Source organism: Podarcis gaigeae (assembly GCF_964106915.1).
Source record: "Podarcis gaigeae genome assembly, chromosome: 12".
Lineage (NCBI taxonomy): Eukaryota > Metazoa > Chordata > Lepidosauria > Squamata > Lacertidae > Podarcis > Podarcis gaigeae.
Window position 1 is genome coordinate 16,861,468 of NC_139688.1, and position 72,089 is coordinate 16,933,556.

General features: G+C 43.5%; 1 protein-coding gene and 1 long non-coding RNA gene across 3 annotated transcripts; both read right to left on the bottom strand.

Moving 5' to 3' along the window:
- Window positions 1–11,874: 11,874 nt before the first annotated feature.
- KLF6 (KLF transcription factor 6) lies at window positions 11,875–24,924 on the bottom strand. Its single transcript, XM_083706192.1, has 4 exons — window positions 24,094–24,924; window positions 20,326–20,905; window positions 17,090–17,213; window positions 11,875–15,622 (listed from the first exon to the last, which is right to left on the bottom strand). Exons 1-4 carry the CDS (start codon window positions 24,193–24,195, stop codon window positions 15,571–15,573), a joined length of 858 nt encoding a protein of 285 aa, XP_083562318.1. The 5' UTR covers window positions 24,196–24,924; the 3' UTR covers window positions 11,875–15,570.
- Window positions 24,925–31,608: 6,684 nt separating this feature from the next.
- Window positions 31,609–36,568, bottom strand: LOC310828579. Of its 2 annotated transcripts, XR_014557031.1 has the most exons (3): window positions 36,169–36,568; window positions 34,025–34,857; window positions 31,609–33,324 (listed from the first exon to the last, which is right to left on the bottom strand). It is a non-coding gene; the product is annotated as an uncharacterized lncRNA (long non-coding RNA). The 2 variants fall into 2 exon arrangements; XR_014557030.1 differs by lacking the exon at window positions 34,025–34,857.
- Window positions 36,569–72,089: the final 35,521 nt, after the last annotated feature.

Below are 72,089 nucleotides of genomic sequence, written 5' to 3' on the forward strand. Positions count from 1 at the left end.
ATCAGAAGCCCCACTGATACTCAGCTTCTTCTGCTGAAAAATAAAGCTGAAATCTCAATGCTGATGGCATTTGGGAACAAGATCTAACAAGTTCAGGATCTCAGTCTGTTTAGCAATTATATCTTCTTTTGCCAAAAAACTTACACACACACACACACTTGAGAAACATAGACTTTAAAGCAATCAAATGGCCGGGTCAGCATAGTGAATCAGTTCATACCAACCTCTCTCCACATAAAAAAGGAACAAGAGTATTCGTGTGAATTAACCCTCCCATTAGGAACTTACATATTTTTTGTGTTTGTGTGCATGTGATTTCTTACCTGCCCTTCACTATACATATTTCCAGGGTAGGTTACAACATTACATTAGACAATTGTAAAAACATTTAAAGCCATTGCAATGATAAAACAAGTAAAGGGATTGCAAATGGATCAGAACAGGAAAAATTTAATATGAGAAATGGATCCCACAAATCAATATACCTGAACTGTCAAATGACAAGTTAAAGAGGTGTGTCTTCAGCGTATAGTGAAAGTTGTACTATGAACATGTTAGACACACATCTGCAGGGAGAGAGTTTCAAAGGCTACCATGGAGAAAGCTTTCTTCCAGGCCACCATTCCTCATACTTTGGAAAGTGGCAGAAAAACAAGGCAGCCACCTTTACATATCTTAACACCTGATAAGGTCAACAGGGATGGAGACAGTCTTTCAGATACCTTGGACCACAGTTGCTTAGGGCTTTGAACACAAATGTGAGCACCTTGAATTGATTCCACAAACAATCTGCCTTCCAGAACAGCTGCTTCATGCAAGTTCTAAATGACACTTCAGACATTCATCTGGTCACTATATTATGGACCAGTTGAAGTTTCCAAATTGTCTTCAAGGGTAGCCCCATGTAGAGTACATCACAACAGTCCAGCCTGGAGGTTACCAGAGCAGTGGGCATGTCAGCTGTGTCCGTGAGATGGAACAACCCAGCTTACACTTTTTCAAGGAAGTTACAAATCTACCTCATGCTTTGCTTCCAGCGTGTACACTTCTTAAACACTGCATTTGAGGACACTTTCCCTGGAGAAAAGTCTTGCATTCATCTCTGAAGGAGTAGTGTGAGAAAAAAAAGGAGCTGTGTTTGAATCATCCAGTCTTCACATCATGGTTGGTTTGATTTATGAATACTTCCTTGCTGCACCCAGGCTGGGTGAATTCATTCACTACAGATGGGTTGGCTTTCCCTCCTTCGTTGGCATCAAAGTCACCCACTTTGCTTTTGAAACTCCCATTCCCAGAACATTTGGACATACAATGTGGATGGCATCAACAGTCCCATGTCCATCACTGGTATTGTTCATGCCCTAGGGAGGAACTCAGATGCCATCAGTGATGAACAGCTTTGTCAGAGGAAGAGAATGTCATGGGAGTGTCAGCAGGAAGACAATGGACAGTTTGTAGCCTAGTGCAGCATGCTAGGTACTGTACTGTGTAGGGTATGTATGTATGTATGTATGTATGTATGTATGTTTTCTAATAGCAAACTCAGATGTACAGTGTTAACAACAATGGAGACAAAATAGGGTCGCAAAGAAATTTGAGGGAGATATCAAAATACTTGGAGGTACACAGAAATAAATAGCTTGGAGCTTTGCCAACCCCCCACCCCACCCCACACAGAATAAAAATAACCCAGGAAGGAATGAGCATGCTCAGTAGCTATGGAATGTTGGGTGTCAAGTGGAAAAAAAATAATAAAATCAGGTGGTAGGAAGTGGAATGAACCCTTTGAGTTCATTGCAGTGCATAACAGGGAAAGCGACTTCCATATGTTGCTGAATATATGTTGTTGAATAACACAAGTGGAGGCTGGTCCATTGGAGTGCCCTAGCTACCTCAGTCTGCCCACAGCTAGCCCCACCATCACACTGCCCTTGTCTGTCTACAGCTAGTCTAGGGTTAGGGTTAGTTTCCTCTTTCTTAGTGTCAGTGTTGCAGTACTCCAAAAGCCCTAAACAGCCTCAGCCCAGTATCCCTGAAGGAGTGTCTCCACCCCCATCATTCTACCCGGACACTGAGATCCAGCACTGAGCGCCTTCTGGCACTTCCCTCACTGTGAGAAGTAAATTTACAGGGAACCAGGCAGAGGGCCCTCTTGGTAGTGACATCTGCTTTGTGGAACAGCCTCCCATCAGATGTCAAGGAAATAAACAACTATTTGACTTTTAGAAGACATCTGAAGGCAGCCCTGTTTAGGGAAGCTTTTGATATTTGATGAATTATTGTATTTTAATATTTTGCTGGAAGCCGCCCAGAGTGGCGGGGGGGGGGGACTAATTCTATCTGGCTTGGTCTATCATTGGTTCTGGCTTCACCTACTGCTTGATGTCTGCTGTGGCTGCTTCCGTCGGTCATCTTGATTCAAAATGGCACCCAATTGTTTCCTAACACAGGCCAAAACCTGCTTCTTGAGCTGCAACAGATATCCTAACAGATCTCAGGCACCATCATGCCAAATGTTGTGATGATCTCTTAAGAGGTATTCAAATCTAAGAATCACAGAATTGTGCATAGAGAAGAGGCAGACATACAGACAATTCCCCAAAATCTAGGTATAGAATGAGAAGATAGAATTGACTGATGGCTGGTTTTTAAATCTCCCTAGGAGTTTTTCTGGCTGAAGAGCAGGATACAAAAGTTTTGAATGATGCATCTGAACAGGCTCTCTGTATAAGAATTGGATCTCTATATAAGAGTCTGCGCAGGTAATCTCAGCTCAACAGGGGTCCTGATGGCATATTGGGCACAATACAAAATCCAGCCTTGTTCATGCCAACCCGAAACACACAGTCTTTCAGCAGCAAAATTTACCAGGCTAGGGTTTAAGCAACTGCAATGGCCATTCACGATCTCATCCTCGGGCCAAACGAGCAGGATGATCCCTTAATTATTTCCCAAACTGGGCAGGCTAAAATCGCATTTGTGACATGATCCTTTTGGCACAGAATAGCTCTAATAATCCTTAATTTTCCAGTTCATCTTCCTGTCATACTTACTTACTGCTAAGGATTAGGAGATTAAGAGGAAAGAGAAAATGCTAGGTGGAAGTGAAGAGAAAGAGAAAGAAGACAGGAGAGAGAGGAAAAGGTCAATTTGTAGCAATGTTTCTACATGCTCTCGGCTGTGAAATAGATAATGGAGCTTTCAAAGCTTAAGTGGGAAATTGTTCCAAGCTGTGCCCTTGGAGATGGCTGGGCTTGTGCGAGTTTCCATGCTCTTGGGCAGCCTGATTCCTACTGCAGGTTCACTCAAAGGAAGTGCCAACTCCACATTTCGGGAGGGTGGGAGAGGTGGGGTGGAGAACTGGGCAAAACACCTTCAGTGGGCCTATTCACTTGCCAAATGGGACATTACTAAGCAAATTCCATCAAAGGTGTCTCTGAAAAATTTTATACATCACTTGGGAAGACAGGCGAACTAATACCAGTGTACTGGCAGAAGCAAAGATCACCAGTGTTGAAGCAATGATTCTTCAACATCAACTTCGTTGTTCTGGACATGTTGTGTGGATGCTTGATGATCGTCTTCCAAAGCAACTACTCTATTCTGAACTTAAAAATGGAAAGCATAATGCTGGTGGTCAACAAAAGAGGTTTAAAGACTGTCTCAAGGCAAATCTAAAAAAAATGTAGTATAAACACTGACAACTGGGAAACACTGGCCTGCGAGCGCTCCAGTTGGAGAACAGCCTTTACCAAAGGTGTCATGGGCTTTGAAGACACTCAAATTCAGGACACAAGGGAGAAACATGCTAAGAGGAAGGCACGCTTGGCAAATCCATACCATAATCAACTCTCGCCTGGAAACCAATGTCCCTACTGTGGGAGGACGTGTGGATCCAGAATTGGCCTCCACAGTCACTTACGGACTGATTGTTAAAATTGTGTTTATGGAAGACAATCTTACTCGGTTACTAGTGATCGCCAAAGAAGAAGAAGAAGGTGGGTTTTTATGTGTCTGGTGAACTGGTTTAAGTTCCAAAGCCAGCATCACAAAGCAAAGCATCCATGTACTTGCAGGCTTACCGGGCAATCCTAGGCATGTTTACTCAGAAGTTAGTTCCGTTGTGTTCAATGGGCCTTTCTCCCAACAAAACAGAGGCGTCACATTGGACCTAAGACTGGGGAGGCCCAGAGGCATGTCACATGCATGACGTTATGCACACAGCATGCATTGTGTGTGCATCATCAGGAGGAGGAGCGTCATCAGGAGAATGTCTTGCCCAGTGTCGTACAGCTTCAACAGCTGTGGATCCTCCTCTCTAGCACTCAGGAGAAGCCTGGCTTTGATGCTGCACTGTGCTCACTTCAGTGGTTCAGCCTCTTCCACCCCCTCAGTATTGGGGGGGGGGAGGGAGCTGAGCCCCCAGCTAAGGAATATTGAAGGGGCTGACAACACCTTCCCCCTCTAGAGTTGGTGCTCCTGCATTGGATTGCAGCCTTAAGTTATGACATCAGAAAAGCAAGTTTTCTCTTTGAATAGCATTTGATGACCAAGATTAAGTTTGGCGACATGTGTAGGTGTGCTAAATGCTACCTTGTTAGATTTAATAAACATGTTTTGAGCACCCAAAGCCTGCAGGATTGAGTAGGATATCAACAGAAAGGCAGAAATATGGGTCAAAGAGGAATAGCTCAGCGATAAAGCTTCCAGTTTACATGCAGAAGTTTCCAGGTTCAATATGCAGTGTTTTCAAGTAGGGCAGGGAATCTTCCCTGTCTGAAACTCTGGGGAGCTTCCCATGTTGCCATGAACAAGTTGTCCACTCGTCACTGTTCACCCCAGTGATCCTTGAACCAATGCTGCTCCTCTGTGCATTCAGAATTGCCTCAAGCAACACAATGCGATGGAGTAACTCCCAGCTTGAGAAATGGGGGAAGAACAGATTTGGGCAGACAGGAGAACATTTTGCAAATCTTCAGTACATAATGTCCCTCTAAAAATCTGCAGGATGCAGACAAAATGCAGAAGTGTCTTCACAGTGATGACATCGGTCCGTCAGAGGAGCAAAAGGAGCGGGTGGGGTTGGTTGCTGTAATCATAGAATGTAGCAAATTCTTCTTCTGGCCCCAAGTGAATAGATTGTTGGGAGATGAGAAAGAATGTTCTGCTCTTCACATGCCCAAAGGGAAGATGAAGAATCATAGGAGGGGTTGTTGTTGGCCATCTACTACAACCTCCAGCTGATGAAGGAAAACCAGAGCAAAGGGGCCTCCAACTGATCACTGTCCATCCTCTGCTTGAAGACCCCCAATGAGGGAGAAACCACCACTCTTCTAGATAATTGGCTCTACTGTCAAACTACTCCTACAGTCAAGAGGTCCCTCACCTCAATGTTCAACCAGGATTTACCCTCATGTAGATTTAACCCGGTTAGGTCATATCCACACCACACATTTAAAGCACATGGCTCCTCCCAAGGAATCCTAGTAGTTTGTAAAGGGTGCTGGGAATTGTACACAGGAAAACAAGAAGCTCCTTATCTGGATTCAGACCATTGGCATCACATCATCTATAAGACAGGCAAAGGCTCTCCAGGGTTTCAACAGGTCTGTCTCATCCATACTTAGAGATGCTGGGGATTGATCCCTGGACCTTTTGCATACAGAGCAGATGCTGTACCAGTGATCTACAGCCCTTTCCCTATGAACAAAGGAAGCTGCCTCACACTGAGTCAGACCATTGGTCCATCCAACCCAATATTGTTGGCAATGATTGGCAGCAGCTCTCCAGTGTTGCAGTCAGAAGTCTCACCCAAACATATCTGGAGAATGAATCTGAGACGTTTTATATGCAAAACAGATGCACTACCACTGAAGTAAGGCCCATCCTCTTTGAGGAGCAAATCACAGGTCCCATGATTCTTTGGGGGGAAGCCAAATGCTTTAAATGTGCTTTAAGTGTATGAAGTGGGTGCAAACCTAGTCCTTCCTTTGGGAGCAGCTGGTAAAAGAAGTCTCGCTAAAATTACGTAAAAGAAATGGCACCAAATGAACCATCTAAGAGAGGCATTGTCCCATTTTTTAAAAAAAGACATTTATACCCTGACTTTCCACCAGTAACTTCCAGAGAGCCAGGGTTGTTTTTTTCCAGCCAGAACTCACTGGAACTCAGTTCTGGCACCTCTTTTTCCAGGAAAATAGCACTGGAGGGAGCTAGCAAAAAAACTGAAAAATATGCCTAAACAAAACCCCCTGAAATTATGCAAAATGAAACCAGAAAGGTAAGAACCTTAGCATGACACGTCAAAATAATTTGACAGAAAACGGAGGATAGCCAAAAAGAAAAAAAGCCTCGTTTGGACAAACCATCACATCTTTTTCTGCCTATTTTAACACTATGTGGGAGGTTATCCCTTTCTCACCCATTAACAAAATGCATCACTTCTCGTCTTCACTCCTATAAATACCGACTTTAACATGAAATGAAAACAATCACCCATCTGCTTGTTATCACGACCGCAATCCCAAAATGGCTACTTCAGCCGCCTTCCTCAGCATACAAGATTATCCATAAATGCCTTTGTAGAGCTGCTATGTGAAGTCATTTTCCATGTGTCAAATAAGAAAACTATGTTTTGAGAGCTCAAACCATTGGCAATCTCTGAACTAAACTCTGGAAAGTATTTTTGTTTTTGTGGAAATGTCCCAGGTGGTCAACAGCACTATGGCATTATATTATTATTATTATTATTATTATTATTATTATTATTATTATTATTATTATTATTATTGAAAGGTAAAGGTAAAGGACCCCTGGATGGTTAAGTCCAGTCAAAGGCGACCAAGGGGTTGCGGCACTCATCTTGCTTTCAAGCTGAGGGAGCTGGCGTTTGTCCACAGACAGTTTTCCAGGTCATGTAGCCAGCAGGACTGAAATGCTCCTGGTGCATGGAGGACCGTGACGAGTGCCAGAGAGCACGGAAATGCCGTTTACTCCCCTCTGCAGTGGTACCTATTTATCTACTTGCACTGGCATGGTTTCAAACTGCTAGGCTGATGATGATGATGATTTGCTATTGTCATCACGCAAGAGAAAAGGAAAGATAAGGCAGCAGAAGCGTAAATCACCTAGGATATCAAATGTGCTTGGCTTCCAACAAGCTTTGACAAGCACAATGCAAGTTAAGTATAGTGTGTGCCTAATAAAATGATTCTCATGAAACCAGGATTTGAAACTGGGGAGGGGGGGGGGGTTGGAGGAGAGTAAACAATAATAACCGTTTTTACAAGGTGGGCTGTAAAGGATTTGGCCTGGAGTTTTGCAATACGGTCAAAAAGCATTTTGAGCTGCGAGCCGCACTTGTGAGTGAACTGAAGGCTGCATTGGTGGGATTCCTTGGAGCACCTTCTACAGAGCTCCATTGGATAAGAAAGCAGAGTTCCACCAGATCTAGCAAGTGGGTTGCCAGACAACCTGGAAAATAAAAGCTGGACCGTTCTCCACAACGGCAATTGGCAAGGCTGCATTTCTTTCCATCCCTCGTCAGCCGTTTTTAGATGAACACGATTACCTTTTGCTTGGGGCCCTTCCATCAGATCCGCTAAACATTTACAGGACTCTGCCTCCAACCTATTAAAAAAATTTCTGGATTTCTCTCCTTGGCTGTTCTCCTCAAGCCGCTTTGGACTCCACCCTCTGACCAAATAACTCTGCCCTTTGAGCTCACCCAGGGATTAGGACTTTTGATTTCTACAGTTGGCAACCCCACCCACCAATAATCACCAGTGCTTTCAAATTCCTGAGTCTTGAGACTTGACTACCACATTGCAATCTCTTAGGAGCTTCCCTTGAAGACTGCCGGGATATGGGTTCAGAACATGGTTTGGCAGCCCTTCTCCTGATAGTGATGGGCACTGGAAGTGTGTTCTAGCAGATTTTTAACAGCTGCGCTATCTTCCTTGTACATTTGAAGCACAATGGAAGGTGCCTAAATAGGTATGGCCCTTCATACTTTTGACAAGTCCTCTTCCTTCCTTGTGCAGTCTCTAGAATTAACTGGGAATGGCCTTTTTGCAGTTCCCTCCATGTTCTGAGTCTCAGTGACCAACCTTCATAAGGATTTCTCACTTAGGGCCATTCCTTAGCTAAAGAACTCTCAGATAAAAACATATAAAAGCAATGCAAACTGTTTTTCATACATATAATGGGTAATAAAGGTACTCATTATATGTATAATACTGTTGATCGTTCAAAGGAAACACTGAATGCATTACCTTGCTGTAATCCCTAACAAGAACAATTCTATATGAATTCCATGTTGCACATGGAATATTAAGGAGTGTTTTGCTCAATGAGTTCTTGTCAAATGCAAGATGCAAACTGGGGCTTCTTGATTCATAGCCGAGCCACTTCTCTGCCTAAGCAAGCGGTTCTTTTCATTCCTGACGTATATGTTTAACACAGTCTTGCAACATGTCCACAAAAATTACTGTTTTGCGGATGCTTGTATGTAACATTCTGATGCTCATCTTTGTGTCACATGGATGGCATCGAACAAAAAAGAGAACTGATTCTGTCTGTCTCTGAAAAAGTTCCTCTGCTTGGTCACTTACAGGAATTATTTACTCACCGTAGGTAACATGGTGAGTGGCTATTTACAAGTCTGGTGCAGAGCTTCACTTGCACATTGAAGCTCTCACAGCAGGAAAAAAAAAGTAGATTTGGTCTGTGCCTTGATTGCAAATTGCTAAAAGGTTCTGAGCCTTTAATGGACGGGGGAGGGAACAAATTAAATATTGGCACAAATATTGCATATTCTCTTGGGCTCTGCTACCTCCCACCTGCCATAAGGCAGGCATGCCGAGTCTCTCCGGAGATTGCAAATGCAGCATTGTCCAGAATGCTCTTCTTCTGTGGTCTTTGCATCCGTCCCCCCCCCCCTTAAATCCACAGTATTTCCAAACAAGGAGTGAAGCAAGGCAGCAGAACGAGGGGCATGTTGAAATGCACGGCAGCCTTGACAGATCATTGTTGCATGCTTGCTTTGCAGCAAACGTCTTGCGCCATGCTTTGCTCTGAGCGGAACGTTATCCTCCAGCCCTGCAAGGCGAGGGAGGGTGGAAGAACTGAGAATAGCTCAACTGGGCTTTTTCGCAAGCCTTTATTTAGGATGTGTGGTTGAAGCAATTCCACCATTACTCATAGGAAGCTCGAAAATGCAGCACGCCCAAAGAAAATTGGCAAACGTCTTCAAACCGTAGGCTCAGTTTTATGTGTGTGTGTGAAGTATGAAAAAGATCCTGTTTCCATAAATGCAACATTGCAACGAAGGGTGGTGCACTGGAGATATTTACCTCTGTTCCAAGTAGCAATGGACACATTCTTGCCTCCTCCCACACATGTGCAATATGGAAGGGGTGCGATTAAAACTCGTTCATTTGGAGCACATCTAGGCCCTATTCAGCCCTATTCTTTCATGGCGTTTAAAGAAACGAGTGTTTGCGGGACAGAACATGTTGGAAATGTAAGGATGTAGATGGAGATTTTTACCACATGTGGTGGACTTGGGACAAAGTAAAAGTATTTTGGAAATCGATCTACAATGAAGAAGATGTTTAGATATACTTTTCCCAGAAAGCCGGAAGCATTTTTGCTTGGCTTGATGGGAAATGAGATTATGAAGGTAGATCAAAGACTATTCATGTACACCACAGCTTCAGCAAGGACTTTGTTGGCCCAAAAATGGAAATTACAAGAAATTCCTACCATTGTGGAGTGGCAGGTGAAGATGATGGATTTTGCTGAGTTGGCCAAACTGACTTGCAGGATCCGAGACCAGGACGATCAGAAATTCCAGAGAGACCAGAGTAAATTTATTGTACATTTAAATGATAACTATAAAAATTTGAAGACACTAGCAGGATTGAAGTAAATCCTACAATGTAGAGATATTGTAAAGAGTTAGAATGCGAGATTGGATCTGATATGGGATACTGGTTGAAGGGAAGGAGGGAAGTCGTAAGCTAGACGGAGCAAAAAAAGTTTATATGTTGATCAATGTATTGTTTGAAAAAGTGTTTAAGGAAAAATAATAAAAATTTCTATCAAAAAAGAGAGAAGCAAGTGTTTGCTGTTTCCCCCATCATCTTCCTTGTTGACTTCCGTGAGTTATAGAGGGCTAACTTTGGAAGTGAGGAGCTTGCTCTACCCATGTAGAATGCCTATGTGTTTTAGAACCCTGAAATCAGGTCTCTAAGAGAGTGAGTGGAGAGTCTATGTGAGCAGAAAAGGCTTTTGCACTGAAGATGTTATTCCTCCAAATCATGGAGGATGGTGGGAATGGCAACTGGTGTTTGTGTCAGGCATGCTTAGCATATCTATCCTCGCTGATTAGGCCACATCCACACTATTCATTTAAAGGACTTTTTTGCCACGTTAACTGCCGTAGCTTTCCCCAAGGAATCCTGGGAACCTTTGAGGGTGCTGAGAATTGTTAGGGGAGCACTATTCCCCTCACAGAGCTACAAATGTTTTAACAATCAATCCCTCTTCCCATAGAACTCTGTGAAATGGAATTATTATTTGAGGAGAACAGGGGGCTTCCAACAATTATCAACACTTATAACAAACTTCACTTGCCAGGATCCTTTGCGGGGGGAAGCCATGACTACTGAAGTGCTGAAGGTATAACAGTGCTTCAAATGTCTCGTGTGGATGTGGCCTTGTGATACCCTGAATACATATCAAACCCGATTTTAATTTGCTCTCATTCCAAATCATTGAGACTTATAGGTCCATTGGTTTCATTTATTCATTATGTGTGGTCCTCCCTGGAACTGTGCACTTCTACTTCCTTTAAATTATGAGATGAGGCATATTGAAGACAGAACCTGGAAACTACCACAGTAGGGCCTCAACTGTAGCAGCTTGCAGGGATTCTGGCAGCCATGGGAAAGCGCTGGATCGGGAAGTTTTCATGTTTGACATTTTATTATGTTTTTATATGTACTGGAAGCTGCCTAGAATGGCTGGGGAAACCTAGCCAGATGGGTGGGATATAATAAAATTATTAATTATTATTATTATTACACTGTCTCTTTCCAGTAAGGAAAAGAGTACATCCTCAACTTGTATTCCACCCTCCAAATTTACTGGAAAAGGACCAATCAGAGGGCTGGAAGGGGCCACAAGGGCCATCTTGCAATGCAGGAATCAGTTATCATGAGATTCAAGGCCTAAGATTTCCAATAGTGATGCTTTCTTCCCTAGGTAGTGGGTGGGGTGTGTCTGGAAGCTAGCCTACCATATGTACAAAAGTAAAATCTCAATTCATTGCTCCACCCATTTTTGCTTCTGGCTCCTCCCACCAGTGGTATATGGCCCTTGGGAGGTTACCCAAAAAGGAAGAAGGCCCTCAAGCAGAGAAAGCTATTCCCCACACCTGGCCTATAGGAACTGGACCTTCAGTTGTCTAAAGTTATGAAACGGGACTCATAATAGAGGGCCTATAATTGCAAGAAACACACTTCTCTCCCGCATAATTTTCATCGCCTTCTATACACAGATGCAGAATATGCATGTTCAATGCACTTCACGTTTTTTGCTGAGTGACCACAATTGGGGCACATGGAGCAGATTTATGTATGTTGCATCGAAGGAAGTATAAGTGGGTTAGACGAATTCTCATTTGGCAAAGCTTAGCTCCTTGCCTTGACCAGGCAAGCCTAGCTAAAGCACTTTTAAGAACCATTGCCATCCCATCCGGAGCCAAGCAAATGGCGTGTTCACAGTGACTTAGGGGCAACTCTAGATAATGGAAATTCTGTTACCACGTTTAATTCCACTGAAGCAAAACCAAAGAAAGAGACCCAAAAATGCTGATAAGAATTTTTTTTTTATGTTATTCCAATAAAAAATACATTCATACAGAAATATAACAATCTTGCAAAAAACAATTTCAAATAAAATCTTGTAAAACAATTTTTTTTTTACAAAAATCTTACAAAGAGATTCTTTAGATAACAGGGTGCTTCCAAAAAACAAACAAACAAAAAAAGGAAAAAAGAAAGAAAGAAAGAAATTTTACGAATAGAAATTCTCTTCTGAAATTTCAAGCAATTTTTTTTCTCTCCGCTTTATTGAGGCTCAGTTATCACCTGAACAAAATGTACTTGTTTAAACTTACAAAACTGAGGCATAATTTGACTTATGGCACACAGCCCCCCATTCCAAAACCGTTTTGATGCTTTGCAATCAAGAAAAGCTAATGCAAGGGGATTTATTAAATTTCCATGTTTTCCTCCTTGAGCATTAATAGAGTTATTATGCTTCAGCAGAAAGCATTGCAAAATAGGTAAACAAAAAACCCACACCTGAAATGCCCCCAAACAAATAGAAAAACCCTTCTTAATTGCCTTGTTCCACTTGTGATGATCCTGATAAACATACAGGTATAGACCTCCCATTTTTACTATGGAGAATGCTCCATGTATGAAATGTTTCTCTCACTATAGCTGCAAGGAAGTCCCTCAACGGGGGGGGGGGGGGGGGGAGAGCAAGGCAGATCCCACATGCATGAAGCTCCACATGTAACATGAGAGCCCTACAGAGTGTAGACAATATAAACCTTTTTCCTAGGGCATATTAACTTTTTGTTTTTTTAAAAAGTGCACACTCAAGTATATAAAAATTGAACACAATACAAAAGGGGCAGGCCTGTGTGTTCCTTAGAATTGGATAAATTAATGTCTAATGTGTTCTAGAGAACTATTTAACCTTCACCACCAGTTCCTGGAAAAGCTGTCCGAAACAGCAAGAAATAGGCTATCACTGTGGTTTGTGGGTAAGTACAGCACTGCTGGGGAAGGCAGTTCTGAAACTCACTGACAACTTCTGGGGGATGGCTATATCTAAGCTCTCTCATGAAAACCATCTTGCGCCTTCAGCTGAAATGTAAATACCCAAAGTAACAAAGCAATCATCAAGGAGCTCATTCCTAGATCTTCTCAATAAGCTTCTAGACAGAAGCCAAAGGGGTGGATTTGGGTTGGAGGGTTTTTGTTGTGGTGGTGGTCACCTGCTAGAATTGTCAACTGATAAATGTGGCACAGGAGGTGAAGACCCCGTTGCCCTCCAGATGCCATGCAACCAGAACTCCCATCAGCCCCTGCCAGAATGGTCAACAGTCAGGGATTGTGAGAGTTGTGGTTCAATGACATCAGAGACCAAAGGTTCCCCACCTCTGATGTAGCGCTTCCAGATGATGTGGAAACATGTCACTAAGTGAGTTCCACCCTCAAGGTGATGTACCAAATCAGTGCCCTTTGGGACAGATGGAAAGCCAGCCAGACACCAGCAGAAAGTTGGTTGGAAGGTCCAGTTAGGACAAGAGGGGCAGTCTTGGGACCTTGCCAAGGTAAACGGGAAATGGCAGGCTCATTGGTCTGGAGAGAGAGAACCTGATTCAGAAAGCTGCCAAGTTGCATTGAAAGATGCCCAATCTCGCAGTAGCCCTCAGGGAAAAGGTTCCAATCTGCTCCATTCGCTTGACGGTCGGGGATTTTTGAGCTCGCAAGTGCGCCCCCCCCCCGACACAGAAGCGAATGCAGCCCAGCTTTCTCTTTGCAAGAATTGCTTGCGCCCAATGGAGCCTCTCTTCCACCTCCAGGCTGCTGCCCAAACCCTTTTTAAAGTAGTCTGCAAGCCAATAATATTTTTTTAAAAAAATGTTTTTATGTGTTTAGTGTCCACCACTTGTTTGCTTCCTTTACAAAACTTAAGGAAAAGCAGAGGACTTCTTATGGGCTACCATATTTCACAGGAAAGAACTCAATTCTTTCCTTGAAAAATATATATTATCCACACACACACACACACACACACAGTGCTTACAAATACTATACAAACAAATATATACACCCAATAAACTTTCTGCCTGCTTGGTAACTTTTGTTTTGTTTTGCTTTTTCCATTTTAAAAAAGAAAGAGTTTTATTTTAGTATTAACCAAGAGAAAGCTTGATATAAAGACATGGAACTTGTGCCATTTTAAGCAAATGATTATTTTTGTAATGCTCCTACACTTTTAAAAAGGGAGGAATTGTAACATTTTGAGCTACATGGGAAAGGGAGGTTCAGGGTGCATGTTCTGTACACATATTATTGGTTGTGCAAGGATGTATAAACAGGGATTTTCAAGATGGCAGAACCAGTCATATTATTCCATGAGATTTTTAAAAGGAAAAGTGTAATATTGTATTGACATGTCCAAAGATGCTTTTCTACATGGAAAAAACCCTGAAGATCAGCCTATGCTTTCCTCCACCTCTTCATAATTTACATTTGATACAGTCAGGTGACAAGAGAGCCTTAATGAAGCACAAATCACCCATACCCCTGTATAAGACCTCTTGCGAGAAGAGATCACTTTTGCATAAGGCACCATTATTAAGGTCAACAGTGCATTAACAGCTAGAAAACCAGAAATTAAGAGACCTCAAGGCATAAATAAAAGAGAAAAGGAACAAAAAAACAAGACCCCAACATAGCTGCATGAGAATTTTCTTTTCTTTTCTTAAAAAATATTACAGTTTCTAACCTACAGTGGTTTTATCCACCCAACAGGACAAAATAAAAATAAAAAAATAAAAATCCAGGATCTGTATGTTATGTAACATTAAACCAATTGCATTGTAGCAGCTTTTTAACTGGAATTGAGAGAGGGGGAGAGAAAACAAAAGAAATACCTGCAAGTCCTGATTAAAGAATGGAAAAGCATATAGTTCCCCAGAACCATGCAATAATCTTTGTATTATAATGAAAAAGTTATAGGTTGTGTTATATTGTAAATACACAGCTTATACAATGGATTACAAATGAGCTCTGTAGCAAGTAAAACAAGCTACTTGACACATTGCACATTTAAGAGCTGGACCAGACACCAAAAGCTCCTCTCACACAGGATAGGGGCCCCTCCCTCCATTCTGGTGTCCTGACTTGCCACCCCCTCCCCTCCATCTTCCCCTCCCTCTTTCTTTTTCTTATTTTTAAAGGTGCAGACACCCCTTTCGCCCCGCCCCTTGGAAATGATTGATCGCTCCTTTCTTGCGGCATACTCCTCACATACGCAAATGATTCCCCCGCCCTCCCCCATTCAGCTGACCTTTCCTCTCTCTCTCTCTCGCTTACGGTTATAAAACAACCACGAGGAACAAAACGGAAGGAAAATGAAACAAACAAACAAAAAGCATTCATGTGCCTCAGCATACAGTCGCCCAGTACGATCCTCAATAACATACAGTCGTCCAATCATTAACATTCTCAGTGCACGTGCTCACGGCAGAAGGCGTAGAAGGTTGGGTGCCAGCGTACGAGACCCACAACCGTGCGGTCGCTATGCCGTTTCCTTACATGACTTGTTTAGCCCTCTGAAGACCTTCCAAGGAAGAGAGGCCCTGGAGGCAACTGGGTTAGGGTGCAAAATGGCATGCTTTGGCTGGAACACGCATCCCTTCTTTCAAGGCTGGTTGACCTCGAAGCCTCTTAGCCCACAGGATTCGACCTCTTCACCCACTCAGAGATGCCTCTTCATGTGCAGGGCCAGGTGGTCGGACCTGGAGAAACATCTGTCAACAGAGAAGAGGGGAGAATTTTGAGGACCATCTTCCTATAGGTGAGTGAATCGGGTTAGACCAGGAGGAGTTAGCATGGCTTCCTTCAGATGTTGCAAGACTATGACTCTGCTTGTCCCATTCCACTGGCCATGCTGGACTGATCCGAGTTAATATTCCAATAACATCTAGATGGCACCACATTAGGGACTGCTGTGGTAGGTTGTGAGGCCCTATAGGTCCATCCAAGAGACACAGAATTTGATTTGGGAGACCCAAGTGCAAAGCCCTTTGGAATCCTATTGTACCCCACCCTTACTATCATCAGTTGCAATGGAGGCAAATATTACAGAGCACCTTTATGGAGCATACTTAAAACAAAAGCAACTTGCAGAATTAACTCCACTGCAATCTGTGTGACTTCGGACTGGTTCGTGCAACCTTGGGGCATAGAGATAGGTTGTCAAGCAGGCGAACAGAGGAACAGAGTGGTCACTCCGCCACTTGGCCAGAATGCAAAATGCTGTGTCAAAGCAAAGTGTGCAGAGTGCAACCACAGTCACGTTCCCGGTCATTCACCTATTGGGCTGACATTCATATCCTGAAAGGAGCTCAGAATGGCATGCAAGGGTCACAGCAACCCCATGAGACAGACTAGGCTCATCTAAATCAATCCAAGGGAGCATCCTGCAAGAATCTTAGCCTAAGTTCACAGCACCTGCTAAGATAACTCTTTACAATCCTCTTCCAATAACTCATTGTGACAGAAGGCTGGTGCAAAAGAGACCCAAACAAAGATGGCTAAGCAGAAGAGCTATTTCTTAGAAGACATAAACTGTCTTGGAAGTTTTGGAGGAAAGGGAAGGTGACTCGCAGAATAATAGGAGTTGGGAGAGAGACCACCACGGGGACCAAGTCCACCTCTTTATAATGTGGCAGCATTTGCTAGGTGTTTAACTACACCATAGAATCTCAACCCAACCCTTCCAAGACGTTCACTGAAAGAGACCCTACAGACTGCTCCTCCTCCTGTCAGCTTCTTCCGCTTTCCTCCTGATCTCAGCATCAGAAGTCACTCTATTATTTAACCTGTATTCATGCAGACACTATCTAGAATGCATTAACTTCAATCCACTTAATTCTGGGAGTATTTCCACTGGAATTTCAAGTAGGCTGTTCTGAAATATGTAACTGGAAACGCTTTTCCTTTAAGCGGAGACAGAATTGATTCACCTGATCAGAGACTTATTTCTCTCTCTTTTTGCACTGTTAGAACTAAAAAAGCTACACTGTTGCTGATCACTGAAGCTGGATGCTTCCTTTGAAAAGCTCCGGTGCAATGGGACAGAGCTGATACTTGATGAAACTGCCTGCGCCTTGGTGGCTTCATCAATGCGGAGGGCTTAAGTCATTGCTTCCCATGGAAGCACTGGGGAGGAGGGAGGTGCAGGGGTTATTAAAAGAGAGTGTCCGTCCACGTACCTGTCACAGTGACTACATTTAAAAGGCTTGGCACCCGTGTGCTTTCTGAAGTGTCTGGTTAACTCATCACTCCTCGCAAAACGCCACTCACACCCTTCCCATGAGCATCTGTAAGGCTTTTCTCCTGCAAATAAAACATACCAAAGATTATTAACCATCCGTTTCTCTCTCCAAGCAAAGATGAATATTGATTCATTTGTTTTTAACATAGGAAATAAGGCCACTCAATTTAATTCACAACAGCACACTAAGTACTTCCGAGAACGCTGATGGAGAATTTAGATGTTTCTGAGCTGACAGCTTTGCTGCAACAGCAAAACATCAAGCCTTGACTGGAAAACATGCCAGTAATGTAAGCCTTGTGCAGCTGCATCCTAGGAATTCTCTGAGTGTTTAGAATACAGGCTTGTAAAATCACCCCTAACCTGGTCACCTAGGGCGAATAAGAACTGCCTCCAAATGCCCAGATTGTTATAGAAGTTTAATAGAAGTTGGTTCTCTATATCTTTTAGGCTCAAAACAACTGATATAGACCATGTTTGGAGGTCTCCTGCTCTAGTAGCTTTTGTGGACTTCCTAGGTTAAACACAATAGCAGAAAATTATGGGCTGCATGCTTCAAATTATACTCATAGACTAAACCCACTGAAAACAATGGAGTCGAGTTAGTTAGGCCTAATTTGCATCCACGGATTTAATAGGTCTTCTCCAAGTATAACTTAAGCACATACAACCCAATATATATTGGGTTCACCTGTTAGATACATAGGTTAGGCCGATCAATATTGGATGGTAGTGAGAAACCTAACCTACAAATTTGGGGCCATTCAAAGGGGAGAATTATTATTAACTATTATTAAGCCAGAATGTTTGGATGCCAGCCTTAATCCTGACAATATGGGAAAGCAAGTCTTAGACCAGGCATACCCAAACTCGGCCCTCCAGATGTTTTGGGACTATCATTCCCATCATCCCTGACCACTGGTCCTGTTAGCTAGGGATGATGGGAGTTGTAGTCCCAAAACATCTGGAGGGCCGAGTTTGGGGATGCCTGTCTTAGACTCTCCCAAGGTTCCATTCCATGTCTTTCTATTGCTCTAGAAATCTAGCGAGTGTGAAAATGTCTGTCCCCGAATTGTGAATGTCTAATTGCTTTGCCCACACAGCCAACCACCTTCTCCATGACTACATGGGTCAAAGTGGGCTAGGGTGGGGTGCAGGGAGCAGAGAAAAAACAACAACACAGAATTTCCCAATCCATTGTCATTCAGATGTTTAAGACTGCCAGGCCCCAGTGAGCATGGTCAACCATCAGGGATGATGAGACTTGTCCAAAACACATGGACAGCAGCAGGTCAGGAAAGGCTAGAGTGGAAAGCAAAACCACCTTCATCAGGAGATCATAAAAATGCATTCTGGTCCAGAGATTCTGGTTATAAGATTCTATGGCTTAACCCTATTTGTCTGATTTCCGCAGAATAACGGGCATATGAGAAGTAAGCTCTCCCTCGCTCACCAGGCTGTAGAAGCATAGAGCAGATCCATCTTTTTTGTATTCCCCTCTTCAAACGGTGAAAAGAACATCTTTGAAGAGGAGACCTCTAAGCTGTTTGTCTCAAGGTGCAGAATCTCGCTCTGCACCTTGAGCTGGAGATTGGTATGCCAGCCAGCGGCTCTGCACATCTAACCACAGTCATCAAGCACTCTAGAATATTAATGTCAAAAAGCAACTACTTTCACTATAAAAAATTTATAGAAACCCTGGAGTGCCTGCCTGCTTCAAATCCTTTCAAGTTAAGCTAGGGAACTGGGTTTTGTTTTGTTTAAATCTAGGTTTCATACTAGTAACATCCTGTTTGCTTAGTGTTAGCAAAACCACATGATAATGAAGCACTCATAAAGTCCGCCATTGTCTTTATGATCATAAACATCTCTCTCAAAAGATCATTTTACTTCTGTCAATGCACACACAGCTAGCTTGAGGCAATTAAGGGAACTAGTTACTCTTCTGCTATTAAATGAATCAATGAGGAATCTGTCCTTCAGAATCAGGACAAAAATCTCCAATTTCTGAGAAATGTTTCCATTTCCTTTTGCTGTTGCTGAGTTTCAAAGCTAGTTTTCTGTTGTTGTTGTTTTTTGTTGTTGTTTTTGAGGGATTCCCTCCGCCTCCTTGGAAAAACAATTTAACAATTGTGCATCTTCTCAAGCACCAGCTAATTACAAAACAGGAACCAAACATGTGCAAGAGAGAGAAAAGTTAACTAGCCTCATCCAAGCTTTGCACATAGAAGTTTGCAACTGGCTAATGCAGAACAAAAATGAGGAAGTGATGCCTTGCATTTTGGAAACCTCAGCTGTTATTGCATCATCTGATTGCCCCAAGCTCCTGCTCCAGAAATTGCGTAACATTATGACACTATTAGCATCAAGGGTTTTCCTTAAAGTTATCACCAACCAAAGTCAGACATGAAGCTAAATCCAGATGGATTGCCTGGAATAAGGGACAAAAACTTCTGGTGAACTGTAGATCAGAGATGGGGAACCTATGGCCTTCCAGATATTGATGAACTACAACTCCCATCATCTCTGGTCATGGGTCATGCTGACTGGGGCTGATAGGACATGGGAGTCCAGCAAACATCTGGAGGAACCATATGCTCTCCATGTCTGCCAGTCCTAATAATGGCACTCTGGTGCATAGTTCTGCTGGCCATGAACAGAAAGGGAAGGGGAAGAGGATGATGCTGTCATTGAGAACCAGCCACCAGCTGAAGTATTAAGCAGAAGTCCTATAGAAACCATATGTGATAGTGAACACCATTAGCCTGTCACGTCTTAGGGCCCAAGCCATGGAAGGTTTGACACACATCCTAGTAAGAGAAAGCTACCTGCCAGAGCTATAAGAACAGGAAGCAAATGGGGTCCCCCTTATTACATTTATATCCTGCCTTTCTTCCATGATGGAAAACTGTAAACAGGGTTCCCAGAAGGCCTCCTAGCTCCCTGCTGACTGGTCACAGACCTTCTTAGCTGCACCAAGGACTCCATATCTTGTGGCTTCAGATCACAGCCAAGTGGGATGAGACAAGGGGTGCTTAAACCCACACATGAACAAACAGCTGAGGCCACCTTAGTATGCCCCAGTTTTGTTTTCTTCCATGGAAAACACAAAGTGACCACTATTTGGATCACCCAAGACCAGATGTTTGGATCGCCCAGTGGAGAAGATCTCACCTGTATGGGTACGTTGATGTGCTTTCAGATGTGAACTTTTGGTGTAAACCTTTCTGCACCCATTGAACTGACACCTGTGGATCCGCCGCCTCCCATCTGGAGAGGCATCACCGTTCACTGGGGCACCCTTTTCTGCAGTCTTTCCACCACTACCAGTACGAATTTTGCCCGGCGAATGCAATTCACCAGGCGCAGAATTCCACGGTTGAGAAGAAGCTTCCTTCCCCAACTCAGGGGAGGAAGGAGGAGTTGACGTGACAGATGAACTCAAGTTTCCTGTACTGGTCAAGCCCAAGACATCACTAATGGGATCAGATGTAAATTTTGTTGTAGGCGAAAGTTCCTCAGAGCTGTCAGAAGATTCACTGCTGATGTCAGAATTCAAGCTGTTAGTCTCTAAACTCTGAGTCTTTACGCTTTCCTCCTTTGGAACACACGTGGCCTTCTGTTCAGATTCCTCCTTTTTCTCACGCGCCAAAATAATTTTGGTCCACAGATCCTCTTGACTGTCAAATTTTATCTCAGAGGCAGATACGTAGCAAGGCTCGCTCTGAAGGTATCGTTCCAGCTCTAAGCATGTCTACAAAAAATAATAATAAACACAATAAATTAAAATTAAATCTCTTTTTTTTAATAAAAAAAAGTGCAAAGCTATAGAAGCCATTCTTCAGAAACATCAACCAAACCATGTGTGTGCAAAGGATGGGGTGTTTATTTCTGGTTGCTAGGCTCCCTTAAAGTAATAGGCCACTCAACCCTCATTTAATGACTGTTACAGTAAACAATGCAGTTCCCAAGAACTGGGCTGGAGTTCAAACACACATAGAAAGAGTTCAAATCCACCTACATTTTCCAGCCATTACTCTTATTCTGTGAGCTGAAAAATCATCTCCTAGAAAGGAGATGTTCAATGGGTTGGCTTGGAAGTGACTCTGTTCTCACCCCAACCCTCCAGTTTTAATCAGGCCTTTCCACAATTTCCAGTATTTTATTAACTAAGAGGGCTTCCAAGTGAATTGTGTGATCTCCACAGAAAGTTGTCAAGCTAGACTTCCACTGAGCTGACAGCACCAGCGCTCTGAACTCAAGAAACATGTGCGGTTGCGGCAAAGTCATGATCCATATTCAGGAGGAACCCACCAAGCCAGCCCATTTCCTGCAGATGAAAACTCAGCCTAAGGGAGACGTTCAAAGAAGCCAGTTCTTCCAAGCACACTGGCATGAGTTTTGCGTAACTTGGAACAATTCTGGTAGAAATGATAGCGGCCTAAGGACTTTCAGTGAACAAAACCTTTCAGAGTGATAAGGCGATGCTGAGAAGAAGAAGAAAGTTTTAGAAAATGGAATTGCAGGGAAAGCGGTCAAAGGAGAAATACAACTTTTCGAGGTCCTGCTGGGAGCCCCACATTGAAGAATTTTATCTACTGGCCAAGAGCACAACCGTATGAGTCATCTCCCTATTTCTTTCACTCAATGCCAAAAGAGACTTCCTTTTAAAACCCTGAACTTCTGCCAAGAAAGTACACGGTTCAGATAGACATGCAACGGGCCATGTAAAATAAAATGAAATAAAGTAAGCTATCCTCCCTGCTGCAATAGGAGACAAGCAACCCTCCGAGTGACACAAATGTGTTTCCAAATTCCTAACAAACTTAAGAGAACTTAGAAATGCTAGCATTTATCTCTCCTTTTTTGGGGGGGGGGTGTCTATCAGTGCACACTTCATTTCCCCTTCACTATCATCCTCATAATTAAAGGTCAGCATGTTAATGGAACTAAATATATAAGGGGGTTTTGTGTGTGTGTGTGTTTATGGACAAATATATCAGACTCCATAGTTACCTTATTTTAAGCAGGAACCCCCCATAAGCAAAGCTGACTCCAAAAGCAAATGTCACACATTTCACTCTCTTAAGTGTCAACTTAATGGGAGTTTCTGTCACAGTATGTTGCAGATTTTTACACTTCTCCCCCATCTGTTTAGGCTCTACTCCTAAGCACACTTACCTGGGAGTAAGGACCACTACTGACCTATGGGACTTTTTTCAGAGTAAGCATGCCTAGGTTTTGACTGACCATTTCTCCCCTCTTGTTAACTGAAGGTTGGCCCAAAAAGTGGGAGAGACTGCAAGCTTAATCAATATTTATCGGTTTCCCTATAATTAGGGAACTGATTTGCAGTGCACTTCAAAAATAAAACAAGACACATCATTTCTATAAGGAAACAGGAAGGGAATTGACAGAAAGGGGCAGGTTCAAATTTCTTATTCAGAGTGGATTTAAAATTCCCCCATTATGCAAATCAGCCTGAAGGACTGGCCTGAAGCTCCAAAGGAGGTTTTGAAATTATTCAAAAGGCTACAGTGGGATACATATCTAGCTCTGGGTTAAAAATCCCAGAAATGCCTGAAGGAAAAACTATTTAGATCAATTTCAATTACATACTATTGGTGCTGCCTTGGAAAGAAAAAAGAAAGAAGGGGGGGATGGAGAGGGGAATTGGAAATGAGGAATTTCAAAACATGCACAAGGTTTCAACCTTCTTGATAGGTTCTCAGGCTTTACAAACAAGATCTCCAGACTGATTTGATCTGGGTACTCAGCTGGGCTTAAAGAGAGAGAGAGAGAGAGAGAGAGAGAGAGAGAGAGAGAGAGAAGGAGCAAATATCACAGCTAGGGGAAGAGGCAAGTAAGTAAACACTCTCTCTTCACTTACACCCCCCCTTCCAAGGGGGGGGGGGAATCCAAGACAATGCAAAAACAATCTTGTTTCCAAGCAAACCAATTACTTGTACTAACAAACAAGCGCACCCCCCAAGAAAAGAAAAAAAAATGTCCATTAAAGGAAACAAGCCTCCCTCTTTCCCTCCGCTAGGAAGACTCATAGCAATTTAAAAAAAAGGGGGGGGAGAAACAAAACAGTATCATTGTCATATGACTGACAACTCAGGAGGGGGGGGTGGCGGATAAGAGAGGGAATAATAATAATAATAATTAATGGTTAACATGCAGCAGGGAGTTAGAAGGTTGGCAATTCTGCTAAGGAAAATAATACTGGAGGGGTGGAGATTATTTTTTGAAAAATCCCAATTTCCAACCATTTCTCTCCCTCCCCCCCAAAAAAAAAGTGGGGGGTGTAAAAAAAAAAAAAAAAAAAACCCGGTGGAAATGAAAGACAGTTTGGATGACAAGACCCAGTTGTAGTGTTTGGATCTGCTTCAAGGCGGGGGAGGGGGGAGAGAGAGGAGAGACAACTTAGCCAGGAAAACTAGATCCAGCAAAATGCAAAACGCAGGACTTGCGGATTTATGCTATTTATTTTTTTGTGGCAACATTTCGCTCCCGCGGTTGTTGTTTTAATGGCACACACACACACACACACACACACAGAGAGAGAGAGAGAGAGAGAGAGAGAGAGAGAGAGAGAGAGAGGGAGGGAGGCAGGACAGGCATTCAGAAATACACCAGCCACTGTCTAGAAGCTGTGACAGCGGCGCTGGGCATAAACAGCACTTCTCCCGGTAGCGAGCAAAAACAAGCATGCACGGCATTAAGAAAACCCCAGAAAGCAGATATAACAAACAGTGTTGCACAGCAGCCCAAACAAACACACTTGCTTGAAACAATAATGTTACTATTTAAAAATTATTAAAAAAAAAATTCCTGCAGGAAGCCTTCCTAAAAGGCAAGCCTCTAACCTCGTTTATCAGTGTTGCTCCGAATTAAAAGCAACGTTTGCCCAGCACAAGCAGATATCCTTCGGTTTACCTGTTGCCAATATTCCTCCAGAGATGGTAAAGCGGAGAAGTAACCAGTGTCGTGGACAATTTGGAGTTCCTGAAAGATGCTACACATTGGAAGCACATCCATGGTTTTTTTTGTTTTTGTTTTTGTTTTCAAGGGGAAGGGGGGAAAAGAAGTTGCAACAAATAAACCCTCCACAGGGTCAACGTCCGATTGCAATGCGTCTCGTCGTAAGGAAGAAGAAAAAGCACAAGTATCAACACCGCTACAGATGTTTCTCAGCTGCTACCGCTGCTGCTGTCGTCGGTAGTCGTGATGGCAGGTGATGGCGAGAGAAATACGACCAGCTATTTACAAAGTCCCACTTCCTCCTCCTCCTCCTCCAGAGGGAAAGACGGCCACAAAGAAGACAGGTTTGTTTTTTTCCTCTTTCAAAAAATAAAAAAAAATAATTATATATTAAATTCCTCTTCGGCAGTTCAGATGCAAAGGGTATTTTTTTAAATATAATAATAATAATAAAGCAAAAGTTTCATGCAAAGTTTAATTGCACAGCAATATCAAGGTATGGATATATATATACATAGATCTATTTATATATATCTCTCTCTCTCTTGCAGTCTCCAAAATGCAGCTGCTGCTGGTAAATCTTGCTTTCCACTCCTGGGGTTCTCTCCAGAAGATACTTGCTCAGGAGCCTACTCAATATTTGCAAACACTGAGATGACTGCGAATGTAACCCCCAGGAAAACTTCCCTATTCAAAGCTCTCCTTGGCCACAACCTCCTCCTCTTTCTACTCCCCTCCTCCTTCTACTCCCTCCCTCTTTTCGGCTCCCCCCTCCCTCGCGCTCCCAGCTACTCTCGCCCCGCCCCCTTTACTCCTTCTCCTCCACCCCCCCTCCCTCCGCCACCTCGTGATCCTATTACGCCGGCTCCGAGCGCTGCCCAATCTCGAACAACAAAACTCGTTACACCGCGTTCCAATGATGTCAGAGGAGCCCAATGGGCGCCCGCGACGCATCCCGGCTCCTCCTGGCGTGACCGAACCTCTCCGTGACGCCGCGCCCGATTGGGCCGATTCGAAATTCGAGCCGCCCTGATTGGCCGGCCGCGCGGCAGGCTATTTTTAGAAGGGTATATAATGCCGGGGAGCCTGTTTTAGAGAAGCGACTCGGAGCGAGAAGGGGAACGTTTTGCTTGTTGTTTGCGGTTGCTAGAGAAAGAGAGGGGAGGAGGGGGAGGTTGCAATGCTGAGCGTGGCGTCCGGGGGCGCTGCTGAGCCGCGCAGGAATAGCAGAGGAAAGCTGAACCGCTTAGACGTTGCAACAAGCTTTTTACCAGGGGAAACTGGGAGGGGGGGTTGTCATTACACGTGGGTAACGTTTTCATACGTGCATTGTCTCCCGTGCATTCCCCAATAATGCAACAGAATTCTGCTCCTGGCGTTCAGCGGTGCAGTTTGCAGGAGAAATCGATTCCTCTACCCCGAAAAAAATTAATGGTTTCAACTTTAATGTGTGCTTACTCGGAGGAAAGTCGCACGGAATTCAAAAGGGTTTTTTTTCGATTTGCCAGCAAGCGAAGGCTTGGAGACTTGCGCTGAGTGGGGCTGCACTGTAAATGGATGTTTGTTGCAGCGCCGTTTAACTAATGCTGGCTTCTGTCGGGAGATCATTTGCTACACAGCAGCCCCTTAACTGCTTTAGAAAAAAAAGGAGCTGTAATGGATGGTGGTGGTGGTTTATTTAAAAAAGAAATCTAGTTTTTGCATTTGCCACCCCCAGCTCTGCTAACTGTATCTGCCCTAACCCTTGTGAGTTTCGTTTCTTCAGCTTCATGGACAGAAAAATCTCCACTTAGAAGAAAGCATTCCTCGCAGGGTTGTTGTGAGGAGAACCAGACGTCCCATTTTGAGCTTCATGGGGGATGGGTGGGGTAAAAATGTAATAATTAAGCCCAGGGATCTACTTATTTACTGCATTTCATAGAATTATGTAGTTGGAAGGGTCCCAGAGGTTTTCTAGTCCAGCTCCCTGCAATGCAGAAATCAGATAAATAATGGGATGGGATGATGGGAGTTGTAGTTCAGTAGCACCTGCCAAGCCAAAGGTTTGTACACCAGCTGTATCTCAATCACCAAATGACTTCCCTCCTACAGTGCTCCATTTGTTCAAATGAGGTTGCTGTGGACCTCAGAATGGTAAAATAGAGATTTCTAGCAAACCAACTATATGTTCTCATGTACCTGTCACCAGTTATGGGATCAGCTGTCTTTCATTTCATCTTCCCTGCCTCAACTTCTCAATTCTTCAAAAATATGTAGATATATTTACGGTAACCATGTCTACTCAGAAGAAAATCCTATTGAGCTCAGTGGCACTTACTCCCATGTAGGTAGGGTTGACATTGTAGGCTAAGACTGCAATGCTGATCCCACTTACATGGGAGTAATTACCTGTTGAATTAAGCAGGACTTACTCCTGAGTAGACATGACAGGGATTGCTCTACCTACCAGGGGTCTGATTTTCCCCTACTGAAGTGAACCGCCAAATGTCAGGTCTGGGTAAAAGACCTGGGTCAAAAGCAGATCTTCATGATTTTTTTACAAGATGTCACCATAATAATAAAAAATAATAATAAGCACTATCTCTTTTGTGAATGGATTTTATGCAAATAAATAGTGTGACCACACTTGGAATATTGTGTACAGTTCTAGTTATAATACTTCAAAAAAGATAGTATAGAGCTGGAAATGATGCAGAAAAGGACCCTCAGTGTTTGGTTTAAAATGATTTTACACACTGCTGCTGTCTCTGAGAAACTTAACTCATTTGCTGAGAGTTTCATGAGCCACAGCCAAATCAATGGGTTATGCAGCAACATGGTGGATGTTTATAATTTATATCAAGAGACAAACACATGATTGGCAAGTTCCCACACAATTTCATTTTATTTGACTATGCACCAAGACTCAATGTCCTTTACCCCTTGGTACTTCTGTGGTGCTGATAATTTCCTACCCATGACTACATTGCTAATTTCCCATGCTGTTTCCATATTTTGAGTCATATTTTATTATTGTCATTATTTCAGAGCTTAAATGGCAAGCCATTGTCCTGGTATATTATACTGGAATATATGTAAAAGTTAATCTGATTGATTAATGAAGGGGGGATGTTGGAATCATTTCCCAATGAAGGAAGGTTATAGCAGCATTAACCAATCCAGATGTGCTCTTTTACTGAGCATTTATCAGGATTTGTCCCTGTGATATTATCCATGCTAATATATGATTGTCCCTTCAATACTGTTTTTGCCTGTTTATACTGTTTATTTTGATGCAAGAATTGAGAGTCTCAGAGCGTAAACTTCCAACAGTGATTTCTTATTTGCAATGTTTTGAAAACGGAAAAACTATTTGGTTATTGGGGCACAGTGGATTGCTTCCTTTATTGATGAGGCCATCACAGCTATTGCTATCCATGTTTGCCTCAGTTACCAGCTTGCTAAGGACACAACTGGAGTCCTGATCATTTATAAATGAGATGGGGTGGGATGCGGATGCTCCTACATCCCATTGCTCTGAAAACTTGTAGATCTGCAGAACTAGCACTTTTACAAGTGCAACATAATGTATGTTCTGCACTTCTGAGAAATCAGACTTTTAGTATGACAGCTCTTATTCTCTGCAACTCTCTGCCTTTTGATATTAGACAAGCGCCATGGTTGTAAGTGGTTGCATGTTAAAAACTTTTTTGTTTGGACTGGGCTCAGATTTTAAATTTTATTATGTCCATTTGTTTGATGTATTGACTTTTATCTGTATTGCGATAATTTTATCGCATTGTATTCAACAAAGACATTAGTGCAAGGACTTCTGCCTGTGCTTCGTCTCCCCACATCACCCCCAAAATCTGTTCTGGTTTTTCCCCTGACTCTCTGGAGCAGATTTGTGAGAGAGGGACATGCAGCCACAAGAAAGGCAGAGAAAGTCCTATTGAGCAGATGGAACTCATTTAGAGTCTAAACCTCTCAGGGAAATGCAATGATTAAGCAGCATATAAATCTTGTAGAATAAAATGATACTGGAAAAGAAGGGCTCTGGATTGCACTGGGAAAACTATGTTGTATTCTGTGTTCTGTCTTGATGACCATAATGGCTCAGGTGCGGAGGAAAAGGTCTCCTGTTAAGGCATCCTTAAGAAAAGTAGGTCGTGGAAACAAGTGAATGAAAGATAAGATACTGAAATTACTGGATGTGTTTTAAATTGTGTTTGTTTTGTGTTGTTAATTCAATGTTTTAGTGTTCGTGTAATGTAGTGTTTTTGGTTTTGTATTGTATTGTATTGTATTGTTGAATTCTTTTTCTTTTATAGTCTAAACTGTTAATAAATATTATTTTTTTAAAAAGAAAAAAAAAGAAAATACCAATAGCTTTTTTGGGGGGGGGTTGAGGAGAAAGATTTGTTTCAGTTTGCGTTTAATAGCAAATTTACCGAATTCTCACTTTGTAAAACAGTGTGTGAACTGAAACACAGCCTTCCTTTGAAATTCACCCTTCTCCAAATTTTGCAGTTTAGTTCTCCAACCAAGTGATGGGCATTAAAATACACAAAGTGTATGAATAACACACAAAAATACGATAGGGGAAATTGCTTTGCACAAAAATTGTGGACGTTAGGGTAAAATTGCAGTGAAATGCTGAGGAATTTTCATGAAGGCTTTTTTTTTCAGGTAACTGATGTGCTAACGTGGAGAACCGACCTTAAAAATGAGAAACCGAAATTGACGTATTCTCTCATCCCTTGAAAGGTGCATTGCTACTGGGATTGCTGTCCTAGGCCCCCCTTTCTAGTATGTGACAGCTTCCCCCAGTGTCCTTCAGCAATGTTGAGTCCTGGCCAAAATAAATTGGAGAAGAGGGACAGTCTGCTGATATACCCCCAGCTTCAAACCTCTGTGCTCTGAAGATTTGGGAGGTCTACCTCCCTGAGAGCTAAGCTGCTTGCATTCTGCAGCGGTGCCAGTCTCCCAGTAATCCCCAAAGGCAAACGACTGGTTGTTATGTGAGTGTATTTGGTTATGGAAATATCTCCCTCTGTCCCACAGCAGCTTGTAACAAAGGTGTTTGCATATCGCCGGTATCATAGTAATTATTACTACTTTGGCTCTTGGTCCTGTAAGTAGTCCCAACAGAGAGTTATCACCAGCGGTGAGACAACATGATTTATTGCCGCTGTCCACAACAGCAACAAACTGCATGGATGTGTATAAGAAAGCTTTGAAACGCTGGGGCAGGGTTAAAACGTTTGGAGTTACCTAAATGCCACAGCAGACATGGAGTCTATGAAACCCAGTGGGATAGTTAGGCTCAGAACTGAAAAAGAGAGAGGTAGATGTTCTGCCTTCAGGGCTGTGATGTCTTCTCGGTCCCCTATGATTTGTGGAGCATCATCTGATCCTAAAAAATAAATTGCACCTGGTTTTGATCACATAGATGTTCAAATGGCACCAAGAGTTACCCAAAGACCTGTTTAGCAGAGCTGATTATTCTCCGCTAGAGCCTTTATTGGTGATGATAGATTTGCTCCCATTATTCAGGGCCCACCATGCTTGAGAGGCTGCTCAGCTAGCATTGTTGTGACATAACTATTGACAGAATTTTTATTGGATTTATTCTCGTGCATACTTCCTGGATTCATCACTGTGGAAGCATACGCAACACCTGTGCTTAGGTAAAGAGACCCCTGACCATTAAGTCCAGTCACTGATGACTGTGGGGCTGCGGCGCTCATCTCGCTTTACTGGCCGAGGGAGCCAGCGTTTGTCTGCAGACAGTTTCCGGGTCATGTGGCCAGCATGACGAAGCCACTTCTGGCAAACCAGAGCAGCGCACGGAAACGCCATTTACCTTCCTGCCGGAGCGGTACCTATTTATCTACTTGCACTTTGAAGTGGTTTCGAACTGCTAGGTTGGCAGGAGCAGGGACCGAGCAATGGGAGCTCACCCCGTCGCAGGGATTTGAACCACCAACCTTCTGATTGGCAGCCCTAGGCTCTGTGGTTTAGACCACAGCGCCACCCGTGTCCCAACATCTGTGCTTAGGAGTGCCTTTTATCATCTTAGATCGCATGCTGTCTCAATAATCCATGTGTTGGTCACAGCCAGGTTAGACCTCTGTAATGCACTGTATTCAGTGCTGCCTTCAAAGATGATGTGGACATGCCAACTAGAGCACAATGCAGTCCCTTTTGATCCTTTGTGTTTTAATGGCCCACCAAACTAGCCTGGTGTAATTATTTTTTGACACTTACTGATTCCAGGGGAATAGAAGTGTCTAGTACATGGGTGGCCAACTCCCAAGTGACTCTGGTCTACTTACAGAATTAAAAACTGGGGGGTTCAGGTCAACAAATCGCTGGGGAAACACTGAGTAAACTCCATCTTCCGTTCTACAGATCGTCCAACAATGGAGGATGGGGCGAGGGGGTGGGGTCGGGTTCGATTTTACCAATGCTAAGGAAAGGGACCCAGCGATCAACCGTGATCTACCATCTACCAAAACTTCCCAGAGATCTACCAGTAGATCACGATCGACCTGTTGGACATCCCAGGTCTAGTACATAACTTAATGCACACCAGTCTGGTGCCAGTTTTTTAACACCGTGAGCCATGTTTAAATTCTAACACTTACCGGTCCCAGGAATTTAGTAGTGTCTAGCACCCACAAACTCCTAATACTAGCTATAACATTTTCCCCTTCTGGCAAAAGTGGATGAAATTTACAGGTACAAGAACCCCCCCTCCAGAGTGGATGAATCCTACAAAATTGCAGACAATAAAGCTCAGGAGCTTTGGGTGGGGAAAGTAAAAGAGATTCACTCTCTTCCATAATCCCTTATGTGGGGTTATTCTCCACACAGATAGTTTTTTGAAGAAGCATTCAGATAAGTGGTCCTCTACCTGCATTATGTAACAGTAAAGTACCGGAAAGATTGTACCATGCATTTTCTGAGAAAAGTCATGTAAATAAGACAGATGGAGTCCAGGGATAAAATAAATCTTAATTACTGAGGGCACTGGACAAAAACAGTGTACAATTTGAGGAAAGAGCAATTTGAGGAGAGTTTTTCAGACTTCAGGCCTTGTTTTTAGCAGGGGGACACTAAAACACACAGAGGTAAAAACTCCCTCTGAATTACGCAGCCAATCAGAGCATGTGCTACTTCACTAGGGCACTCTGCACTCTGCTGATCAAGACTTCCAGCCTCCTTTGGGTTATGCTTGCAGCCTGACACATAATGGCACAAATTTGTGACTAAATCTATGCGGTTACATAATTCTTATACTCTGCTGCCTGCTTCACAAAGGAATTAAAGTTATGCTAATATGCACAGGGTTACTCCGAGTTCCAGGTCTTGCATGCACAGAACTAAACAGTAATTCTGCTGTGGGTGGGGCCACCATGTAAATGGTTATGAATTACGACAAACTACTGCCCTGAGCAGTCCCAGCGCAAGGAGGACAAATGGCGAGTAGTTTAATTCTTTATTGACAAAGCAGAGTCTTGCAGTAGCTCCTAAGGTGCACAGAACACACAAACGCTTCTGTCGACTAAATAGCTGCATCCCCTCCCCAAATTTGTACTCTGAGCTGGACTATTGGAGCAACAGCACAACCACTCCTTCACCCAAGATTATATACCTTTGTCTGATGGGGCACACGCAAGCGACCTGCGACGACTTCTATGCAGAAGTTGTCAGGGATTGGCTGGACAAAGAGGAGTGGTGGGAGGCACCAGTCAGGGCCCCCTCGTGGGAAAACCCAGAGGAGGGTGGCTCTGAGCCAGGGGATTGGTGGTGGGACATGGAGAAGGGAGAAGAGGGAGGAGCTGGATGCTGAAGTGGCAACAGGGTTTAGTGAGCAGGAAGAGCCTGTGACAGAGAGCAGTTCAGACCTCGAGGCTGAAGCAGAGGAGGTGGCTCAAGAGGCTGCTTCAGAATCCAAGGATTCTCCCCCTCCTGCTGCGACAAGCTCCCCTCCTTGCTGATCTCTAAGAACGTGCAGAATATTGAGAGCAGAACAGAGTCCAGAGGTGCACAGATGTCATTTGAGACTGCTTGGGAAACATACGGGAGAGGTGAAGCCTTAGAAAGGGTGGAAGACAGGGACTTTCAGTCCTGGCAACTGCTGCACAGGGGCAAGACCTACTGGGAAGTGTTGCTGAGTTGTTTGCCGTTTCCTTGAATGAAGAGTTAACTTTACTGACAATGGAGCCCTGCGTCTTTCGTGCTGACCTGAGTCTGGCTCTAGCCCTGACAGCTGTAGTGCCAGTCTCTTCAGGCCCCTCCTGGTCCAGAGGGGACAGAGGGGGTTCTACTGCCCACCCCATGGCACTATATTTTCCTCTGTTCATTGTGTGTCCTGTTCTTCCTCCTACCTTGGCTCCTTCCCCACATCCTGCACCCATCCCTGATCCTGTCATGCTCGGACTATTCCCCTGCCTCCAGCCCCCTAGCTCCTGCCTCGTGGGAGGTACAAACCCCATAAATTGCTGTCCCATTCCCTGGGTCAGCCTCTGGCCTTGCAGCCTTTGCCACCTGTTCCTTGGCACCCTGCCAGTCCCTGACAACTACCAAGATCTAATTTTATATCTATTCAGCATTGAAGACATTTAATTTACGAGTCCCCAGGAAAACTGCCTGGGTGTTCTGATGTTCCTTGACTCGTTCAACAGCTGTACGTATAGTTCATAATTGCTAGAAAACAGTATGGTCCCTGATTCATAGGTAGGAAAAGAACTCCACATTTTTACATCATCTTGTATTATGTGGCATAGAGAAATGTTCTAGAGAAGGAACTGTCTGCTTTCTTAAATTTGATGCCTTAGTCCAATTTTACTTGGTTATCCTCAATACCTCAAAGCACCTATGGACTTATAGTTAAAGTGTACAAACATGGTACTCACAAGAAGGTGTTTGGGCAGGTGTGTTTTGCACTGTGTACAGTTCCAGTTTTACTATGAAACCTAATACTTCAGTGAAAAATCTGGGGTGAGATGAGGATTTTGCAACAGAATACATGCAACCAGCCACGAACCTCTGCAAAATGTCATGTCCTAAGGCCGGAATGTGAATATTGGGACCTATAGCAGAACTTTGCTGGATGTTTGAAACTTTCAGACGTCCTTTAAGGCAGGGGTGGTGAGCCTGTGGTTCTCAAGCGTCAGGAGCCAGAGTGCAGGAGTAGGTCTGTAATAAAATACCCAGTGTCAGCGAAGTTAACTTTTTAGTCAAAGAAACCAAAACAGTGCAGGCCTAGTGTTCACAGCAGCCCTTCCCAGTAGGTCTTGCCCCAAGGAGGCATTGTGAGGACTAAAGGTCCTTGCTTTCCCACCACTCTATGGCTTCTATGGTTTATTTTAAAGTTATTGTGACTTTTTATATAGGATCTGATTGTTACTATCAATGTTTGATGTTTTATTATTATTATTTTTGTGTGTGTTGGAAGTCGCCCAGAGTAGCTGGGGCAACCCAGTCAGATGGGTGGGGTATAAATAGAACATCATCATCATCATCATTATTCCCCAGTTCCTCCCCCAGTAGCCTAAGGCTCCATAGTCTTGTCTCTTTTTCCTCTGCCCTCTACATTTTCCTCTGTATTCTGGGAGACCTGGGTAGGAGGGGAGCTGGTTGCAGCAGGAGGGGGAAACTCCCTGGATTCTTCAGTTATGTCTCATCTCTGTTTTTCTGGTCCCCTTCCTCCCCTGCCTCTGAGACCGGACTGCTCTCTGTCCCGGCCTCTTCCTGCTCACCAGACACTGTTGCCTCTTCAGCTTCCAACACAACCCCCTCCCGGTCTGCTCCCTCTGACCACTCATCACCGTCCCACCACCAATCCCCTGGCTCTGAGCCTCCTTCCCTTGGGGGTTCCCCAGCTGCTGCCTCCCACCATTCCTCTGCATCCAGCCAGTCCATGATATCAAGATGCCATTGAACTACAACCTCCAACATCCCAGATGTTGGCTGGGGCCAAAGAGTCTGTGTCCAAAAACATCTGGAGAGTTATAGGCTTTACGATGCCATGGACTAACACAGGTTGTTGTGGTGCATTTGTTAGGACTTTGAATTGGGACGAAACGTGTCTTTGATCATTGCTCAGGGTCAACAGGGTTATTATCCCTTGCTTCTGTGGAAGTTAGGCACTGGAGGTTGCTAGGCAGAGATGTGTATTATCTTAAAATAATTTGTCTGAATCAATCCACTGAAAGGAGGGCAAAGGCTTGAACACACATGTCCTGAAAGACCCTCGCCAGGGTTCATTCTGGCAATCCTGCAAGGCAGAGAGAGTCTGGAAGGTGAAGAGAACTGATTTGACATGTGGGCAGATAAACGGTGATATGCTCTACTTGTCTGAGACAAGAGGGGAAAGTCCGTGAATTGAGATGATGATGGTGACCAGGTTCACCCTGCAAAGAATGTCAGTGACGTACTGCTGAGTCGTTCCTGTCAATGACGCCGGTGAGACAATGGAATGATTGGCTGGGAGCAGTTGTGAAATCGTCAATACTGGGAAGCAGTCCAGGCAAGACAGGACAGGGAAGTCAAGGAGAGTCTCAGGAAACTGGCGGCGATTAATGCACGACAGCCCTGTTGTAAAACTGTTAATGCGACTGCCCATGCAATCCCTCCTATCACTCAGGCTCATCTTTCCGTTTTGCATTTGATGGGCTCGGCAACCAGCTGTGGTGTTGATCCATGTGATTTAAGAACACTAGAAGAGCCCTGCTGGATCAAACCCAAGGGCTGTCTGGTCCAGCAACACAGGAAGCTGCTGTATATCGAGTCAGCCCATTGGTTCTCCTGGCTCAGTATGGCCCATGATGATTGGCAGTGGCTATTTTGGGTGTGAAATGCCGGGATTGAAGCTGAGACCTTCTGCATGCAAAGGAGATACTCTACCACTGTGGTCCTCCCTACAGCAGCCAATCACATGCCTCAGGAAAACCAACAAACAGGAAGGCAATAGCCCAGCCCCGCTGTTGCTCTCTCATGCTGCCTCTGGTCCTGAACCCCACTCCCTTTCCTCAGAGGTCCTTAGTGGGAACTGTTGCCTGGCAACTGCCAATAGGTGGTAAGGAAACATTGGCCTCCATCATGGGCAGAGAGCCAGCTGCCCCTTGCCTTAGAGATCACTGATGGGCTTTCCTGCCTACCAAGGGCTGGCGCTAAGGAAGACCAAGGATGGGGGTACAAAATGCTACCTGAATATCTCTCTCTACCACCGTAAAGATACCATGTTCTTCCTGTTCCTGATGCTGTGACTAAGATTTTCCTTGCGAGAATATTTTCTAAGCCACTTACATTTCTCTCAGGAGAAATATAAGCATGCTAAAATAATGGAATAATAAAAGAGTGCAGCTTGAGTCATCAGGCCCACCGTGAAGCTTTTCTAATTCATGTTAATAGAACAAGCAGCTCTATTGGGGAGGTTTGTTAGGACTGCCATATGTCCGGATTTTCCTGGACATTACTGGGATTTCAAAGGCGGAATTGACTTCGGGGGGGGGGGAGCTCAGCAACTTTTGGGGTGTCCTGGTTTTTTACTTTTTGAAATAAGGTTTGTGGAAATGCTCTGTGTATATCCACCAGGACCCTATATTTATTTTAGTTTTAAAAGCAGTTTGAGGGCTTAATTTTTTTGGGGGGGGACCCCAATGTAGTGTGTGTGTGTGTGTGTGTAATTATACACAAAGAAAATATAAAACAACAATGAAAAGAAAAGCAGGGGTATGTAAATAATACAGGTAGTGAGGTTGTGAAAGAGATATTTGCCCTGAGAGCCCGCATATTAGAGGGTCAGCTTTATTGTAGTTTAGAGGTTCAAAGCACTGCTCAGCCATAAAGCTTTACTGGGCAACTTTGTGGGCCAGTTTCTGTCTTTCAGTCTAGCCTACCTTACAGGGTTGTTGTGAGGATTTGAGGGAATTGTCTAACCTCTGGAGCAATTGATCGATGGATTGCAGACCCACACTTCTTTCTTCTAGAGAGTTTTTTTCTGCCGCCACTCTTCAGTCGGGATGGCGTGATTCTTACCTGCTGCTGTCAAAAACCTTCTGTGAGCAAAGGCGAAGCTGTCCGTTTCCTTGCCCAAAGCTGTCACTTGCCTTCATCAGATGTAGGTCTTCCCCGAATCCTTTCTTTCTTTGAAGAAAATCTGTCAAAGGCTTGATTGGCAGGTGGAGATCCACAGCCGGCATTTATAGAGCTGGGCGCACCTACGCACACACAATGCTTCAGGAGAAATTACTGTTTTCAAGAGCTGCACAATTAGTTTTATACTTTGTATTGCTGAAGTTGAGTCTTTCCCTCTCTCCTTCTGTGCGTGCATAAAATCATCATTTGACCTTAATTTTGAGAGGCATGATAGAGAAATAAATATGATTCGTTGAACGATGAATAGTGTGCCGTGTTACTTGTGCTTAAGGAGCCGGGGGTGGGGGGGAATATATCTTACCAGCTGATGTTTTTCTGTTTCCATCTGATGGAATTTACAGTAGCTCAGTCACACGTCTGTCCTTAAAGATTGCTGAATGCTTTGGAAGAGAGCACATGCACACCGAACCACGCTGTTCTGAGATGATTCCATTTATATGGATTTGCTGGTTTGCTTCTTTTTGTGTGTGTGACTACATTATTTTTATAGCCAGGAACATTTTTCAGGCAAACAAGATCTTTGTTTTTAAGGATGTCCCTACTCCTCTTGCACATTTTGTGCCTGAGAACACAATCCGTCAACGTTACCAGTGAAATTATCTGATCCAAAACATTTCACATAGGAAAGGGAGGCCGGTTGCCAAGTCAGCAGACACGGCTCCCACGCAGGAGTAATTTTACACCTGTGAGGTGTGTCAGTTCATCGATGCAAATGGGTAAATGCTTCCATTGTCCAGATTGGGACAGAATGTTTTTCTGAAGATTATTAATTGCTTATAACTTGGGAGACGGGAAGTGATCGTCAGCCCTGATCTCATTAACTGAAACAACAAATCTGTAAGGAGGCAGGGATTACTATTCACCAACGGAGGGCCCATTATTGTATCTGTGTGTTTGCAGGAAGTGTGTGTGTGTGTGTGTGCATATGGTTTCCTGGATGGTGGAGCCTTCCTCACCACAATGTACTGTTGTTGCTGTTGTTAACTGCCTGCGCCCTCTGCCCTAACATCCCAGGGCCGGTTACAACATTAAAACACTAAAAACAGTTTAAAGCAACTTAAAATCACAAACTGGCCAAAATATATAGATAAAAAAAATGAATGTTAGAAATGTAAGGAAAAGGAAGGTACAGTACTTTTTACCATATGTGGTTGACATGTAAAGAGGTAAAAGCTTTCTGGGAAATGATATATAATGAGTTAAAGAAATGTTTTAAAACACCTTTGTTAAAAAACCAGAAGCTTTTTTATTGGGTATAGTGGAAAGAGAGATACTGAGACAAGATAAAAAATTGTTCTTATATGCAACAACTGTGGCAATAATTTTGTTAGCTCAAAGATAGAAACAGCAGGTGTTACCAACAAAAGCAGAACAAAACAAAAAAAAATTCCTTCCAGTAGCACCTTAAAGACCAACTAAGTTAATTCTTGGTATGAGCTTTCGTGTGCATGCACACTTCTTCAGATACACTGAAACAGAAACAGATAGGTAGCCGTGTTGGTCTGCCATAGTCAAAACAAAAAAAATTAAATTAAAAAACAGAAGTTACAGATATTGGCAGATAGCTGTGATGAGCCTGTTGACGACTCTTGATGACTGCAATAGGTCTTACAGGAACAAGCAAGGGGTGAGAAGATGAAAAATGGCTTTGTCATGTATAATGAGATAAGAATCCAATGTCTTTGTTCAGACCAGGTCTCTCCATGGTTTTAAGTTTGGTAATAAGTTGCGATTCAGCAGCTTCTCTTTCCAGTCTATTTCTGAAATTGCTTTGTAGTAAAAGATCTCAAAGTAGCTGTTTTCACCTTCTCACCCCTTGCTTGTTCCTGTAAGACCTATTGCAGTCGTTAAGAGTCGTCAACAGGCTCATCACAGCTATCTGCCAATCACCCATTCCCACCACCCTTCTGAGTAATACCCCTCCCCACCTTCTCACTATATAGAAGGGTCTGGTAACTTCTGTTTCAGTGTATCTGAAGAAGTGTGCATGTACACGAAAGCTCATACCAAGAACTAACTTAGTTGGTCTTTAAGGTGCTACTGGAAGGAATTTTTTTTGTTTTGACTATGGCAGACCAACACGGCTACCTATCTGTAACGGCAACAAAAGAAGAGTGGCAGATGAAAATGATGGACTTTGCAGAACGGGCGAAACTGACTGGAAGAATCCGGAACAAGCGAGGCCAAGCATTCCAAAAGGACTGGAACAAATTTATATTATATTTGAAAGACAACTGTAAGCAATTAACATCATTAGCAGGGTTATCTGAAGATCTGTAAGATGAAATTGCTACCTATTCAGGTTGAGTAATATAATATTTTAGGTAATGATATAACAAGGATAGGAAACAAAGTGAAATGTAAAGACGTAGAGTTTAATTTTGTAAACCATCAGAGAGGAGGGAGGGAAGTTGTCTGGCTCAGTCGAGCCAAAGAGATAAAATAAGAGGGAACGATGTTACGTAATGTGATTATATGTAAAACCAATAATAATCATTTATATTTCTACTAGAAATGTTAAAGGAACTAAGTACAAAATGATTGTTAATGTATTAAAGGGAAAAATAAGGTTAGAATATGTTAAGATAATTACAGGACAGAAATCAGAGGAAGATGGAAAGGAATTGCTGAAACAGTTAACTGAAGTGGAATACAAAAAGGGAGGTGTGAGGAGGTCGTTGAAACAAGTGAATGAAAGATAAGATATTGAAATTGTTTGATGTGTCTTAAATTGTTTTTGTTTTGTTTTGTTAGTTTAATGTCTTAGTGTTAGTGTTATGTAGTATCTTTGTTTTTGTATTGTATTGTTTTGTTTAACTTTTTTTCCCCTTTGTAGTGTTTAAATTGTTGGGAAAGTATTAAATATTATTTTAAAAAAATAACAATCATTTATAAAAAAAACCTTCCACTACAAACAGTTTAAAGCAACATAAAATCACAAAAGGTGGGTCCTAAATATATGCACCTCAAGTATTAAAAACCAGGGCAAAGAGGTGCCTCTCCGGAAATTGCAGGAAGCTAGGTAACGGAAGTACCAGACACAGCTCTGTGAGAAGTCAGTTCCACAGCTTAGGGGCCACCACTGAGAAGGCTCTTTTCCAGGCCACCATTCCTTGAGCCTCTGAAGACGGAGCAACTACCAAGCAGGCCCCATCTGCCGATATCAGCACCCAAGAGATCTGTTGCTCCCAAATGCAGCAATTTTGTTTTTCCTCTTGGAGTAAATGCATTTATGATAGAAAATGAAAGGGTGCACTTGACTTGAGAATGCCATAGAAGTGGGGACACACTCATTTTGAGGTGCCTGAGGCAAGGGGGGTCTAGTAAGGTTTCTCTTCCCTGCAATGGTACCTCAATTTATAGCTGGTTCTCTTTGTTCTGCAGAACTTAACAGGAGCCGCTGAGAACAAATAACTGTTAGGAATAAGAATCTACTATGCACCTCGCTTGGAGATTGGGGCATATGCAACAATATAGTTAGGACTCATGGGAATATTACAGGAATTTTTAATGGTGTGAAACCCTCTAACACAGCAAGACAGATCCTTAGCGAAAAGTCTCCAAACATGGATATCGTTTTCAAGCAAGGACCTGCAAAAAGAGTGACATGTTTGTTTATCGTTTTATTAGAAACTGTTGTTTTTATTAAAAACATTTAAAATAAAAATGCTGTGTGTAAACTGGGCCTCAATCCCTCTGCATCTCACTCGTTTCCATCTGAGGTCAGATTCTAACACTGTAGACCACAAATATGCTGCCTCCTTAAATAACACTATGAGGGTGGGTTTAAAAATGTAAGTTTTAAAAAATAACTATTAGCATGGTCTAAAGGCATCAGCCTGAGGCCTGAGTCTGATCAGGGCCTAGTTCAGTGTTCTCCAACCTGGAACCTTCCCTGTTTATTTTATTTACATTGCTTATAACCTGCCATTGCTAACATGAGCCCAGAGCAAAGAGCAGCGGACAATAAAAGAATATTTCATTTAAATACAACTCAGTAGAAAAACAGACATTACACTAACAATATAACTACTACAGTGGTACCTCCGGTTAAGAACTTAATTTGTTCTGGAGATCCGTTCTTAACCTGAAACTGCTCTTAACCTGAGGTACCACGTTAGCTAAGGGGCCTCCTGCTGCTGCTGCGCTGCCGGAGCACGATTTCTGTTCTCATCCTGAAGCAAAGTTCTTAACCCGAGGTACTATTTCTGGGTTAGCGGAGTCTGTAATCTGAAGGGTCTGTAACCTGAGGTACCACTGTATCAGCATAGCAAGGAGACCACTTTAGCAAAATGCTTTAGTGAACAGTCACGTTTTTACCTGCTGTTGAAACTTCATTGGCTCTGATCACATCCAGAGTCAAGGTGCCAGTATTGAGAATGCCCTTTCATGTCACCAGAGACTGAATCTTGAAGACCTTTGGTGCTGTGAGAAGAGCATCATGCCCTGATGACCACAACATACAGGAAGGTGCATAAAGAAGCAGGTCTGTGGATCCCAAGTAGGGATGGATGCAGGGCTGTCTTAAAAGCATATGTGGCGCCGGGGTGAAACGATCTGCCCGGTGCACCTCCCCCCAGTTTGCCCAGTCCCAGGTGCACAGGAAGGCGGAGCCGGCCGGCCACCTCAGTGTCTTGCTAGCTAGGTCATCCCCCAACTCATGGCGCAGAGCCGCCTGCAGCAGATGAGCTCGCTGCGGCGCTCTGACTGATGAGTGGGCTCTTCTCTGGACTCAACTCTTGGGCCCCGGACTCTCGGCCTGGCGCCCCTGAGAGCCTGGCCACCGGGTGCCCTACACCCCTAGCACCTATGGGTAAGACGGCCCTGGATGGATGGATGGAAGGATCTGTCAATGTTGGTTCTCTCCATTTCTCTTTTTTCCAGTCTTAATTTTTTTTTTTTTTGCACATTTCTGCAGCAAGCTGTGATTTTTCTTTTTAAAAACACTCATGAAAATTATCCATCATTTTAGTGTGGTTCTCCTAACAGACACACTTTTGTATGCAGTTTTGACAAATGTACATATTTCTGCGAGCCATTTTCCCCAATATAATGCATTGCTAATGCTATTTTAACTAACATGTTCATTTTTTACGGACACATTTACCTAATATATGCACTTTTGTAATTATTGTTTGGTTGGACAACAGAACGGCAAAATTCAGATAGCGGCAAATTTCAGACTGCAGGTAAATGCAAATTTAAATGGCTAGGTTTCAGTTTGTGAAAGTCCAGATTGGATAAATTCAGCTTTGAGCATGAACTGAATTGAATTTCTGCCTGAACTCCAAGCTTTCTATGGCTTTATAGGTCAAAACAAGGACTTTAAACCTGGTTCAGCCAGTGCAGAACTTTCAGTACTGGTGTTATTGTATTTTATTTATTTGCTTGTTCATTTATTTATATGGTTTTTAAAATTAGATTTTGACTATCTGTATTCAGAAAGAAACAAGAAAAATAAAAGAAAAACAGAAAGATCATTGTATGTCTGTGTGTATATGGGGAGGGGAAAGGCAGAATCAGCTATTAGCACAAACTTGCCCAGTGCTTGTCATTTATGCAAAGAAATCTGTGCAGGAGGTCCATATACCTATGATAGCTCATCCTTTTTTCACTTATGGGAGGCCATTTTCTCCTAAGCAGCCAGCAGCCACCGGCGTTTGATGTTGATAGCAAGCTGCCTCCACAAGCAATCTCATTGCAGCATTCTGCACCAACGGGGGCTTCTGAGTCAGACCCAAAGGCAGCTCCGTGTACAATGAATTGTAATAATCCTGACATGAGATTCCAGCACAGGCTATCCCTGTCCATAAATAGTCATAACTGGTCACCCAGCTGGAGTTGGGGGAAGACTCTCTTAGTCTTGGATGCCACTCGGATCTTCATCTACGAAGAGGGTTCAAACCTGATCCTTAAGGGGAAGTACAACCACATGGGAATTCCTGAATGAGACAACCAGCCGCCCACAAAGCCTCCATCTTATTAGGATTCAACTTTAGCTTTTTGGCTCTCATCCAGCCCTTTGCATACTGACACCTGCATCAGCTCTCCTGACTCGGATGCTACAGAGAAACAGAGTTGTTTCAAGGCTGATGGGGAAAATCCGACACCAGAGCGACCAAGTCTTCCAGAGAGAATGGAGTAAATTTATTCAATACAATAGACAGTTATTGTAAACATGTAAAGACACTGGCAGGACTGAGATAAATCATGCAGCGTTTATTGAAGGAAATTTTCTACTTGCGCTTTAAGTCTAGATTAAGTAAGGAGAAATGTAGAATTGAGGTGGTATAAATGTGTGGAATTAAGATGTGTATTTATAAAAACTGGACAATGGAACGGAGGGAAGTCGAATGGCTTGGTGTAGCTAAAAAAGTATCAATTTATAACAATATGATGTAAAAAATGGAAAATCAATTAAAAATATATATTAAAAAAAGAGAAACAGTTGTTCGTCACCAGTGTACTGTTGACAGTTCACTCCAAATCTAACGGCCACCATTTTGGACTACAACTCAGCTCAGGGGATAGCAGTGTAAAGTCAGGTTAGCTGTACTAAAAGGAAGGCTGCCTATGATCTCAAGGGTGCCATTTCACTCAACCTATGAAATGAGGAATGTAAGTGCAATCATTCAATCAAAGCTTTGGGACACAGAAAATTCATGTTTCCAGGATTGATTGATTTTTAAAAAGAAGCCCTTGCTATGATTATTTATATTTAAAAATATGAAGTGTTTCACCAGAGATGGGGCATTTGTGGCTGTCAAGATGCTGCTGGGCTGAAATTCCCATCACCTCTGAAAGTTGGCCATGCTTTCTGGGACTGATGGGGGCTATAGTTCAGGTGGGGGTTGGGCAAAGGATCCCCACACCTGTTTTAGGTCATAATAACCTTGAAAACAATGCAATATATTAAAACAAAGTTGCAAAACTGCCTCCTCTCCCCCATACTTCTAGAAATCTACTAAGTACAATTTCTCTCTTGCTGAGATCATTTTGGAGAAACATAAAAAGGGGAATTGTCAACTCCATAAGACAATAATCAGCATTTGAGCATTTTTCAGGCCCTGTGGAGCAATGTGAGAGAAGATCTTTATACAGTTGCCTCAGTCAGCAGTTGCTTCTGTTCTAAGATAAGAAGGAACTAGTCAACACAACTGCATTCGTATCACATGAGAATGAGATGGTTTGTTTAAGCAGTAAGAACCTAAGCTATTTTAATAAAGTTATAAATATTCCACATGCTCTATTTGGGTTCTCTGTACAAGTGCAGAATCTGACATATGGAAAAATACCAGCCTTCTGGGTTTGTTTGTTTTTTAATGGGCCTGTTTTCGAGACTTCATGCTTGCCGTTGGAGATCTGTTCCTTTCCTGACGTACCACCCTACCCTAAATGGGTAGATGGGTACATGATTGTGATAATGCATAATAGAAGCCATCCATTATGAGCATATATTTCAAGTCTCTCATCACATAATTTGGAATTTAAGGGTGCACTTAGCCCTGAACATCTATCTGGTGGTGGTGGTGTCAGGAGGAAACACCGTTAAGAGACAAAACCTGAAGCGTCATACAAAGCACTCATGTCCGTTCTTAACCTGAAACTGTTCTTAACCTGAGGTACCACTTTAGCTAATGGGGCTTCCTGCTGCCATTGCACCGCTGGAGCACGATTTCTGTTCTCATCCTGAAGCAAAGTTCTTAACCCAAGGTACTATTTCTGGGTTAGCGGAGTCTGTAACCGAGGTACCACTGTACTACCATGGAGTGGGTTTTTTTTTTTTTTGCCACAGTGAAGGTGCATAGCTGTGAGTGGATAGTACCTCACGCTGTGGGCACAGACAACGACATCACTGACTTGTGCTACATGTCGGAACTGGGGATGAAAAGCCAACTGGCTTGGCCCTAGCCGGAGCGTCTCCCTTTTTAGCCTTGCCGGTGCAGAGATCCATCAGTCATCCTCCTCCGACATGCGTCTGCAACTCAAGCTACTATGCATGCAAGAGCACACATTTCTCAGCAGAGTAAACACACAACAGATCAGGCTCGAAGTGTGGATACTGTACTAAACTACGCATTTACTCTACATAAATCAGGACAAAGAGAAACATGGCTTCTCTCCTTGTCGTTCTTCCCGGAAAGAGAGAAAACAAAAGCAATACAGAGCGGATGTTCCGCTCAAGGGACTCCAGCAATCTGTGCTGGAATGTAAACAGACATGTGACATGTAACAATCCCACATATCCAGTTACAGATAGGTAGCCGTGTTGGTCTGCCATAGTCAAAACAAAAAAAATTCCTTCCAGTAGCACCTTAAAGACCAACTAAGTCAGTTCTTGGTATGAGCTTTCGTGTGCATGCACGAAAGGTTTCTGAAGAAGTGTCCATGCACACGAAAGCTCATACCAAGAACTGACTTAGTTGGTCTTTAAGGTGCTACTGGAAGGAATTTTTTTTGTTTTAATCCCACATATCTGCAGCAAAGGGTGGAATGGAATTCCTAACACTATATTGCCATCACAGGAACACAGACAGCTGCCTTATGCCAAATCAGACCATTGACGTATTTAGTTCAGCATTCTCCATACTGAATGGTGGGAGTTTCTCACAGGGGTACTAAGAATAATGTTGGGGATTCAACCTGGGACCTGATGCTCTACCACCAAACAAAGTTCATTCCCCAATCTGCATCCATGTGCTGTCAGAGCAGCCTCACTTTTTATGGCACCGTCTCCTAATAGAGCTCTTTGGTAAGAATGTGGGGTCCATGTACTCTGGTGGCCAGTGACAGATACTTGGCTGCCACCAAACTGCCACATGGACGGCCACTGGCAATGCTGGGGAACAGGGATGCACTTCCAACTGAAATCTGGTCATGCCAATCCCCCAAAATGTCTCAGATTCAATATTGCTATGTATTTTTAATGGCAAATCTCCTGCCACTGATTAGCACAATAGTTCATGCCAGCATTGAAAATATGAACATCTTCCATCCATGTATCTCCATGCCTCTTGAATTCCCACCTGACACAGAGCCATTTAAATCAGGGATGAGGAATCTGTGGCCTTTCGACATTGTTGGACATTGGACTTCAATCACATCCGACCATTCATGGTTGGAACTGATGGGAGATGAAATCAAGCAACATCTGGAAGGTGACAGGTTCCCTATCCCTGATTTAAAGTGACAGGAACTTTGTTAGAAACTGAGAATAACTGGTTCATTTTAGGTACACATATTCATATATTGCCTTCTTAAAGTAGAAGCCCTTTATAGATATATCTACTCATCTTCTCAAATTTTTAGCTCTACCACACAGAGCACTGGTTGCTATTTTTATTTGCAAAAATTTCTGTACCACTAACATTAGGGGGAATATATATATATATATATATATATGATGAAAAGTGGAAAGCATCAAATCAACAGTAAAATTACGTTCACAACTATGTGCAATATGCATCACAAAACTACATTTCTGGATCACTCATGTGCTAGAGTGAACAGATGAGCTTTAAGCAGATACCTGAATGCTAGTGCCAGAGGCCTGATGTTTATGGGGAGCACATTCCAAAGGGCAGTTGCCACCCTACTAAAAGTCCTGATCACAATGGACACTATGCAACATTTGGGACCATACAGCAGTACTATGACTGTATTTCCTGATGATCAAAGTGATTGAGCAGGGGTGTACAAGGGGAGGTATTCCCTGAGATAATCTGGTCCAAACTTGTTTCTATGCCAATGGCAAGACCCTTAAACTTGTCCTGATAACATATTGGCAGCCTGTGCAGCCCTTTTGGCATAGGTGTGGTGAGCTAGTTGAGGGTTATATCATTCCTGCCATGTTTCCTGATATCCTTGGTCCACCATCCATCCTTCAAGCATTCCTTCAGAGCATCCCCCTGCCCCGTACTAAGCTTTCAATGAACACCCTCTGCTGTATTCGATTTCCTCATTGACAAGGGGCTATTCATTCCATTAGACTAGGTCAGATATGACATAGGTTTGGTGTTTTATCGCCACAATGAGTACACCACACATCACCATGTTCCCTCTTGTTTTCACTGTGATCTCAGTGGGTATGTTATGATCTGTTATACATCAAGGGCTTTTAGTACCAAAAGCTGTAACATAATAACTCTATTAAAGTAGCAGTTTAGCTGCAATTTCAAGAAGATAGTAGCGCCGCTCCTTCAGCTTCTTTCAAATCAACACTTGCTACAGAAGAATTGTGCAAATCTGTTATATTTTGGCGACACTAATGTATTCTATATCCTTCAAGATGGTGCATCTATGCACGGCAGGTGGATTCAAGTCTAGGTAGTCCATTCGTCCAAGATGATGAGAGAGCCGAGGGGAGGAACCCATCCGTCAGCCAGTCAATTTTTCTAAAACACACATGCCATGGAATCTTAAAAAAGAGAAGCGTACTTTGTCAACTACAGATACGGACAATGAATCTGCTAGAATCTGTCCTACACAACAGATCCATGCACCATAAAGCATTGCTGCAATGTGAGTAATTCAAAGTGAGACTCAAAAGGTCTTCTCAGCTTTGCTCCAGTTGGTGCCACTGACCATAAGACCTATGTTCTACCTCCACCATTGGTGATAGTATGCTTCTGAATGCCAGTTTCTGGAAACTGAAGATGGCAGGCTCTCCCACACTTGCAAAAATTTAGGCCACATCCACACCCTATATTTAATGCACTATTATTCCACTTTAAACCGTCATGGCTTTCCCTAGCAGCCTTTCTCAAACTGTGGGACCCCAGATGTTCTTGAACTACAACTCCCATCACACCTAGCTAGCAAGGCTCAAGGATGATGGGAGTTGCAGTCCAACAACATCTGGGGACCCACAGGTTGAGAACCGCTGAAAGTATCCTGGATGCTGTTGTTCATAGACACACAGCTCAGTCGGTAGAGCATGAGACTCTTAAATTCAGGGTCGCAGGTTTGAGCCCTACACTGGGAAAAATATTCCTGCATTAGGAGACAGCCAAACCGAAAGTTCAAAAAGGAGTGGGGAATTTATAAAGAATAATTTAAAAAAACCACAGTGTTCTCAAAACCTGGACATGCTTTGATTCATTTTCGCAAATTGCAATATAGATTATAAGTATAGTATTCAGATAACAGAAGAAATGGGGAAATGATCAAAGAAGCAGTTTAACAAATAGAGAAGACTGAGCCGCTTTGAGGAAGATGGAAGTCTATTGGGAAAGATAAGTAATTGGGAATTAAGAACATGGTGGCACAAGTTATCTTGTAAGAACTTTGGATTTATGGATGGATGGCTGTTTCTCCTTTTGTTATTATTTTATTATTTTTGTTAATTTTTGGGTGTGTCAAGTAAGAAAACTAATAAAAAGCATTTAAAAAAAGATTCCTGCATTGCAGGGGGTTGGACTAGATGACCGCTATGGTCCCTTCCAACTACAGTTCTAGGGTGCTGAGCATTGTTAGGAGACCCCTATCCTGCCCAGAGCTATGTTTCTCAGACTTTCTGGGGTGAGGCACTGACTATTTAACCACCACAGGAATTGTAGTTCTGTGAGGAGAACAGGGGGCCTTTTAACAACTCTTAGCTCCCGTAACAAACTACAGCTCCCAGGATTGTTGTTTTTTTTGGGGGGGAGCCACCGTTTAAAGTGGTATCGCAGTGCTTTAAACATCTGCTGTGACTGTGGCCTTGGTTTCCCAGCTCCGAGTCCAGCACGCTAACCACTAGGCAACACTGCCCCTCAGGGCCTTTCAATACCTTAGGAGAGGGAAGTTACTAACGTATAGTTATGACATAAGGGGGAGGGGGTTCCTCCAGTTTTATAATAAGCTCAGTGACAGATTTCCATGTGACAGTTTTAAAATAACAACCGATCCAGTGACAGCTGATAGAGAGAGAGAGAGAGGGCTGCTTGAAAGGAAATGGCCGTTGTTGCTCAAATATTGACATCACCCTCATATTATTATCAGGGAAAGTTATCCAGTGCATATGCGCACACACCCCTGTTTATTCATCTTTGCCACCACGGTGATGAAGATGGAAAAGAGAAAACGAACAACTGGCTGAGAGGACTTTTCCCATGCTGGGACAGGGTGGGAATCAAGGGGTTTTTGTGTTGCTGTGGCCACGGAATTTTTATAATTCTCCTTGAAGGCAACAGCTTCCCGCATGCCCTGAATGAAACAGCCGTGCTTATCAAGGAAGGGTAACTTTGCTGGTATTCCCCTGCCTTCTCCAGCATGGAATCGGTTTAAAAATAGTTTTATTTTCCCTCAACGAAACCTGTTGCCTCATGAAACAGCAGTGTGTGTGTGTGTGTGTGTGTGTGTGTGTGTGTGTCTGTGTGTGTCTGTGGTCAGGAGGAAAAAATGACCACCTCATGTTGCTGAATACAGTATCTGATCTCTCGTTGCCAAGGCTGAGTCATTTCCTGTCACAATAACAAGACTGTAATCTGCAGAAAAAGAAAAGGGGGTGAAAAAAAAAGCCCTCCGAGCCAGTCTATGTTTTCTCTTTGCCTTCGCCAACCTGGTGCCCTCCAGACATTTTGGACTGGAAGTCCCATCAGCCCCAGCCAGCTGGGAGTTGTAGTCCAAACCGTGAGCGTGCAAGTTAGCGAAGGCTGGTTTATCCGATTTAGTTTGGAAGAGCTTACATTGTGCAGATTGTCAGAAGGCTTAGTTTTGAAGCAGAACTGTCCTTTTTTTTTTTTTTGGGTGGGGATTTTGTAGGCAAATGCTGGGGCAACCCTTCCCCAGGATCTGAAATGAGAGTTTTAGGCAGTGCTTTTTCCCCCCCTTAAAAAATGTTTAGGAGTACTCTCGTTTTCCTACTCATATTGAAATTCTGCCCCTCAATGAGGCCAAACTTACATTCACAGAATGTTTAGGGGTATGCGTCCCCTCAGAAAAAAGCACTGTTTTTAGGTCTCGAGGCTGCCTCTCTCTCTCTGCTCTGTAAGCTCTTGTGACAGCATCCTTTCTTTTTATAAAAAATGTGTTTTTTCAGTGATGAGATACAGCACTTTTTGAAAGTAAGGAGCATGTGTGTGTGTGTGTGTGTTTTAAAAAATGTGGACACAGTTTCAGAATATTGTCGGAGAGGACTAAAGCAATGCTTCACTTTTTTTAAAAAGGTGTCAGTCCAATGGGGAAGCCAGTCACCATCTGTGTCTTCTGCTTCCTTCTACATGTGAGGAGACCAGCAACATGGTAAGGGGGAGCCTGGCTTTGCTTCTTTGTGCAAATTCTTTTGCATAGGCAGCTAATTAAAGATTGCACACTCAAAAGAAGGGAGTTCTTCACACCTCAACGCAACAAGATGTAATTAAATACTTAGAAGGCTGGGCGAGTTCATAGAGGGCAAGGTTTTCAATGACTACAAACCACCATGGCTATGCAGAGGCAATCTGCGTCTGCATAGCAGTTTCTGTGAATCACGAACAGGGAGAGCGCTGCTAGGCTGAGTTCCTGTTTGGAGGCTTCCCATAGTTATCTGTCTGGCCACGGTGAGAACAGGATTCTGGACCAGATGAGGCCTTTGTCCTTATCCAGCATGGATCTTCTTAAGTTCTTATAATTTGTCAACACCGAAAGATGTTCTGATGGCTTTTAACTTGGATAGCTTTGAAAGCAGGGTTAGACAAATGTACAGTGGTACCTCGGGTTAAGTACTTAATTTGTTCTGGAGGTCCATTCTTAACCTGAAACTGTTCTTGACCTGAAGCACCACTTTAGCTAATGGGGCCTCCTGCTGCCGCCGCAGCACGATTTCTGTTCTCATTCTGAAGCAAAGTTCTTAACCCGAGGTACTATTTCTGGGTTAGCGGAGTCTGTAACCTGAATCATATGTAACCTGAAGCATATGTAACCTGAGGTACCACTGTATTGTTTATTATTATTTGTTACATTCATAGCCTGCTTTTCTTCCCGTGAGCTCAACATGGCAAAGATCGTTCTACTTCCCCCCCCCTTCCCTTTTATCCTCACAACAACCCTGTGAGGTAGGTTTGGCTGAGAGGCTGTGAGTTTCATAACCTTGTAGCTGAGTCACCAATTAAGTGAGCTCATGGCCAAGTGGATTTGAACCCTGGTCTCCCAGGTCCTAAACTGATACTCTAACCACTGCACCAAACTGGCTCTCTCTCTCTCAATTCATGGAGGTTATATCTGTCAATGACTACAAGCCATGGTAACTAAATGAATCCTCCAGATTCATTGGGAGTCTGCCCCTGAATACCCATGTGATATTTACCACCTTCATGACCTGACTGTGGAGGGAAATATGCTGTGCTAGACAGGTCTTTGGTCTGGTCCAGAAAGTTTCTTCTTCTGTTTTTGTGGCTAATAATGGGGAATCGAGCTTGGTTAAAGAGGGAGGGATAGGGCTAAATGAGAACCAGTAACTGCAAAAGGTTCCCGGGCCTTTTCTGCTAACTCCACGCTGACTGCTTGGCATGGAAATGAAAGGAAAACCCTAAGTAATCCTGCTCTCCCTTCTCACCAGCTCTTGCTTCATGCTGGATAAAATTCCAAGGCATCAGCTGTTTCTCAAAAGGCAAACACAGCGGTTGCACTTTCCTCTCCCTCTAATTGTCATACATGATCCCTACACTGAAGAAATTAAATAATCCACACTCAGTGGTGTGTCGTAATGCTGCAATTTCATCAAGGGAGCATCACAGTGTAGTGTTAAAGGTGGAAATCCTTCGGATTTGGTGTCCCTGTGCTGAACAATGAACTGAAACAAAAATGTGCACTGGGTCAACATGCTGCTCCCAAAGCACTTTTGGGTGGTCCACAAATTCCTACAACTTTGTGGCCTCCAAAGAAGAAATCCTAAATGCTAGCCACCACAGAGAGCTCCTGGGTGAACTTTCATGTTCCAGATTTGAACCCAGGAAATGTAAATACCATCCAAGACATTTGGGATTACTTTGCTTTGAGTTCCACTTCCGAAAACATAAGTAATTTTGGCCTGCCTTCAAGGTTTCCTGAGAGAATCAACAAGCAACAGCCATGCAGCTCATTAAAAGTGCTGAGATATAATCCCTAAATGGATTTGGACCAGAATACTTGAAGGACAGCCTTCTTCCACTTGACCTGCCTGCCCACTCTCTTGATCAAATGAGTCTTTGATTCATGCCTAGTTGCCATTTGATAGGCTGGGATGTGAGGAAGGGCTCCTCTGCAGTAGCACCCAAGCTGTGAAATTCTATCCTTCGAGAAGCCCAACTGGCTGCCTCGTAATAGGCATTTAGAGAGGATGTCAAAACCATTTTGTTGGTGCACCCATCAAGTGATAAATATTCCTGTGTGAACCAAGGATTGAATTGCAAGGACTTGCCAGATGTTGACGCGTGTGCCCTCCTGCCACTGATCTGTGGTTTCTCCCTGGTCCCTTGTCTGATGAACCCCCAACCACCCCACATTAGGAGAAACTATCTTAACATTGATCTCTTATGCAATTAACCAGCAAGACACAAGGCACCGCTGGCCCTTTTATGGTATTCCCCATTTGCCATCCCATACTAGTGCCACACCAAAGGTTTATCAGTGTTTTCCAAACTTGGGTCTCCAGCTGTTTTTGAAATACAATTCCCAACATCCACTGGTCCTGCTAGCTAGGGATGATGGGAGTTGTAGTCCAAAACCAGCTGGAAACGCAAGTTTGGGAAACCCCAGTTTACATGGACATTTTATGAAGAAACTCAATTCTTCTTCTTCTTCTTCTTCTGCCTTGTGCATGTCAGCACCACTGCGGTTGTCAGCTCTGGCAAATGGCGGGGCTGTTTTGCATCTCTGGATTAAAGTCACTGATTACACAGCTTAGGTCAAGAAAGCCATCTCTACAGGGAGTATTTGGGTTTCTGTCATTAAGAAGCTGTAAATAGGCAGTCTGCTTTAAAAGCAGCTGCGGAGACCCCTGCCTGAAATCGATGGCTGTGTGGAATCCTCCGTGTACTCTTCCATTATTTCTAGAAGGGGATGGAAAAATACTGTCAGTTGTTTCACTCGCCCCACGCTGAAGCAAAACAAATGTTGCTCGTAAACTTGCATAGGTAGTTTTCCAGGCTGTTTAAATGCAAAGACCTTGTACTTGCTCCAGACCCCTTCTAGCCTGCAGCGCTATTTCACAGGCAGGCGGGGGTAGGAACAGGACTAATGCTGCTTTCGAAAGATACATTTATTTGCTCATGAACTTCCACTCCCTGCCACATACCTTGAACGTTTTGCTACGGTCAGAGTATTCATTACATATAACCAGGTTTTGCTTCCCCTCTCTGTTACCTCCATTACCATCCGTGTATCTGGGAATACAATTGCGTCTCAAATTTCATCAGGTATTAAATAAAAGTCAGAAATGCATGCCTTTCCCAAAAGGTTGCACATCATTTGCACATTGACTTTTTATGGGTCTGTCTCTTGGGGAACATCTTGCAGCATAATTGCCATCTCTGATACAAAGGGAAGCCTCCAGGACCACTAGGCACAAAGTCAGGGGCTTTATTGTTACCAAATTATGCTGCAAGAAACTGTGTAGAAAGCCGCAGACATCAGCATTACAGAAGCAAGAAGCAGGCTAGCCACAGAGAATGATGGGTGGTTGTACCCAATAGGTGAGGGGTAGCCAATGTGGTGACTTCCAGATGTCATTGGACTACAACTCCCATCCTCACTGGTCATTTGGCTGATGCTGGTGGGAGTTACAGACCAATAACATTTGGAGGGCATCATCATTTACTAAATTCCTATACAGCCATACCTCGAGTTGAATGCGCTTCAGGTTGAGCGCGTTCGAGTTGTGCTCCATGGCAACCCGGAAGTAACAGAGAGTGTTACTTCTGGGTTTTGCCGCTTGTGCATGCACAGATGCTCAAAATGATGTCATGCGCATGCGTGGTGGCGGCAAAACGTGACACACGCAGATGCGCCGTCGCATCTTGTGTTCTGTTCAGGATGCGAACGGGGATCCCGTTCGCATCCCGAGGTACCACTGTACTGCTTTTCATCCGAAGATCACCTGGAATTTTACAGGGCCTGTGTAATAAGTGATACAGGAAGCATCAGAAGTCAAGAAGCACAAACAAAAGTTCACCAGGTTAGATGGAGATGCTACCTTAGCTTCCTGGCAGCTGGGCCACTGTTACTTATTGGGATGGAGAGTGCTGACGCAGTGGGGAGGTCAGCACAATGCAAACGCACTGGCAGAGGCGATTGGACTCTCCTGCCAATGTGTTTGCACCAACCTCATCTTTCCACTTCTGCTTCCTGGTATGCAACACAGTCCTGCCTGTCTGGAAGCTAGTGTAGGAGCTCAGCACTACCCACAAAACCACTTTTCAACGCCATGTTACTCTGGAAGAACTTGGAAAGGGGGAGTTCCCACACTTATGACTCTTGGGGCAGAAGGATCCAAGGGAAGGGAAGAGATGTGTTCCGCCAACAGCGACTTCCCAGCTCCAACCCCCTTCTGTTGGGCCATTTTTAATTATTTGTTTATAATATTTCTACCCTAACTTTCAATTTATATATCACAAGGCAGTTTACAGAGTTCAGGGGGTAAGGGACACAATGCATTAAAACAACAACAAATAACTATTTATGGCTCAGGAAAAGTGGACTGAGCCACTTTGGATGCAACAGCAAACTAGAGTTCGGCATTGTATAAGCAAGCCTCAGAGACATCTGCCTTCCCACCCCCATGCTCTGATTTTCTCCGCAAAATACTCTTCCATGACAGACTAACTCATTGCATAAGTTACAGATAGGTAGCCGTGTTGGTCTGCCATAGTCAAAACAAAAAAAATTCCTTCCAGTAGCACCTTAAAGACCAACTAAGTCAGTTCTTGGTATGAGCTTTCGTGTGCATGCACACTTCTTCAGATACACTGAAACAGAAGTTTCCAGACCCTTCTATATAGTGAGAAGGTGGGGAGGGGTATTACTCAGAAGGGTGGTGGGAATGGGTGATTGGTAGTTAGCTGTGATGAACCTGTTGACGACTCTAATTGCATAAGTGAGTCCATACATTTCGCAAAGGCATAATTTGTCTGCAAGCCAGAAATCGGAAGCCACAATCAGAACACGGTTTCCGCTGGGGTTTGCTCACAAACTGTGGGTTGCACAAACCATCGTTTTGCCTGGTTCAGGTGCAATGACAAAATGTGGCTTGTCAAGGAATTCAGGAACTATGTGAGAGAAAGAGATAAGTATTCGGGAGTAGTATGCAAGCCTGGGGGTTCACTCATGGAAGCCCCTACTGTGGTTTGGCTATCCACCCAAACCCGCTCAATACAGTGGTACCTCTGAATACGAATGCTTCTGGTTGCGCACGCTTCAGGTTACGAAAGTAGTTGCTCCTGGCTGCGAATTCTGCCCCAGGATGCGAGTGGGAGATGTCATTAGCGAAAGCGCACCTCAGGATAAGAACAGTTTCAACTTAAGAACGGTCCTCTGGAACGAATGAAGTTCATAACCAGAGGTACCACTGTATAGCATGAGCTGACCTCGATTACATTTACAGTATCTCCCTCTCCCTCTTTCTTAATCATATGAGCCAAGAGTGAAACTGCAATGTAAGACCTTTGGCACTCAAACCGTCTGACTTTAGTTCAGGGAACGGTGAGTACTTAGTTATAGGGAGTGGGAAGATGATGTCACGGCAAAGATATTGCTTTTGCTTCTGAAAGGAGTCAATTTGTTTCAAAGTTATCCAGCGTATTTTCAAGCTTGGAAAAGGAGGTGGAAGGGGGAGGATTGGAGGCGGGGGGGGGGGGGTAAAGGGGAAACTCCTTTTCCACAGATTGTGGAACAGAGACAGTTTCGCTCTCATTCTCCTCACCCCCCTCCACAATTTTCCTCCTTTTATTTGCACTGCCACAATCTAGGACTTTTGTACTAATTAAAATGCAAACAAAAGGCATTCATCTGTTCTTAGTAGGCAAGGGGTGCATGAAACACACTTCAGCACTCAGAGGAGTGGGTAGAAACATATTAAGCATACTTGGGAGCATTAAACTGAAGCCAGAAAGCACGGGGGAGAGTTGACAAGCAAATGGGAAGATGCATTAGGAGGAGGGTGCTTTTGAGGACAATTTATCCACTTCAAAACATACAGGCTTCCACCTAGGAATAAGATACATTCCAGATTATTAGTATTAGTATTTCTCTTTCTTTTATTTTTCACAGGGTGATTCATGCTTTATATTTTGAATTCCAGCAGAGTAACTAAGGTGAAGCAGTGAGAGGGATCCAGCCTTGCATGCAACCTGGACAGGGTTGCAAAATGAGGCCTCATCATTCATGCCATATTTGGGCAGCTGTTCGTGTTCAGTGTCGTAATGTTTTCTTTTCCGTACAGAATGAAGGATTCGGCATGTTTTCAAGATGGCAAGCGATAAGGGTATTTGCTCGCTCGGAGGCTCAGTAAGGGTGGCAGGCCAGACGCAGGAGCACCGTTCACGGCTCGCATTGGCCCCCTGAGCCTGCAGCCTAGCACAGTAAAGCACATTCAGTCGTTAAACGTTTCTGGTGCTGGAGGAGGAAATTTGAGGCAAGGCAGCAGCAGCCAGCAGGAAGGAATTGTGTGCTCGGATTGGCTAGCTTTCATACACGATGAGCTCATGGTCAAAGATGGTTCAGACAGACAGATCTCATAACAGAGAATGGATTACGCCAACCGTCGCTTTGTAACCGCAACCAATGCCTGGGGACTCTCCCTATATAATCTCATTTGACTGCATGTATGTACGTCATACACTGAAAGAGTCTAGTTGGGAGAGTTGCCAGATAACAGCAGACATCCTGCAATAAAACCTCATACAGCAATGCCTATTAGTTTTGTAAAGTTTCACCTTGGTCTATTCACCTTGAGAATATGCATTAATGGGTGGCTTATTATTTTTACTTTTCAATGTGCCAGACTGAGATTCTGTCAACCAGCCTGTGCACATGAAATGACCTCTTAAAAATGATACAGTGGTACCTCAGGTTACATACGCTTCAGGTTACATATGCTTCAGGTTACAGACTCCGCTAACCCAGAAATAGTGCTTCAGGTTAAGAACTTTGCTTCAGGATGAGAACAGAAATTGTGCTCCGGCGGCGCGGTGGCAGCAGGAGGCTCCATTAGCTAAAGTGGTGCTTCAGGTTAATAACAGTTTCAGGTTATAAACAGAGCTCCGGAACGAATTAAGTACTTAACCCGAGGTATTAAGTACCGGTACTTAACCTGTATTCAGCACAAAAGATATATAGGGTGCCTACATTCTCCATGTGCAAATGGCTTTAGATACCTATTAGATCCATAAATTACCATATAGCATATATGCAACACAAAAAACAGTGACAATTTGTTGTTGGCAACGGACAGCTGGACATATAAAGGGCCCCATTACCTTGAGTAGCTTAGGGCCTCATCAAAGCTAAATCCGGCCCTGGGTATATACATACATGGAAATTGTCACAGTGCGGTTCTAGACAGGCCTATAGTCTGACTCAGTGTATTCTGCCAGACACAGACACACAGCCTGTGGGGATGAACCACCTGGACTCATGAATGCCTGGGGTCCTCTGAGCATGAAATAGCCGGAGGAGTGTGCAAGGCCAGTCGATTTGCAACGTGCAACTTTTGTCTTTCTGACGCTTTTCTTTCTAACTTTTTTCGCATCTTATTTTTCTTACAGAAGTCACTCCAAATGCAGATGGCCGAGTCTTGTGATTTCCCCGTCTGTGTCTCATGATTTTGATGGTTTATCTTGCAGCTCAAAAAAAAATAAATCACAAGATGCGTGATAGCATCATGAGAAATCTGGAGCCGTTTCCCCTGCAAACACACACACTGTTATAACCGAGTGTCTTAATCATACCGAGCCATTACAAGTAAGTTTGAGTTTTGCATTCCCTGTACAGACAATTGCGCAGAATGTGCATTAGCGGAAGGAAGCAGTTGCAATATTGAGTGTGAGATTAAAAGCACGGCCCCATTCCCAATTTAATTTGGGAATTGCCCTACGTATGAGTAATGTGTGAACTAGAATTAAGAAACAAGGAAGCAAACTGCAGCTATATGCAATGAGGAAGAAAATCCTAGAGTTGAATGCATTCAAAATGTTGCAAAACTATTATTTAATATTTAATCATCATTTCATTTCTTGCTGTGTGCAATAATGCACCCTTCAACATTTCTCCAGTTAAATTAGAAGGATGTCCTATATAATAATAATAATAATAATAATAATAATAATACCCTGCCCATCTGACTGGGTTGCCCCAGCCACTCTGGGTGGCTTCCAACATATATAAAACCATAATAAAACATCAAACTTTTTTTTAAAAAAATCCCTATACAAGGCTGCCTTCAGATGTCTTCTAAAGGTTGTATAGTTACTTATCTCCTTGGCTTGGGGCTTGCATAACTCCACATGCTCCAATATTTCCCCAGTGAAAATAGGGACGTTGTAAGCGGGACATTATGGGATCAAATCAGAAAGCAGGACAGCTTCTGTAAATCCAGCACTGTCCCTGGAAAATAGGGACACTTGGAGGGTCTGCAATAATTGGGCTTCAATCGATCACAAATTTATCTTGTTGTTTGTCATCATAAAGGTCAGGGTGGAAGGAAAGAAAAGAAAAGAAAAGAAATTGAAATAAAAGAAAAAAAGGGGGGAAGAAAAATAAATAAAATAAAAATGTCTACAGCAGCATGAGGACTACACCAGCATGGGGAACCACTATAGGGCGACGGTAGCCCCAGTCAGCATCTCCAACCAAATGTACAGAGACATGGTTTGCATATAGCAGGCATAGGCAAACTCTGGTCTTCCAGATGTTTGGGACTGCAATCCCCATCATCCCTAGCTAACAGGACCAGTGGTCAAGGATGATGGGAATTGTAGTCCCAAACATCTGGAGGACCAGAGTTTGCCTATGCCTGGCATATAGCAATGGGAGGAATAATTTCTCATTTGCATCTGCAGGTGAGGCAATCTAGCAGATGCTAGTCTGATGTCTGGCCTTGGTAATGGAGTGGAGGTGAGCCAATAAACGGACGCTTAACCAATATAAGACTGAGGCGCTGTTGGTGGGCGGTTTCCTTGATGAAACGGCTGGGCTGTAACCTGCTTTGGATAGGGTTTCACTCTCTCTGAAAGCCCAAGGTGCATAGTTTGGGGGAAAGATGGTCTGAACACAAAACACCAATTCTGCATGGCTGCATTTGCTAGCCATTAGCTTCCAGGCCAATGGAAGTGCAGGTTTTGACCTATAAGGCCTGATGTGTCTCAGGAACCTGGTACCTAAAGGTTTGCATCTTCCCACCTGCACCTTACATTCCTCATCTGAGGCCTTCTCTGTGTGCCCACTCTGAGGGATGTACAGCAGGTGGCAACATAAGGACAGGCCTTTTTGGTGGTGGCTCCCTGGTTGTGGAATGCTCTCTCCCCAGGGCAGCTCACCTGGCACCTTCACTATCTCTTTATAGAGACCAGGTAAAAACATTTATGGTCACCCAGGCTTTCGGAGTTCAATGTCTGCATATTTTAGTAGGGTGGGGTTAAACTGGATTGGATTGGCTCTTTTATACATTATTGTACTTATTTCAGCTTGCGCTCATTCTTGTTTTTGTAAGTTGCCTTGAGTTCCTTTTTCAAAATGACTAATAGATATTAACAATAAAAATAATCTGTTAAATGTTGATTCTCTGAGTTTCTCATTCTTCCAATATTCTCTACATTTCTGTGGCAGGTTTAATAAAAATTCTCCAAATTTTTGCTTGCAAACACATCTTCCCTAACATACACAATTTTTTTTTTGCAAGTAATTTCCCCCCAAACATAATGCATTTTTGTATGTTGGTCTCACTAAAATATCCATATTTATGCACAATTCCCCCTTATATTTTCATTTTTCAAAAATGTGGTTTGGTTGGAGAACTGCATCGAATAATTTAAATAAATGCTGATTCTGAATGATAGCTGTGTTTGGTTGCTGTGTAGTGTTTCAGGGAGTGCATGCATGCTTTTAAACGCCGACTGAATCAACCTTTCTTCCCCATCTGCATTGGCATGCTTCATTTTGTCAAAGCAAAGCGGTGCTTGCAGTCCAACCTGCTGCATTGTTCTTGACTTGCTCCCCTCCACAGCATATCCTGTAAGATATTATGCAGCGATGTCTTCGTTGCTTTCTCCCCCCTCCCTGCTGACAAAAGAGCCTCTTTGTCCACCGGACAAACTGATCTCAATCCAAGTCATTAAGTAAATTAACATAATCTGAGTAATAACAGCCATGGATGTGCCTATGACAGAGTCACTGGTGATGTCATTGCAGGATATGTTCCACAGGGCTCACCTGTTTGTCAGGTTTAGTCAGCGCTGAAGTTAAACTGTAAGCTCCACATCCGGTAAAGAACCTGAGAGCATTGAGCAAAAGGTGAAATTGCCAGGAGCAGTTTCTGGGAAATGGCTGCACGGTCCATAGTGCCAACCATATTGCACATTTATTATATTTATGTTGGGGGTGGGCAGGGATGACACAGCAGCCGGATAAATCACCACTGACATTTACAGGCAGGGAGAGTGGAGAGTTGCGGCCAGGATAAATTTATGGGGCAAAAGGAGGGTGGTGGCAGAATAGGGCACTGGAACACTGCCTCTTTGGGGAGGACTGCCACCTCATTGGTAGAACGCATGCAGAAGTTCCTGGGTTCACGCCCTGGGACCCGTAGTCACGAAGGTCAGGTAGGAAGGGGTGATGGGAAAGAGACCTGAGACCAGGGCTGCTGGCAGTCAGAGTAGACAATATACCGGTAGTCTGCTTTCGAAGTTTCATAGAAGAGAACAGGCTCATTCTTTTTGGCAACCCAGGATTCTATACTAATTTATCCCCTTAATACAAGGTTTCTAGCTCTCATGGTGACAGGACGAAGCATGGGCATGGCAATGTTGACAGAGGCAATGGGCTTGTACAACCTACTGGGGTCATATCCAAAACGGACGTAGACCCACTGAAATCAATGGACCTAAGTTAGTCAAGTCTATTGATTTCAGTGGGACTATCAGTGTAGGGCTAAGATCATGTGCCTGACTTTTGTGCAGCTGGGCTGAAGCTTAATAAGCTGTCCCCATTTTGTGGCTTACCTGGGAACCAAACAGGTACTTAGACCTGGTACAAACAGGTACTTAGACATTAACGTTTCCCACAGACAGCAAGCAAAAGCTTCAGGCTATTCTATCACTTCCAGAAATGGAAATACATGAACATAGCATTGTCAATCAGCCATAGGTTTTTTTTTTTTTTAAAAAAAGTTTTATTTATTAAAAACATTTGAATGCCGGTATATTCTCTCTCTCTCTCTCTCTCTCTCTCTCTCTCTCTCTCTCTCTCTCTGGTATACAACATTATAAAAATAAGAACCATGTAAAAAGTTTAAAATCGGAGGTCATCCACCAACTATTTACAGATATATATTTTATTAATTGCCTGCATAAGCCTGGTGGCATGGGGAAGTTTTCAGTAGATGTTTAGCAGTTAAAGGCGAAGGCACCTGCTGAATTTCCACTGGCAGACTGTTCCACAGGACTGTTGCAGAAAGTGTTTCGGGTTTTTCATGGCCTTTAATGGTATTTAGGTCAGGGATGGAGACACTCTAGCCCCTTTCAGATGTTGGATGTTCGCAGCGCCCAGGGGCGGGGTGAGCTGCCCATAGGGGCGGGTTGACTACGGGGCCTCCAGAGTCTGCCTGCCTCCTTCCACTCAGCCGCCCTACAGCTGGGGGGGCAGCGGGCAGACCGTTTGGGCAGCGTGGAGCCTGCATGCGCCCAAGCCACCGTGTCTCTCCCAGGAGAGATGTGTGGCTCGGGCACGCTGCAGGCCCCACAGTGGGTGCCGCCTACCATTTTGTCACCCCCCTCAGTGTTGACACCCGGGGCGGATCCCACCCACCACACCCCCTTCCTCCGCCCCTGGATGTTGGGCTCCAAGTCCCGCCCCCTCTGACCATTGGCCAGGCTGCCTGGGGCTGATGGGAACCTGAGCCCAACAATATCTAAAGCAACATCCGATTGTCACCCCCTGTTTTGGAAGATTACCCCTTCCAGCTTCGAAGGCATCTGAATATATAGACTCTGATGCTGATGATATAATTTTCCTCTTGTTCCGGCCAGCACTGAGACATGTTTCATTTGCGGCCTGATTAGATCATGATGTGATGAGACACTGTGTACACCATGGCTATGCATTTCGATTAGTCATTTAGCTCTATCTGGAACTGGTATCCATCTTTATAACTCCAAATTGAAGCTGGGTATATTATATAATAACACAGGCATTCCAAAGCTCTGAACAGAAGCAGGGCGGGGCAGGGTCAAGGGTAATGGGGAGTGGGTGGGAAATTCTTCCTTTTTGTGAGGCTCTGAATCATACAGGAGATATCACCTGATCTGGGTCAAGCAGGCCCATAGATCCACGCTGTTGTACTCCTCAGGGCCAATAATCCTTCAAAAAAGTATTACTATGCACAGTGCAATCTCTGAGCAGCAAGGAGCACCAGGGGTGTTTGTGCTTTGCACAGGGTCTGGTTTTGTTGGAAGGGAGGTCAATGGAGACCATGGTGTCTCTAGGATATACCGTCTCTATGATATACAACCCAGGCATGGGGTGGAGGGGCTCACAGCATTTATACCCCAACAGATCTTGCTTCCTCATTAGGGTTCCTCTACGTGGGGCTGCCCTTGAGACTGACCCAAAAACTCCAGTGGGTGCAGAATGCCGCAGCGAGACTCCTTACGGGTCTTCGCTGCGAGATCACATTCATCCAGTGCTATACCAGCTGCACTGGCTCCCGGTGGAGTACAGGATCAGGTTTAAGGTGCTGGTTTTAACCTTCAAAGCCCTATACGGCCTAGGACCCTCGTACCTACGCGACCGCCTCTCCTGGTATGCCCCACAGAGGAACTTACGGTCTTCAAATAAAAACATCTTGAAGGTCCCAGGCCACAGAGAAGTTAGGCTGGCCTCAACTAGAGCCAGGGCTTTTTCGGCTGCAGCTCCAACCTGGTGGAACGCTCTGTCACAAGAGACAAGGGCCCTGCAGGCCCTGCAGGACTTGACATCTTTCCGCAGGGCCTGCAAGACAGAGCTGTTCCGCCAGGCCTTTGGTCAGGGCGCAGCCTGACTCCCTCCTTTGGCAATCTTTATAAAACTTTAGTTTATGGTTGCCATCAATTTTGATTTTAATTAATTTTTATAATGTTGCACTACTTTAGTGTTGTTAGCCACCCTGAGCCCGGCTTCGGCTGGGGAGGGCGGGATATAAATAATTTTTATTATTATTATTATTATTATTATTATTATTATTATTATTATTATTATTATTATTCCAGGGAAGCTCCAAGCCACTTCTCTTGGGTCCAGCACAGAGCAACACGTGCCTCTGTCTCACCAGTTTCCAGCATCAGTCAAAACTCTGACTTTTGCTCATCTACCTTCAAAGGTAATGTCGCTTCCAGCTAGGTGAGTGTGGGGAGTACCAGCATTTGTCCCTATGGCATCAGGGCAACCTCTTTCTAAATGACAGTAGTTAGCCAGCCATCTAAGGCCATTACCTTAACAAAGGAATGGGTCTAGGCTGTTTCCTCTTATTCTAACTCCACATACCAAGGGTTTGGGGGAGACCCATGGCTGTCATCCAGACCAATTGTCCAAACCCAAAACACCATCTTTAAAAATGGGGGGGGGGGGGGATACCATATTACTACATTTATTTATTTATTGAAATACAGACTTCACAGAAACTCTGAGGACAATTAAAAATGTCAATATAAACATTGGCGAATACTGGTTGGTTGGTGAAAAGACATTTGCATTGCAACAGCAATGGAACCAGGATTAACTAAATCAGGAGCAAGAGTGTGGCTTGACTTTTGTGATGTCAGTATTTGGCCCAAACTAGACTTCATCGGGTCTGAGAAGCACACTCTATCAGATCTCTGAAGCCTACACATGAGCTCTCTGGCTTCACGTAGACCCTGTTTGATAAACCCTTAGGCAACTGATGGGTAAACATTCCTTTGGTTTCCAAAATTGGCTTATCCACTGGGTAAATAGGCCACATGCTTGTGAGCAGATTGGCACAGCTGAAGGATGCACTTCAAACGTTTGGCAGGGAAAAGAGCTGTTCCTGTTGTCACAGGTCTGTCGCCCTTCAGGGGAGTTCATTCTTGAACCATATTTGGGGTTCTCTTTTAAAGTTGCAGCCTTGGGGCTCTCCTGCTCAGAAATGTGACCACCACTATCTTATGCAAACCTATGAGTGAGTCTATTGAACTTATTTCTGAGAAAGTGAAGGCATTCCTCCTCCTCTTTCTTCCGAAGGAGTGTCTCCCCACCCCCCATTGTTCAGCCTGGACACTGAGGTCCAGCTCTGAGGGCCTTCTGGCGGTTCCCTCACTGCGAGAAGCAAAGCTACAGGGAACCAGGCAGAGGGTCTTCTTGATAGTGGCGCCCGCCCTGTGGAACGCCCTCCCATCAGATGTCAAGGAAATAAACAACTATCTGACTTTTAGAAGACACCTGAAGGCAGCCCTGCTTAGGGAAGTTTTTAATGTTTGATGTTTTATCGTGTTTTTGATATTCTGTTGGGAGCCGCCCAGAGTGGCTGGGGAAACCCAGCAAGATGGGTGGGGTGTAAATAATAAATTATTTCTTCTTCTTCTTCTTCTTCTTCTTCTTCTTCTTCTTCTTCTTCTTCTTCTTCTTCTTCTTCTTCTTCTTCCTTGTCATCATTAACACCTTCTAAACCACCAGCTCAAGGCGATTGACATATGAAAATTAAAAACAGCTGAAAGCACCCCCCCCCAAATACATTTAAAATAAAACTAAATGCCTAACAATTGGGCACTTGTGGTAAAGACTCACTATTTAGGCGACCTGGCCTTCATTTTTTTTTTAAAAAAAAGAAAGTGAAAAAAAAGAGTATTTTTTTTGGCCACCTCTGAAAATAATCATTTAACAAAATCAATATTTTGTATGTCTTTCTCTGCCTATGACAGCTTTGCCCATTGCTCAAGCCTTTAAAAATAGCCACTTCTTGAGCCCTGTAAATAGTCAGGAGTTCAATCCCCCGAGGGGGTAAAAATATTTTGTCTGTTGACGTTTCTCTGGATCACTGCTGGCTTTCTCCTTTGGCTTGGTGACCTCAGCCAAACCTGAAATTGCCAGCTTTGAAAGAATAGGAACTTGTCTCAGCCTTCATCTGGCTCTGGGAGCTTCAGAAACATAAATAAATATGAAAAGAAAGAGAAATTGAATGGTTAACCAGCAGATGTTTCCTACAGGAGATATAAACAGGGGAGGGAGGGAGAGAAAGAGAAAGACCTGGGATTTCCTTTAACACCTGCAAACTCACTTGACAGGTTTGCCAAGCCGGATGCCCAGACGGGATACCCCCTTTCCCCCCCAAAGGATTGTTTGTGCAGTGATATTATTTTATTTCCTGAGCAGCTTGACTCAACCTGATAAGATGTTCTCTTTAGAATGACATCGCCAATTGGCACACAAATAACACAGGCATGGGAGCTCCTCCTCCTCCCTCACAAAAATGTTTTGGTGCTTGGCCTTTTTGTGAGGGGGAGGATAATGGTCGGTTACTTTAATTTGGGCTGGAATGTTTAAAACTTTGTGTACCAGGTTCCAGGAAGGATGGAAAAACAGCAACAACTCAAAAACACTGGTGCCATCTTAAAGCAGATTTTGAAAGCCCGTTTTGCTGTACATAATATACACTGCTATTTTGAAATACAGCCATACCTCGGGTTGAAGTAGCTTCGAGATAAGTATTTTCGGGTTGCATGCTGCGGTGACCCAGAAGTAATGGAGCGCATTACTTCCCAGTTTCGCCATTCGCGCATGCGCAGAGGGTCAAAATGACGTCATGCACATGTGCAGAAGCGGCGAATCATAACCAGAGCACATGCAGATGCGCAGAAACGGGTTGCGTTCGCTTCTGGATGAGAACGGGGCTCCAGAACGGATCCCGTTCGCATCCAGAGGTACCACTGTATCAGCAGACCCTCCAAGTGTCCCTATTTTCCAGGGATGTCCCTGATTTAGAGAAGATTTCCTGGTTTCTGATTTGATCCTGGAATGTCACACTTTTCCTTAGGACGTCCCCATTTTCATTGGAAAAATGTTGAAAGGTATAGGTTTATTCGACTCCAGAGCTGTCTGAAAGCAATCTTGTATAGGGAAGTTTTTTCAATATTTTCTTATGTTTTTATATATGTTGGAAGCTGCTCAGAGTGGCTGGGGCAACCCAGTAAGATGTGTGGGGCATAAATAGTAAAATTGTCATTGTGGAATGGGATGTTTCATTGGAGAAATGTTGGAGGGTATGTATCAGCCATTTTAGAAATGGTTTTAACATATATATAGAAATATGTAAATACAATTCTGTAGATAAAAACAATTAAAAATAGTTCCATTTATAAACATAATTTCATATGTAAAAACAGTTTCAAATCAAGTACAGATACAGTATTATTATTATTATTATTATTATTATTATTATTATTATTTGCTTGTCCCTTATAAATGGTTTTTGATAGGTCACACAATTTGTTGAAGCAAAGGGAATATGTTACTTAAAAAATGAAGAAGTAATGATGGCTTTCTCAAATACTTCATTTCCTGGAGTATTTTAGCAAAGGTTTCTTGAAAAAAGTGACATTCACCTAACATTTTCACCTTCAACAAAATTATTATCTCTCGTTTTGAAGTCAAAAGACAGCTGAGAATAAAGGCTAGAGTTCACGTTTGTTTGTTTTTTAAATGTTTCATCGTTTTGAAACCGTCAAATGCTTTCAAACTGATGAGATGATGTGGCACGAATGGAGGCTGAAAATCCACATCAATAATGAACTTTCTCCTCTTTTGGAGAAAAACTTAAGAGCGACTTCACCTCCCTTCCCCCAGGTTGTGTGTGGTTTTTTATTTTTATTTTTTTTAAAAAAGCACCTTTGTTTTCAAAGTTATGGATTCCAGGAAGTTGTTGAGTTTGGTTGGAGGTGGTCCTAATGTTCCTGCCGAAGGACTGATCTGCACATGTAAACAACTGCTGGCCCACTTTCCTGTTTGGCTGTGGGCCTTGTTTGACGAGAAGGAATGCAAGGCATTTTTATTTTGCTCATGTCCCTTTGGCCCTACAGAGCAGGATCTCTACCTTCTGAGCCCCAGATCTCCTTTATCGGAGCCATTCATGTATTATCTAGCAAACGGATTAGGTCATTTAGCTGGCTGCGTGTCTCTGCGCTTGTGTGTTAAAGATCAGGCTGACCTTATTGCCCTGTGATCTTCAAAAGAGCCCCTGCCGTTCAGCTGAATCTGATATGGCACCATTGTGTGAGGAATAACTGGGGCAGAAGTCATGGATGAAGCTGTGGAGCCAAGGCCACGATCAAAGGTCGAGCCAACCGCTGAATGACTGACTTCTTTTCCTTGTGGCTCCCCTTCCTCAGTACAAAGTGAGGTTGCTAGATGAGTGATAAAGCACATAAGACAGATCTTTAGGTGTGACGTATCATAGTGGTGGCTTCATAGTGGTGGATGCTGTTCTAACCATCACATGTTACTACAGAATCATAGAGTTGGGAGGGATCTAGGGCAGGCATAGGCAAACTCGGCCCTCCAGATGTTTTGAGACTACAATTCCCATCATCCCTGACCACTGGTCCTGTTAGCTAGGGATGATGGGAGTTGTAGTCCCAAAACATCTGGAGGGCCAAGTTTGCCTATGCCTGATCTAGGGGATCACCTAGTCAAAAACCCTGCAATGTAGGAACCACACAGCTGAAGAATCCCTGGCAGATGAGCATCCAACCTCAGTTTAAAAACCTTCAGTGAAAGGAGAGTTTACTACCTTCCAATGGAGTTTAACACCTTCTGCTATTGAACAGCTCTTACTGCCAAAATATTCCCAATATTCAGTTGGAATCTCCTTTCTTCTACTTTGGATCCATTGGATCTGGCCCTAGCCTATAATATTGCAGTGTATGTTGGTTAAATAGGTCCTTCCTACCTGTGCAAACAGGCAAGGGGGGGAATCCCCCTCCAACTTCTCTTTTTAATATTCTCTTCAGACAGAGGCACATATGTGTGTGAAGTACAGTAGAACCAGCCGCCTGAGTTATGAATCCTCACCCCAGCTAAACGCTGCAACGATAAATACATTTTCACCACAGGCAATAAAATACTGTATCATTAGTAAAGCAAAGTGCAGAAATATTATCCCCTTCCATCTCATTTATAACCTAAATTCTGCACAATTCCACCCTTATAATTTAGTGCCGCACATTAAACACTTCTCCTACAATGCAATTCCCCTCTGGCCCCTGCAATCTCGAGCTACTGTGGCTTCGAGGAGTGATGAACTGGGGAAATGGAAACTGATTTTCAAGGATGAAATAATGGACTAATTCAGTTAGTAACAGTTTCCGAAGAAAGGCATCGGAGAGAGGCAGAAGTAAATGGGGAACTAACAGGAGGTGAACTCTCCAGGTGCTCCCTGAGAAGTGTGGTTCAGCCTCTAAAGTAGCAAATGCTCAACAACAGTGTTTTCCAGCCTGCAAGCCAACTGACTGACATTAACCCAGTCTCCCCAGTAACTATGCATATGTAGCATATTTTGAGATGTTGAGAGCAGATGTCTCCACCCTCCCAATTGAGAGAGCTAGTATGGTGGAGTGGTTAGAGTGTTGGAGTAAGACCAGGGAGACCAGGGTTAATAATCCCCTCTGAAGCTCACGTGGTAGAATTGGTCCAGTCACTGTCCCTCAGACAAACCCACCTCACGGGGTTCTTGAGAGGAAGAAATGGAGGAAAGGTGGAATATAAATGTCCTAAAATAAAAATAAAAAAGTTTTCTAGAGCTGTTCTGTGTAGCCATGCTGGCTGAGGCTGATGGGAACTGTAGTCAGAAACCTCTGGATTACAAATAAATGATTAAATAAAATACCACGTGATATTTGCCCACTATAGCCCTAGTTCAGACACTCTGCATCACAGATGTAGAATGAGAGTTTCACATGGAAGTTCGTCTTCTCCTTTACCTGCACCCTCCATCACGAGATTCTTCATCCTCAAAACTAAAATAAAATGAATCCTTTAACTGTGTCTGCATCTTCTTGGGCTTTCCTGCTTCCTGTCCTGCCTTGCCTGTTGTCTCTGTGGGTTGCCCCCTGCCCCGGCGAATAGCTACAATGGATGTCATTGGCTCCGATTATGCTGTATTTGGTGTATTGTTGGGTGATTGGACAAGGACAAGCACATTAAAAGAACATCCGTGCTTAGGAACTGGAGTCAGCAGAGCTAATGAGCTCGGCGTTGCAAAGCTCCTATCCATTAACTTTAACTAATCTACCTGGTAAAAGTCCAAAGATGAAGTCATCTGTAATTGTGAAAGCTATGGGGAGGAAAGTTCCTCCAGACAATTGTTGAATGAAATGATGTAAACAGTATGTGGAAGCCCCATACAAGGTGATATTCTTGCCCCCCCCCCCCCATGGTCAAATTCCAAGATGAATTCTCTGCAGTCTACAATTCTGATGTTGTGTCACACTTTGCCTTGAAACAAGGCCCTGAGTGAGGGATGCCCGATTATGCAGAGATAAGTTTCTCAACAAGGGTTTAATTGCCAGCAAGGCAGATTTGTCAAAACCATTGTAAAATGCAATTATTATTCATGAACTGAAAATCCCTTCTTTCATTTTACTCTTTCTCTGTAATATTAATTTGTCTGGGAAACATTTCAGAAAACCTTCTCTCTCCCCCCCCCCCCCCGTTAGTTGCTGGGCAAGAGAGAGATTCCTTATAAATCTATAGCCCCCTCCATCATTTCATTGCAAAGGACAGCATGTACAGAAATGCCCCCCTTTGTTGAAATTTATGGAGATGTTTTTGTAGGCTGCATATGTGTTGGAATAGCAAGACTTTCAGGAGACCACTGGATTGGCTTCATTCTCTATGTGAATTTAAAAAAGAGTAAGATGAGTGTATAAGGTTATGCTTGGTATGAAGAAAATGGACAGAAAAATGTGTTTCTCCCTTTCTCGTAATTAGGGATGTCACAATGGCAATGGGAGTGGAAATTATTGCAATTCACATGCTTGTTGGGAGTCAGGAATATGAGCAAATATGAGCAGTAGTCGCTATTGTTATTTTTCAGTCTGCAAAAGGTATGTAAATAATTAGGTTACATTTTGCATTTGATGTTTCCCTTCCATGGAAATGCATTAAATGTTAGTAGATGTCAAAAGGAACAATGTAGGCTTTAGCAGAAGCTGAAACGTAGCTGAGCGGAAACGCTGTGACGAACACAGAATGGGATAGAAATTGCTGCCTCCTTACATCCCTACTCATCATACCACAACTAGGGGAAATCTAATGGAGTGGAATGGGGGAAGATTCAGCACAGACCAAAGAAAGTACTTCTTCAGCTACTGCACAATTAAACTGGAATTTTCCACCACAAGATGCAATGATAGCCACCGACTTGGACAACATTAAAAGCTATGAGTGGCTGCTAGTCACAATGACCATGTTCTACCTCCACTAGGAAATGCTTCAGTGAGTTCTCTTGCTTAACATCCAGGACCGTAGGTGGAAGAGGTGAGTGGTTCAGATGAAGATGATTGACTGAATTTGGTTGCTGCAGAATTGGAGGAGGAACTCGCCTCGGATAGGTTGTTTAGCAGGAAACATGTGATTCACATTTACTAATTACATTAATGTGACCTTTATTTAGCAGGAATCCACGCTTCCAATCACCTTCAATACCAAATTCATTGGAGTTTCATCTTCTGCCATTGCAATTTATGGGCTGGAAGAAGGAGAAAAGCATCAGCAGTTGTTGATTACTTTAGTCAGAGGGGGCTAATATTGCCTCTTTTTGTCCAAGTGCATAATCTGTCAGATACGAAAGAACAGGCTTTAATTTAGCACCCTATTGATTTGTAATGAGTTACAACTATGTGATCAGAAGGGCAATGTGTTTGTAGCCACTTATCCTATAAATGTAGCTCCATTCGTATGGTGTATGGTTATTGGTAGGGAAGCAGGGGAAAGTCCGAGTTAAATTAGAATTTGATTGTTGTTGCCTCTAATCCAGCTCCAGCTCCTTCTGTTTTGAAAAGTTTAGAGACGTTTTTACTTCTTCTCCTTCCTGGAAAAATCTGACACAAAGGAGAGTGATGCAAAGCTTATCACTAATTCAATGTACTTTGGTGGGACGATTGGTATGTTTTCCCCAATAATTAAACATGTGGCATGGTTCTGTGGGCTAAGCAGATTGTTAAATACAGTGGTACCTCGGGTTAAGTACTTAATTTGTTCCGGAGGTCCGTTCTTAACCTGAAACTGTTCTTAACCTGAAGCACTACTTTAGCTAATGGGGTCTCCAGCTGCAGCTGCGCCGCCGGAGCACGATTTCTGTTCTCATCCTGAAGCAAAGTCCTTAACCCGAGGTAATATTTCTGGGTTAGCGGAGTCTGTAACCTGAAGCGTATCTAATCCGAAGCGTCTGTAACCCAAAGTACCACTGTAAAGTGATTTAATTTACTCAAACCGGGAATGCTTAAATGCATTATTGGGTGTTTAATTTTGGAGTGTTCCCCCATTACTCTTGTGTGATTGGTTAACTTTGGTCACGTGACATTTCTTATTACATTCTCCATTTTGTTTTGTATGTGAGTGACTTGACTGCATTTGCTGCATCTCCCTGAACATTGAAGAAGAGTTCAATAACTCTCTCTAATGCAATACAGGACAGGAGTGCTAATGTTTCTGTGTGGATGTATGTGACAGAAAGAAGTACAGAAGTTGATGTTCTCCCAAAGGTGCATTAAGGAGAAGTCTGCTAGAAGGAGAAAGTGGAAATCTCTTAGAAGGAACTGCATGGCCCAGCTGGGTAATGCACAGAAGACTGTGTACAAGTACTGGAAAGAAAGACATAGCTTGTTTGAATGTTTAAGGAAGAAGCTGTAATCTTCAACTAAGAAAAAATAAGCCTATGCTTGGATAAGCATGTGAATGTAAACACTTTGCATATATTCTTCTTTAGCTACAAGTTCTGTAAGCAAAAGCTTCTGAATATTTTAACAAGTGTTTGGACATTGTTTTAAGTTCAAGAAAAGAGTCTGCATTGCACATGATTTGGCTTCCTAGCTGTAATTCAGCTACTCTGCTAACACAGATGACTCCTTGCTAGAGTTCAAGATGAATCAAGAAGCAGAGCAGGGCAAAGCCCAGCTTTCAGGAAGGCAAGGAAAGAGTTCAGGATCCAGACAGCACCTTGAACAGCTCCACAAGGACCTCATAGTGGAGACTTATAGGGGAAGACACAAACGTTGCTTCAGCAATTGCAAACTAAGCTGTAAATACTGTAGAGCTGCCTCTGGGTGGCTGGCTTCACTTCCAGTGAGAGAAGTGTCTTTTGTTAAAGCTGCTCTTCAACCTGGGCTCCCCAGATGTTGGACTGCAATTCCCATCAACACCAGCTAGCAGTTCCCAGAGTGGATTAGGAATCTATCACTTTCCCTGGGGAATTTAGGGAATTGCAGCTCTGTGATGAGAATTGGGGTCTCCTGGCAATTCTCAGCACCTTTAACAAGTGGAAGTGCCCAGGATTCCCTGGGCAAAGCCACAATGTTTTAAAGTGGTATGATACTGCTTTAAATGTAACCTGCCAATGAGGCCTCATTGACTGAATGGGCATGAGCTTCTGCCTTAGAGGAGAGACG

Coding starts and splice junctions, on each gene's coding strand:
- KLF6 (XM_083706192.1), bottom strand. CDS start 24,195: ATGGATGTGCTTCCAATGTGTAGCATCTTTCAGGAACTCCAAATTGTC. Junction 20,906..24,093: donor TGGAGGAATATTGGCAACAG/GTAAACCGAAGG, acceptor TATTTTTTGTAG/ACATGCTTAGAGCTGGAACG. Junction 17,214..20,325: donor ACATCAACGTACCCATACAG/GTGAGATCTTCT, acceptor TTTTATTTGCAG/GAGAAAAGCCTTACAGATGC.